The 72,089-nt window shown below is 41.2% G+C and overlaps 2 long non-coding RNA genes across 2 annotated transcripts; one reads left to right on the forward strand and one right to left on the reverse strand.

Moving 5' to 3' along the window:
- Positions 1–5,770: 5,770 nt before the first annotated feature.
- On the reverse strand, positions 5,771–25,700 carry LOC122459126. Its single transcript, XR_006279593.1, has 3 exons — positions 25,566–25,700; positions 6,153–6,154; positions 5,771–5,783 (listed from the first exon to the last, which is right to left on the reverse strand). It is a non-coding gene; the product is annotated as an uncharacterized LOC122459126 (long non-coding RNA).
- Positions 25,594–44,056, forward strand: LOC122459125. Its single transcript, XR_006279592.1, has 3 exons — positions 25,594–25,737; positions 32,438–32,440; positions 44,047–44,056. It is a non-coding gene; the product is annotated as an uncharacterized LOC122459125 (long non-coding RNA).
- The last annotated feature ends 28,033 nt before the right edge of the window (positions 44,057–72,089 follow it).

Below are 72,089 nucleotides of genomic sequence, written 5' to 3' on the forward strand. Positions count from 1 at the left end.
ACCACGTAAGTGAGACAAAAATGCATTGTCTCACCCTCCACCCCCTGCTCCCCATCATAGTTCTTGGTGATTCTATAGGATTCCAACAACTGACTGACAAAAAACAATGAAGATAGATTTTTTTAATTTTAAGTTGGACTTTGCCAAATCTGTTTATGAAAAAAATAGAAGTCTCCCACTTTGCTTTGCTTTACTTAAAGAAAGCAGGGGATAGGTATTTTTTTCCTCACTGATTTTTTTTAACAAATAAATATCATTCCTATGTGCTATTCATCTGCTGACTAATTTCAACTACATTCTAATGACAATTGCCAGTTCTCGATATTTAAAGGAACCTACTACACATGTAGATAATAGCACAAATTGGTATTTATGAAATACAGATTTTCTGTAAATATACCAAATGGAATGTGTGCCAGCTAATCAGACTGTTGAGTGGTCAGTGCCAATTTTAGAAGTGTGTGTACATTACATTTTGTACAAGACTTTGGCTTTGAGGGGTTATAACCTGTTAGAAGCCTCCGTCTCTGCCACAACAACTGATGATCTCATCTCACTTTTGGGAACAAACTATTGGTCATGTGAACATGAGTGTTACTATTAGTATTAATAACATGCTGACACTGTGTCCAAAACGTGAATAATATCTAACCCAAAGCTTGTTTGAGACTCGAACAGATTTCAGTTAACTTTTAGCAATTTTGTTTGGGTGTTTCTGATTTCTATTTCCAGATGGGATTGGGAGTGAAAGTTCTGAAATAGAGGCAACATGTATTGACAATTGCTGCGCTGTGGTATCCAAGATTCAAGTAAGGGGGCGGGGTATGCGTGCGGCCAGATTCTGCCCACCTTACTCAGACTGAGTAAGTGCTCTGTGTGTCACTGATTTGGCCTTAGCTGGAGGACTGTGTCAAGTTCTGGGCGCTGCACTTCAGGAAGGATGCGGACAAACCTGGAAAGAATCCAGAGGAGAGCAACAAAAATGGTAAAAGGTTTAGATAACCTGACCCGTGAGGAAAGGTTAAAAAAACTGGGCATGTTTAGTCCTGAGACAAGACGACTGAGAGGCTCTCTGATAACAGTCATGGGCTTAAATTGCAGCAAAGGAAATTTAGGTTAAATATTAGGAAAAACTCTCTAACCATTAGGGTGGTTAAGCTCTGGAACAGGCTTCCAAGGGAGGTTATTTTAAGTTTTTAAAAGCAGGATAGACAGACACTTGTCATGCAGGGTCTAGGTTTACTTAGTCCTGCCTCCGGGGGCTGGATCTGATGATTTCAGGTCTTTTCCAACCCTATATTTCAAGAGTTATACTTACTCTGAGTGTAATCTCATTGCTTTCATGGTGGCTACTTGTGGAGTACAGTACTACCAGTGTGTCAGCTGTGGAAAGAAATTATACTTAATGTTGCCAACTCTCATGAGTTTGATATTCTGATATTGGGTTTTTCTTAAAGTCCCAATTCCTCTAGTCATGTGTGAACAAAAAGCTGCTACGTGTTCGTAACTACTAACCAGTGTGGATAAAAGAGAGCCATAAGTGATGCAATTCAACAGCAGCTCCAATTGTGAGGCATTGTGTACTGATACTATGAAACAGGGATCAGCAAGTGGCCCGGCATTTGGCATGTGGCCCGGCAGGGTAAGCCCCTTGACGGGCTGGGCCAGTTTGTTTACCTGCCGTGTCTGCAGGTTTGGTCGACGCAGCTCCCACTGGCCACGGTTTGCTGCTCCAGGCTAATGGGGCCTGTGTGAAGTGGCGCGGGCCGAGGGGTGTGCTGGCCACCGCTTCCCGCAGCCCCCATTGGCCTGGAGCGGCGAACTGTGGCCAGTAGGATCTGCAATTGTCCAAACTGGCGGAAACGGCAGGTAAACAAACCAGCCTGGGGCGCCAGGGGGCTTATCCTGGCATGCCGCGTGCCAAAGGTTGCCGATCCCGGCTATAAAACACTTGTAATCAATGTAGAAACACTGTCTTATTAGAATTAACTTTAGCCACATGAAACTCACTCACAAGGTGGTCGTGGGTGCTGAAATCCCAATTGCTACAAGATCACAAAGCTCCAAAAAGGAGATATAGAAAGAACAGGGTCATAGAAAAGGAGAGCATAAGAAGAAATACATGGGTCAGCCTCAGACCTGAACAGAGAGAGCACTGACATAGCAAATGCTTGTACCATGTGCCAAACTGCATGTGGCTGCACAGTGACAATACTCAATCCACTCTCAGTTTCAGGAAATAATTAACTCTTAATGCCCTGAAGCCAAATCAGAACACAACACTGCCCACAGTCTTCCCTCCCAGCTGTCAACTTCTCAAGAATTTCCTTGGTTCCCTTTACAGTCTAGATCTAGAGTCTTCCAATTCCTGATTACCAGTGAACCGCAAACTCTAGGTGTTTGTATACAAATAGCACAATGCTCAGCTAGTGATTCCGACCGACTGCTCAGTCATCTTTCCAGTCCTCTTTCTCAGGTCAGATTGTATTTCATCCCAAAATTGCAGAGAAAAATGCCCTCCAGTTGCCCACTTTATGCCTGAATTGTGCTGGAATAAACTTTAAACAGCTAGAGAGGTAAAGAACTCAATTCCAAATCATATACACCTAACAACCCAAATAAAATAGCCATAAACTATGGTAAAAATTACATATTCTTTAATACAAAGCAAGACTACCTGGTATCACCATCTAATGCCATTGGCAGATTCTTATTTAAACCTAGCTTCTGGAGTTTTGAAAGGAACTATTACAGTATGGGTCCACTGCCTTCTGAGCAAAGTGAATGAGCAAATTTCTTCTGAATAAATCACAGCCTATTAGAGCAATATAAGTCTTTGTCCCCCCTCTGGTGGCTGGTCAATATAAGAGGTCACTTAGTGTGCCACAGTAGCTAGCTAAAAAGCTTAGTGTTTAGCTCAGCAGGTAGAAACTCATGCTTTTTGCACTGTATGTTTCTGGTTCAAACTCCACTGATGGTCAAGACTGGTTACATTAGCATTTATGATCATCCTCCCAAAGCTTCAGAGACCATGCACTGGCCTAACTGGGTCCTTATTTTTTTTTTCTGCTTAATATTTAGTGAAATGGACAAAATATGAACACATTATAAAAAGTTCTGTTGCCATTACATCTCTGATCTATTTAGACTGATAAGATTTAATATCACTGTAGAGCAGAAAATTTGGGGGATGTAAGATGGGGGGAGGGATGAAGGAGGGAATGCAAATTTGCTATTTTTTACATATTGTACACCATCTGTATTTTATTCAAATAGGGTTATATATTTTGTGAAAATAAAAAACAGCCTCATGACTCAGTATGTGCACGGCAGTCCCTTGACTATCTATAATGGGAAACATGTTTTAGGTTGGAAGTTGCAAAGGGAAATCAAATGTTTGAAGTGTCAGAGTTGGAGAAATATAAAATATGCCTGACACCAGAGTGATTGAAGCCAAAAGGAATAAATCATCATTTCAGGAAAGAAAAACCCCACCAAGCTCCTGGCTGTAACATGCATTTTCCTACACTCAAATAAAATTACCTACAACCTGATAATTTAACCAGACTTGTCAGTAAGAACTGATGGAGTCAGCAGACACTATCACTTCATGCTCCAGAGTAGACTTCAAAAGCATCTAGTATGTTAGCCAAAAATATTAAATGAAACCTTAAATATTAGGGCTGAAGTAAAATATCTCATTTTGCAGAACATTTGAGTAAAGTAATTAATGCCAATTTAGTAGTTTAGTCCCAATGTAATCTCTCCTAGGCTGTTATATAAGTGTCTGTTTAAGTAGGGCAACCAGAGCATCCAAAAAGGAACCTGAGAAGAACTCTGAGGTTGTACTAATAAGAGTTTGAATGCACGCTCATTTTTGTTATGCCCTTTGTCATGATTCTGGTTGAGTTTTAACCCATTTTCTGTTCACATTATACTCATTGTCAGAAAGATGATTTACTGTAAGTTTTACACCTAATGTTGCATGTTTTGTGAATGGTACTGCTACAGAATGTGTTCTGGTTTGTGCAATATCTAGCTCTACTTGAAATAATTAGAGTAGTTCAGTGAGGAAATGAAAATACTCCCTTTAAACTGTAAATTCACATGCTATAATTTGGCCAGGCCAGCGATTTCCTTTTGGTGTTTAATAAACATTTTGATATTACTTTTTTTTTCAAAAGGAAACAGCTCCTTGCATATCAAGCCAAGGTCTAATCTTTATTTGTTTTAAAAAATAAACGTATGCAGTTGTATCCTCCACAGTGTCCAGCGTAGGCTGAGTGCAGCAGCAGAGCTGGAAAGGGAGCCCATGATTCTCTCCTTGACCTTGGCCGATGGTATGGGATATAGCAGCCTGGGGGAATTCTCTGAAGTGCGTTGGCTTTCTGTGATTCCCTACGTACCATATGCCAGAATGCATCAGGCTCCAGCCACCTCTCCTCACCTTGGACTCCCAACCCCTATCCCACCATGACACAGAGCCTGGCAGGCAGCTCTGCCATTGCTGGGCTTCCAGGGCACTTCCTCATGCTGACAGCATCCACAGCAAGGCAGTTGAGGGAGCTTCAGGTCCTTTGGTGCCACTCAGGGACCCAAAAAGAAGTGGAGAGAGGTTGAGATCTGGCCTCATGTATGTTTTATTTTGTCCAATCAAAAATGCATCAACCAGTCAGAAAGCTGAATCACTGTTATGCTCTGATGAGATCTGAAAGAATATATTTTAGCCAGACACTAGCTTAATTGTTCATTTCACTTTCAAACCCCACACCCCCAGATGTTTATAGATAAGCTGTTCTCTGATTGGCTACAATAAGTCTCTTTTACTAATCAGTGAGAATGAAACTGTTCAATAGTGATACAGGGCCAGAGTCTGGTTCCTCTTCTCCCACTGAGTAGCACCTGGCTTTAGAAGGGCCACTTGTGGAGTAACACGAGGAAGGGAATCAGAATCATGCCCACAGCGAGAACCCTGTCACTCTACTGCACCAGGGAAATTATTAAATCAACATCAGTCACTAGGTATAAGAGAATCAAAGTCACTTCACTCGAAAGGGGTCACAGGATCAGTGTCTCCTGCTTTGAAAATAAACGCCTTAGCTTTACCTCACTATTTATATAGCAGCAGGAGACCATTATCCAGTGACAGTGCAATGCTCTATTGACATGATCTCCTAATTAAATCTACAAATGGAACTCATCTTTTTGTGTTTCCAGTATTTTTTTTCCCCTGCAAAGTACTTTCAATATTTGTTTGTTCGCTGGCCAGAAATCTATTCCAAGGGAAGTTAGAAATACTGTTCAGTTTAGTTCTTGCATATTAGCACACAGAGCCAATACAAGATGGTAAAAAACATGCATTTAATAAAGCGGCATCTCCAAGACAGATGGGCTTTTTCATTGGAGAATAAGTCAAACCTCTTTCAGTGGTTTGCACTGATAGATGCAGGCTGGCATTGTCTGTCACCCTTCCTTTGAAAATCTGTATTTGGACAAGTTTCTTGAAGTAAATAGTTAAATCAATTCTCACCAATTGAAAAAAAAAGTCAATAGTAGTACATTCATTTCCATAAATTTCATAAATTTTTATTATGTAGATATGGAATCAAGCATTTGTACTCGGGTTTGTGAATAACCTCCAAGTTCCACGGGGCTCACTCCATCTCTATCATGTAAACACCGCCCCCACAATTCAGTTTGGCCCATACTTCAGCCCCTTGCCCTAAATCTGAGGAACTTGTATGCCCCCCCACCACTACTGTAGTATCTAGGCACCTCATAATCTTTAATATATTTATCCTCACAACAGCTGTGTGAGGTAGGGCAGTACTATTATCCCTGCTTTACAGATAAGGAACTGAGATTCAGAGATATTAAGGCACTTGCCCAAGGATACATAAGAAGTCAGGAACAGAGCAAGAAGTCCAAGGTTAAAGCCCTAACCACGGGATCAGCCTTCCTCTCATACTCCTAGATTCATGGATTTCAAGGCCAGAAGGACCATTGTGATCCTCTAGTCTGACTTGCTTTATAAAACACAGGAGTAAAATCTTTATTATGGATTAAATAACGAGACTACTCTTCTACTGCCTTCCCCATTCCCTGTGACCTCAAAAAGGTAACGTACTCATTCCCGACTATCCACCATAGACGCCTCTCTAGCACTGAGGACCCTCTAGAGGGGTGCAGCAGGTCTGGTGGTTTTGCTTCTGGGTTTTTCATGCACAATATGAATGGCTGCAGTTCCATTCAAATGTTGAGTGCTTTAGATGTTGGTGCATAACACATTTCCCTCTGAACTAGGAAACCCCAAAGTCAAGGGAGTTGAGATGGGAGAGGTTTTCAAAACAGGGGGTTAGTGTGGGTGTATAATCCCAATGGTAAAAGGGGCTTTGCTCCAAATCAAGTGGTTTCAAACTTTTTCAGAAAGTTTACCATACGTTAATATAAGGATCACCTTGAGAATCACCTCCCCTCTTATTCCTGACAGCCCAGGCCACCCTCCCCCTCTTATTCACAATTGCATTGTATTCCTATGGCAATGAGAGCAATTGCTTTAATGAAACATTTAAATTAGGACTGTATTTAATGTTTGTTTAGCTGCCTTTTGATGTGAACTAACTGATGTAAATAAGGAGGAGTTTTCCAGGAAAGTGCTTTTTGGATCACATTTGCCTTACACAATCAAACAGCTTGGAAAGGACCATACAGAGCACTGGCTACATTATCTAAGGTAGGCTACAAAGTGCAAGTAGAGAAGTAAAAGTTTCTCTTTCCTACTGGTCTTATGGCTCTTGGTCTGTAGGGTATAATGAAGCGTCAGTTGCTGACAATTGTTTATGTTGGCTGAACATGGTAAGGAACAATCAGTGATACAATGTTTAAATTCTAACCTGTACCATTTGCCAGTGGAAATATACATTGAAGGGAGCGAGAAAGATTAATCCCTGTTCATGTATTTTTCCAGCTCTGTAATAGAAGGTGTCATGTAAAGTTCGCATCGCTATGTGGAACAAGTATGTACCTTACGGTTATAAAAAGGTTATTCCTTTAAAAAAAATCTTTCAAAACTTCCTCTACTCCAAGAATGTAATTATGTAATTAAGTTAAGAATGTAATTTTTCAGTATAGATACATAATTCCTTAAATATTATCCATACATACATTGTTGAAGTGATTATGATGATCATTGGGCTACTGGCTCTTGGTAAAGCTATTGGGTGTACATCCAACCCAGGGGATGCCTGTAAAACCCTATCCGCACCTTTTGGCCTCTGCCAGTTGGCAGCCCTATGCCACAGCTACACATACAAATAGCTTACATGTACACAGCATTTTTCATCTACAAGGATTCCCAAAGCCCTTTAAAGTTTGTACAAAGCATACAAGGATCATTTGTCCACCACAGAAATTCAGCTATTCTTTGGTGGGGCTAAGCAGTCCTTCTGTACCAGCAACACTACACAATAGGTTAATTTTCAATTGCTATAAACTTTCTAAACCGAGACTGCGAGGGAAATTTTATATAGGAAAGAATGTACTTAAAGTTAACCAAGCTGGAATTTGCCAGGATACTGGCAAACACCCTTGCTGTTCCCAGCATTTTAAAGCACTTACTGATCCTCAGAGGAAAGGCGCTACATGAGTGTAAAGTGTTATCGCTTTTCTCATTCTGACATATGCCAGGGAATCATTTGATCACCAGGAATGTGAGTGGCCAGGACCTCAGATCTCTTTCGAAATGTGGCACCCACAGCAGTGCAGTTCCCTTTTCCATATTATGCTGGGGGCATTGGTTCAAAACAGGATCACTCATCAACACCGCTTAATTTTCACCTAGCAATTAGAATTCCTTTGGAGGTCTCCCATCCAAGTACAGACCAGGTCCAATCCTGCTTAGGCCAAATTGGGCCATTTAGCCACTGGCTGAGATACGGGACTGGTGCTGAGCTGTGCTGCTCAGTTAGGAATTCATGGAGGAATAGTGCCTCAAAGAGGCATAACCTCCCCGTGAGCAACCAGGTGTGCCAGGCAACTTCATAGACTGCATTGTCCTTTGGAGTCATGCAGCCCACTTCCGCTGGTGCAGCTGGCCTGAGCTACGGGCCAGGGGAAAGGGGAGGGACAGGACAGGGTCATAGCCTCATCTCCTCCATGCTTATCTCTGCCTCCTTTGAGGCACCATTCTGCCCTCAGTGCAGGAAGTACAATTGTGATGGCTCCTTCTGCAGGCCACACAAGATACTGCAGGTCTGCACAATTGTTTTAGTGCCCGTCATAATCTGACTCCTAAATTTGCAGGATGTGATGAGATCCCAGTCCATGGTGGGACATCACCCATCATATATCTTACTTATGACTGACCAGAACTGGAGTCTTCAGAGTGCATACCCAGCTGTCCCTTTGAAGGGACAGATGAGATACAAATTTCCAAGTGTGACCAGCACACCATCCCCTAGGTCATAAATTAAATCAAAGTTACTTACCAGTAGAAATTTGCATGTATGAAGTTATTGATCCATAGTTTCAAGTGCATTTAATATGACAAAGTTACTTGAAAACCCCACAAAAGCATTATCGTGCTGTATATACTGAATGCCTCTGCACATCACAAAAAGAGATTTGATCCTCTTTTCAAACTACATGAAGATTTAGCCACAATCCTTTAGTTTTCCAAACGTCAAAGGTACTGTTAGCCAGTTTCCCAGCACAGTGTAGATTAGCCAATTTACAGAATCCAAAGACTAAGACTAACATTCCCCTTACCATTGAGAGCTACTCATGTGTATTCCCAAAGAAAAACATTTGGGAAACCTCCAAAAATGCAGGTGTGCAGAATATTTCCTGCTAGAGAAAGAGAGTGCTTGCAATATCCATGAACCGTTACATCTGCTCATTGGACTCAGCACATAATTCTTATTGCTATCAGTACTCAGTACATGACAGACAAAAAAGTGACTTTGAAAGCCCTAAAGGCTACTTCAACTTACCCTTCTTACTCCTTCTTTCTATTCCTTGCTGTGTAAGTTACACTCAGATTCTCCTACACATCAGTAGAGCAAGTTTCAGTAGATTGAGAGGAGCCTGGGTGAATGTAAAGGCACTGAAGTTAACTGAAAGGGGTCAAACTTACACCACTTTACCCATCGCTTTGAATTTGACCTTAAGATGAGAGCTCAATCCTGCATCTCTTACTCACCTTCTCTTACCCACAAAAGGAGTCCCATTCATTTCAGTGTGACTGCTGGTCTGAATGAAGCCTGCAGGATCAGGCCCGAAAACACCAAACTGCCCACCCTCTTCTCTGCATTATCACCACCTTGAATAAATGGAGGCTTTGTGAATGAAACCATTCAACCCCTTTCCCTTCTAACATCTAGCAATATAACTGACTTCAGAAGGTATTGCCACATTTTTTTCCTCTATACTGCCCCCCCTGTAAAACAGCCATTCAATCCGGCTCACGGAAACTGAAAATTTATGTCTTCAATTTCAAATCCCACATTCCACCCCAGGAGTTATGGCTGAAGAGCTGAAGGGCAATGGCATGCCTTTGCCATCCCCAGTTGTTCACTGACATTTCAAAAGTGGAAAATGACAATGGTAGAGGGCACATTTTGTCCATTAACTCACTTGCTGAGAGGACCAAAACATTGCACTAAATGTTCATTTTTCCCTGTTGTGAAATGCTATTTCACAGGTACGCTGCTGACGCAGGTCAGAGAATACATTTGCATAAACCATTTGTTAGAAACAGAAGGTTCTTTGTAAAGACTGTTAAGAAACCACATAATATACTTTTCTGTTCTTATGCGAGTCACAGTCCCTTCTAAACAGTGACTAGATTCACGTGCTGGGTATGTTTTGTCTGCAATCAAGATTCCACAAACAATACATTTGAGTTAAAAAATGAATGTACCTGGAATTGGTTATTGTAATGTTAATGATTTCCCATTATTATTTGAGAGCCTGGAAGTTTAGCTACTAATACCAAGCAGTTTTGAGTTCATTGAGAAAACACAATCTAAATTTGATTCTGAGATGGTCACCCCAATACAACTTTTTCCCCCTAATCAATCAGGATCACTTTTTGATCATTCAAGGTAGTGGGAAAATTCACCATCTTCCTTTTTTCTTTTTCAAATTAGCACTTATGCAGTACAGAAGATGAAAATCGTCCTCTACATTTAGTTGTGGATTTTAATAAATCATTTCAATTAATTTCTGTTTTTAATCGCTTGACTGTAGGGTGACCAGATGTCTTGATTTTATAGGTACAGTCCTGATATTTGAGTCTTGTGCTTTTATAGGCTCCTATTACCCCCCCACCCCCATCCTGATTTTTCACAGTTGCTGTCTGGTCCCCCTTCTTGACTGAACACTTCTGTCTAGAGAGATGGCCTCAGTGATTGCTTCTGTATGATTCCACATCTCCTTTTTCACGTTTCATTGCACTTTTCCAGTAGCTGAACTTGTGCACACTCAAAAAGGACTTTCTACCGCGTACATAATCACACAAACTGGGATAAGTAAGCCAGATAAGTCAAGGCAAACAAAGCCCAAGTGTGGCACACTGAACAGCCAAAGAGATTACTGCTCATGCGATTAACATCTTTTCATGCCCCTACTCCCACTGCAAAATGGTCTTGTTTCCTTTTAATTGGACAAAACATGCTCAAGTATTTCCACATTGTGTTTCACCGTGATGAATTTTTCAGGCAGTTCCTCCATTATTTGGCAGCATCTACTGCTATTTATCAGGGATAAACATTGGAGGAGTGCTCATAAGAAACACATAGGCATGCTCACTTTTGAACAAATTTCCCATTTCAATGGTTTGCAAATAATATGTTGCTGTAAATGTACTGATTGAGGTTTTTGTAAAAAATAATGGATAACTAAATATTTTAAATTAAAGCAGTTGCAGAAGTGACTTTATTTTGAATGAACTATGAAACTTTTGTGGATAACATATGCCTCCAGTGTTGACTATTAATTGCTTGGACTAATAGAATACAGCCAATTACCTGCAATCATTATCATCAAAAAAATAGTATGTTCTATTTATGTCACCTTTAATCCAGTGACTCTTTCCAGACCACTGTACCCCTTTCAGGAGTTGATATGTCTTGCATACCCCAAGTTTCACCTCACTTAAAAACTACTTGCTTACAAATCAGACATGAAAATACAAGTGTCACAGCCCACTATTACTGAAAAATTGCTGACTTTCTCATTTTAACATGTAATTATAAAATAAAGCAATTGGAATAGAAATATTGTACTTACATTTCAGTGTACAGTATATAGAGCACTATAAACAAATAATTGTCTGTATGAAATTTTATTTTGTATTGATATTGCTAGGTTTTTTTAATGTACCCTGTTGTAAAACTAGGCAAATATCTAGCTAAATTGATATACCCCCTGGAAGACCTCTGCAAACCCACAGGGATACACCTCTGTTTGAGAACCATTGCTTTTAAATCCAAGCATCTCAAGATGTTCTACCAACATTCATTTATTAGAGCCCAATCCTATAGGGCAGTGGTCTCCAAAGTGGGGTGCACACACCCCAGGGGGTGCACAAGACCACCCCTGGGGGTGCGCAGCAGAAGGAGCACTGCTGAAGAAGTGCCGCCGGCACGGTGGCAGCAGCACTCCTGGCCCTTTGATTCTTCAGCAGCATGCGGGAGGCAGCTCAGCTCTCCCCACTCCATCTTCGGCGGCACGCAGGCAGCAGCTCGGCTCTCCCCGCTCCATCTTCGGCGGCATGCGGGCGGCAGCTCAGCTCTCCCTGCTCCATCTTCGGTGGCACGCCGGTGGCAGCTCTTCTTCTTCTTCTTCTTCTTTTTTTTGCTTCCCTAGAGCTGGCCCTGGGGGTGTGCGATCCAAAAAGTTTGGAGACCACTGCTATAGGGTACAGAGTGCCTCTGTGGCGCAGGCCAAGGGATGTGCTGGTCGCCCTTCCCGCAGCCTCCATTGGCCTGGAGCGGCGAACCACGGCCAGTGGGATCTGCGATCGGCCGAACCTGCGGATGCGGCAGGTAAACAAACCGGCTCGGCCCGCCAGGGTTTTTCCCTGCGCAAGCGACAGACCGACTTTGAGAACCACTGTGATAGAGAACTTGTGTAACCCACACACTTTCTGTCCCATCTAGTGGCACTAAGACCACTTAGAGAATGAGTCTGCTCTACAGCCTTCGCTAACTTGGCTTTTAGCTCATGAGGTAGAAGCTCAAGCACTAAGCTCCAGAGGTCCCAGGTTTGATCCTGCCCGCCAATGACCGGGGTCTGTCGCCGTTACACTTGCAGATCAATGATCAGAAGAGAATGCTGATCTGACCTCAGCTACTGCCATTCGCCAAGGGGGCAGGGCAGCTTCTGTTTTCAATAGAGTGGATTACAGATTGTTGGGACAGAGAGGACTAAGGAAGTGGTCCCATGAAATCATAAGATACTTCTGAATGGCTCCTGGGACCAGAGTCAAGCGGGGCTTCATCTACACTGCAAAGCAATAGGGCTCGAACCCTGGGTTTGAGCCCTGGGTTACTGCAATTGCAGTATAGATGCAAGGGGGGTTAGGCTTAAGCCTGGGTTTACATTGAGCGTAGGCACACCTGAAATATGCTAGCTCAAGCCGAGCCAGTCCTGCCAGCTGCTGTATAAACATATCCTTAGTGACAGAATAGGGATAGAACCCTAGGTTCCTACTCCAGTTGTGAATCAGGATCTGCAGCTAGAGCTGGGTGAATAGTGCAGATATTCAGAGTTTTGCATGAATTTATTTTGGCTGAGCTCACAAAACTGTAGTGTTCACTTTCCATGACTGTTCATGTGATCTAGTTTTACTGGCACAAATGTTTGCAGGAAGTGAAGATCAAAGCTTGAGGAAATACATTTTAAAATTTAAACATTCATAACTCATCCAATGAGGACACAGAGTCAATATCATATAACTTTTCTGGCCAATTACTTCTAAACAGCACAGCTTGAACACAGAATACTGATACTGTTCATACATTAAAATAAAACAATCAAAAAGATAGTTCTGAAATCAATTTGAATAACAATAACTGGAGCAAATCAGGATCTACTCGCAGGATCTACTTCCACAAGGAGAAAAGAGGCTAAATTAATCAAATTGAAGCCAATACAAAGCCTGATCCAAACACTTTTGAAGTCAATGGGAATCTTTCCCACTGAGATTCCCAGATGGGAGTCATGTTATTTGCTAAACTCTAGTAAATAGTTTATCAATCATTTTTCTTATCAAAATATCCCTTTAGTCAATACTACAGTACATAAGAAATCATTCATTACTAGCCAATAATGTCTGAGTTGATAACCAATGGCATACGCAGAGAACTGAAATAACGATTGACTCCAGGCTTTTTATTAAAACTATTTCACATATAGATTTTGATCCAAGATCTTGAAAACAGCTGTGTGTTTTAGGCAGATCATTTACTTTTGGTTAAGAACAACATTTAGCCAACTGGGTCATTCTTAAGTGCAGACATGTGCCAGGTAGGCCTGTTTTGTTTAGACATATGCCAGGCCTTGGAAGTAATTTGGGTAGCTTCAAACATGGGGCTATCTGATGACTTTCTTGGAATGTAGATATTATAATATTACACTGCATGCCGTTCAAAGATTATGTTTGAGAATGGGCATTCAGTACACGTGTGTGTCAAGTTTTGTAATAAAAATCTCAGCAAAATAGTCACTTCTAAACAGTGTTCAGGTGAAAAGTTCCTAACTGTGATATTCAAATTGCCTCTGAAGAGTCCAAATCAGATGCATTTCTTTCTGCCATATGCCTTATACTTCTGACTAGCCCCTGGCCACTTAGACTGAAATTTTCAATTGGGTCTAATGCAGTTAGGCACCCCACTCCTACTGATATTTGGTGGGAGTCAGTCACCAAACTTCCCTAGGCCCCTTCAAAAAATCCCAGGCTTAAGCTATACAACTGAGACTGGCTCTAAACTGGCTAGCTACATTATACAAAGGACCCATGTCTGTGCATACTGAATGGGTAAATGCATCCCTAACTGCTTGTTTTGTGCACAGATGCAAGATTGGTGCAACGATTTAGGCAGCCAGTTTGCCCTGAACATTTAATTAGGAACAATTTTTCTTTTTCTTTCTTTCTTTCTTTCTTTCTTTCTTTCTTTCTTTCTTTCTTTCTTTCTTTCTTTCTTTCTTTCTTTCTTTCTTTCTTTCTCTTTCAAAACAACCTGACAACAGATCTTGCCTCTTCTATACTTTGAATGTATCTCATTCATGTGAATTTTCTTCTGATCTTCATATTTCATTTACCTACAGAATTACATCCATAGTATTCTTCAAACATATTCTTTCTCTCATAAACATGTTATTTATACATGCATAAAACAAGAAAATAAGGAACTAAAACACTCCCTCCACAAATATACTGTTCCTACTTCATACCAAAGGGATGGCATATTTTGTATCATACACAAGAAATGGGCCAAACCAGAAGCATTAGACAAGCCCCCAAACTTTGTGGGTTCAGATAAATGGAACCTGAAGCTGAGCTAACCCCTGGCTTTGCCTCTGCAAAACTAAAACCTGGCAGGGGAGATTTTGCAAAATTAAAACCTTCTCAAAGCCCTGGTTTTGCTCAACTCTCTCAAACACTTTCTGTTTCTACTTTAGCTTACATCCAAAATCAGGTGCTGGAACTATAGCAAGTGGCTATGTATCATGTGGAAGCACTACACTGTCAGCTGAGTGACGACTTCAGACTCAACATTCCATCAGTTCTCACTCATGCCAAAGATCCCCAAAGCCAGCGGTAAGTTAGATAACACTGGAAGGAAAAGGTATAAAGTAACCTCTTGGATTCCTTCTACATTTTTGAGTGGTGACACATCATACAGCATTATATTCTTTAGATTGCATTCTTCCCTAGTGGATGCAGGGTCCTAGGCTAAGTCATTATTTCTGGCTTTTTATATTCAGGGATGGAATGAAACTATTACATATCAGGCCAAAATTTAAGATGAGAGAGTTTTTCCCACCTGTCACTGGAAAATGTGGAAAGGGCTAAATTTTGTCAGTTTGGCTTTAGGTGTAAAATTCTCTTCAAATGTTTACCTGGAAGGAAAGTATACAAGTTTAGGCAGGACTTGCAAAGCTTAAGAAAATTCAGGCATATGTTTTATTTTTATTTTTCTTCAGTGGATTCTTTTCTCACCAAGAAGTGTTCTCATTGTGTCCCTTTGGAGATATTCAGCAATGCCTGAGGTGTGACAGAAAATAATTTTAAGGAAGTTGGAGCCAGTGAAGTAGAGTAGTAGGGCAAGTTAGAAGCAATTGGGAAACAACTGAGACTAATGGTAAAGGTGAACACTTCCTTATCTGAGACTGACTGGCAGAACTGCCAGTACCCCACGGCTCAAACTTTGGAAGACCCTCGTCATCTGTTTAGCCCAGTTTGGTCTCTGCAGTGAATTGGGTTTAACCAGAGAAAGATTGTGTCCAGAGTGAAAGGGTGCTTTTTTAAAAGTAGCACTCATAGTGTCCTTTAGTTCAACATAAAACAGGGCACTGGCTTTAGGGAACAGTACATTGTAAAGGGAGGCAGTGTTGCCTACTGGCTAGAGCTCTACCCCCTCCCTTTATATTTTTAAGGCTTTATTAAAAATCTAGACCTTTCAGAGCATTCCATGAATCTCAGTAATAAGCACTTGTATAGTGCTTTACATGATCACAGCCCTTTTCAAATACTAACTAACCCTCTGAACATCCTAGGCGAGGTAGAACAAAGAGCACTAAGACAGTAGAACCAGTAGCTCCCTGCACTTCCCTTGCCCTTGATAACCTTACCTTGTATTTAGTTCTTAACATAAGCTCAGATACCAGGCTGTACCTGAAGAGCTCTTGGCATAGCTCAGGAGGAGATGAAGCAAAAGTGGCTTTTGAGGCATCTTTGTACTCCCCAATCCTGAGTATGGTAAGCATTGGACCAATATCAAGGTATGACTTAGAGAAGCCATAGGATGCTCTAAGATGTATGGGCTGCCAATGGCAATCAAGGGTCATTCCACTTGTAGGATACTGCTGTGTTGTAAGAATGTCCTAGTCCCACCCACTTTCCCATGGGCATGCCCCCTATGCCAGCAGCTGGAGGGGGAGGGTGGTTGCTACTGCATCTCTATGCCCTCTGAGGATCTCCATTCTAAAGCGACTGGATCTGTTGGGTTTAAGATTGCTTTGTGCCAGAGAAGAGTGGGTAAAGCAGAACTAGCGCTGTGGAGAACTGAGCCATAATATAAATCTCAAAAAGGCTTTGTTAAAATCATTAATAGAAAAAATGCACCTAAGAGAATTCTACTACAAAGAATCTAAGATGGTGGGAATTTTTCATAAGGAAGTGTTAGATATTTTAATTTGAAAAAAATATCTAGCAATCCCAAAGGCCCCTGTGCTGTTTAATATCAACCAGAAGAGTAAGACAACTGCCACATATTAAAGAATTCCCTGACATTCTGATTTTACCCTTTCTGTGGTTAAATTTATTTCTTTTCCTGCCATTCATCTATCCAGGCATCTCATTAAAAATCAATGGGAATTTTATTTAAAAAAAAACAACAACTGATGATACAACATGGCCCTATTAAGCGAACAGGGTGTCTTCTTGGGAGACTTTTGTTCTATTTAGAAACTAAATCATTGTGGAGACTGTATGGGGAACTTCACTAATGGGTTGCAGAGGGGAAGGAAGGAGGACATGCTGAGTTTTACTTTGACAGATTTTCACAATAGAAATGAAAATATTCCTGACACTGAGATTGCAGAACTGCCCCACTCAGATGCAGCATGCTGCCAGACTTCCAAAAATGTAACATGCAATCAATTTAGCTTACAAATAAAGTCTCTCTCTTTCCACTCCCTCTTCCCTTTGTTGTGTCAGAGAAGATAAATGAAAAGAAGCAGTAAGAAGGGCAAACAACAGCACCTAAAGAAGAAACTGCTTGTGTGGGGTGAGTCATAATGCCAGCCAAGGGCAGAACCCATGGTTACAGGACAAAACACAGAAGTGAATGAAAGATCCTTTTGAAGGAGCAAATGAAAGACTCCAGTGACCTCTTGGTAGAAGGGAAAACTTCAAAGGGGATATAACAGTTAAAAGACACAGCCATCCTGCAGCAAGGGCTGCTGTTGTACTTGGTGCTAACACAATCAAACCAAGCAAGCTACACAGTGGTTGTGGATGGGAGAGTTTTTCCCACCAGTCACTGGAAAATGTGGAATAGGCTAATTTTGTCAGTTTGGCTTTAACTGTAGAATTTCTCTTAAAATCTCCATGTGAAGAAAGTATAGAAATTTAGGCAGGACTCATGCATGACAAGCTTAGAAAAATTCAGGCACGTTTTATTTTTGTGTTTTCTTCAGTGAATTGTTTTCAAGAACATTTCAAGAAAATTCAACAGTTCAAGAAATGTTCTCATCGTGCCCCTTTGGAAACATTAAGCATCACTGGAGGTATGACAGAAAATAAATGTAAGGAAGCTGGAGCCAGTGAAGCAGGGCATTTAAATACAACCTTGCTGAATGACATGAGTACTGGATGTTATATATGGAAAATACACTAGAAAGAAAAAACATGTGCTAATTGCCAGAGGATGATGCATTCTGATGTTTTTCCTCAGCTGGGGCTCAATTCTGCAATTTGCTGAACACTTGATCTAGCAAAAATATTTAAGCACATGCTTAATTTTAAGCGTAAGTAGTCCAATTGGCTTCAGTGAGACGATCCCTGTGCTTAAAGTTAGGCAAGTGGATAAATGCTTTGCTGGATTGGGGCCAGAATGCTCAGCACCTTGCCTGATTGAACTCCTGAATTCCAAGGATTTGAGAGCCTGTGAATCACAGCACTTCAATGAACAAAGGCTTTACTCTTTAATCTGTCTTTAGTTGGAAAAAGATAAGGCTCCAAATGGAATCTACTTCAAGATTAGATTACACATTAAGATAAGCATAACATGATAAAGACCAACCAAGACAGCTTCTGTAAGGGTAAATTGTGTCTCTGTAACCTGCAAGAATTCTTTGAAGGAGTGAATAAAGTAATGGATAGAGTGAACTTTGTGGACACAGTTTACTGGGATTTTCAAAAGGCTTTTGAAATGGCCCCTAATAAGAGATCTTGAAGGAAAATAAATAAGTTCTGTTATGAATCAAAAGCCATAGGAAACAAGTAGTCCATAATAAACAGTTGATTTTTAGTACAGAGAAGAACTGGTAATAGGGTTACCTATGGGAAGTAGTATGGATCCATACTTACTAATAATTGGAAACAAATATGGTAATGATGAAACTGGCCAAAGCTTAAATGTAGTAAAAGTTAAGGATGATTGCTACACATTCCAAAAAGATGAAGGTCCAGCTAAATCTATGTCCATCCATCTTAACAGCAAATCTTGTGCAAAATTGAACATTAGAAAATATAATAAACTTCTCAGTGTGCTAGTGGACTCTGATTTAGCATGGTTCCCTCAGGCATTAGATAAGGATCATTGTGGATACGATAGCGCAATGAAAATGCCTGCTCAAAACAAATAAGCAAAGATGACTTGAATGCATTCAATATTTTACATAATTAATTCTTCCCAAATATTAACTATTTCATAGAAAACTATGATACATCTTGACCAAAAGTACGTTGTTCAGAGCTGGTTGTCTCAACATAGGACTGACATGGGAGAAATTGAAAACAAAAATGGTTCAAGATGTATAGGGGATGGCTCAGCTAATGAGAAAAAATATGAACCTCCTCATTAAACATTGGATTTGACACAGAAATAAGATGCTAATGACTACTTGTCTGCCTTGTTGATTATGTATTTGTACTTGTAAATGGACAGGAATAAATGGTACATATTTCAGTCTATTCACTCACAGTCACTGATTATATGTTATGCAAATAGCTGTAGTAGCATGAAGATTGATTATACTTGTTAGTAGGCAGCAGATGTAATTTTACAAATGCCAACTAGTGATTCTCGTGAGGGTTGTGCTACAATACTAGAAATAGTGCTGGCTTATTTCAATTAGCTGCATATGTATATGTAATTTTTCTTTCTTACTTGCTTAAAATTTCTCTACTTACCTGGCTGTTCATCTGTTTTCCATTTTCAAAACACACACACACTCACGCACGCACACACACCCCTTGTAACATATACCCATGTTCTACTTAGATATGTTTTTCATTCATAGTCAGAGGTGAACGTAAGCCGGTACGGGCCGGTACAGTGTACCAGCAAGAGCCAGTACACCATACTGTACCGGCTTCCCCAGACTGACGACTTAAAGGGTCCGGGACTCTGCTGCGGTAGCGGCTGCCAGAGCCCTGGACCCTTTAAATCGCCCAGAGCCCTGGGACTCCCAGCTGCCTCTGCAACTGATAGCTCTGGCGGTGACTTAAAGGGCCCGGGGCTCCCAGCTGCCGCTACCGTAGTTGGAGCCCCAGGCCCTTTAAATTTCGATTTAAAGAGCCTGGAGATTTAAAGGCCCGCCCCCCTGCTCAGGACTCCCACGTAACCGGTAAGTCCTTTAAGTTACTTTCACCCCTGCTCAAAGTACAGGACTGATAAATGCAAAAAAGTCATTAACTCCAGCTAAAGTGTTACTCGTATGTTGATTTGTCTGTGTTGTAAACAAACAACTCTGTACTTTTGGTGTGCATCATGCTCTCAAGAGGCAATCTTAGGTCAGTTTCCTTTCTTTTTGCACAGATGCAGTTTGCCTGGTTCAAGATTAACCATAGCAATCACTTGATATTTTACAAGATGTAGACATACTGGGCTGAATCCTGCTTGCCTTACACATGCAAGTAGTTGCCTTGACTTCCGAATTTAGCCCATTATTTCTTTACTGTATACTTAGCTGTATCAAGCTAATGTGGTAACAACACGAGAGTTGAGAGAGTGGGACTGAGACAAGCCAGTGTGCCGAGTCCACTTCTTTTCAGCCTAGTTATGGGGTTACTTAATAGGGGAACCAAGCCTTTTGGGAGATGGAGGAAATGAATGTATGCTGGTGATCTAGTCCCTTAGGGTGACAGAAAAGAGAAACTGGTAACTATGGTGTGTGTGTGTCGGGGGGGAATCTGTGTTTAAAGACCGTGGTTGAAGGTAAACAAAGAAAACAGAAGTTATGCAAGTAGGAAGAGTGGCAGAAGAGATGCTGATTGAAGTTTCAGGAGAGAAGCTGAATCAATCTGCGTGCTTTGGAATGGCACTTAGTACCATCAGCAAGCGTTCTGGAGAGTTGAAAAGAAGAACACAGTGTACACGGGCAGCAGTGAAAAAGGTTGCAGGCAGAGAGTGGGACCAACAATTAAGTAACCAACTGAAAGGAAAAGCGTATGCTGCATGTGTCTGTCCCTGCCTGCCCTATGGTTTGGAAATGGAGGGTCTTACAGAGATGGAAGGAAAGAAGATACAGGTAGTAGAAAATACTATACTGAGGAGAATGGCAGGTAAGCAGAGTGTGCATGAAAGAAATCAGCGGTTAGATGAACTTTGGGCTCTCAGAGATAGATATGCTGGAGAGCTCACTTTTGAAGTGGGCTGGTTATGTGAAAAGAATGGGAGAAGAACCACCGGCAAAGTAAGCATGGGAGGAAGAGGACAGCAAGAAAGGACACGGAAGACCAAGGATACAATGAAAAGACTTTGTCAAGAGAAGTTTGACAAGAAAAGGACTGGAATTCCAAGACCTACACACCTGTGCAATAGACCCAAAAAAGTTGCAAAGAATTGTGGGCACCTCTGACCCTATGTAAAGAGGAAAAAGAGTTGAAGTTGTAAAAGATATCACATGGGGCCAGATTCTGCCACCCAACCAAGTAGTATTTAGCGGGGCAAGTAATTCCCTTGATTTCACTTGGACTGCTTGTGGAGTAAGGAGATAACTCAGCATGATAAACAGTGTTGCCAACTCTTGTGATTTTATCACAAATCTCATGATATTTGTTTTCTTTCTTAGAGCCCCAGCTGCTGGAATAAGGGGATTTAATGAGAATCACAGCTTTCATTTAAAAAGAAGTAGAAGTAGGTTTCTAGCTCTAATGGTTGTTGGAAATGTGAAGCAAGTCAACCCCAAAGTTTCCCCAAATTTATTATTTTTTAAAATTAATAATTTAAGACAGTCTTATGATTTTGGCCCACCTCATGATTTTTGAATGTTTGGAATAGGCTATACTGAATCACAGTGGGAGAATCTAGTATTGTACGACCATGAAGCAGCTGATTATAGAATTCTGACTCCCTGAAAAGAATTGAAGGAGGAAAACCTGGGGGGGGGGTGCTAAAACAACAACAGTAATACTATACAGGGCCAAATCTGGCTCCCCTTACAGAAGTAGACAGTCTGCTCACTACGCTAGCTGGCAATTCCCCAGTTGCCTGCTTAGGTCAGCTTTGTAACCCCTCTGTGCTACTAGAGCAGTCCAAAGGGGACTTACTAATACCACACATCTGGCCCTATATGTACTAATAAATTAGATTACATATTTCAAACTTTATCTATCTTTGTAAGTTCTGCTTGGTTCCTCTGAAATGCAGAAGCTAGAACCCAATTCCCTATTACCCTTTGTGAACTAAATAAGCTCATTAAAGATTCAACTTGTTTTGGTGCCCAGGCATACCTTTCTTGCAGACCTCAAACTCCCAGTGAAATCAATAGGAGTTTTAGGTGCACAAAAGTGAAGGATCAAGCCTACCTCTGCAAAGGACACACTGAAAGTGTAGCTATTTTGTAATGATCTAAGAAATCTAGCAGCTGGACTACCAGGAATAATGGCTCAACAGAAGCAATATAGCTTTCTCAAATGCTCTTAACCAAAATATCAATAAGCAAACAAATTTATTATGATCAGCTTTAACTATGGAACTGCTACTGGTGCCTCAATGCTAAAAGGTGTTTTGGGTTGGGGCAATCTAAAGGGCAGTTGGAGGCAAGCCACATTATCTCTAAGTCAGTGCACAATGCAGCAGTCATTCCATAGAATCTCTCCATCATTTCCCTCTGATCTGTTGTTTTGCCATTGGCTCTGCACCAAAATGAGACAGATGGCTTGACACATGGTTGTCAGTGGCACCAGAAGCCTTTATCTCCCAACATCCTCTCCCTCCCACATGTGAACCAGGTATATTATTGAATCTTTTAATTTTTTTAAAGCAATCTTGTCCATGGCTGTAAGAGACTAAATTAAAACTCTCTTTGACCTGCTTTTCCTGTCCGGTGCCATGCTAGCAAGTAATCCATCACCAGAGGAATGTCAGCCTTATGATCCATTGCTCAAAAGGGGCGCCAACCAAGAAGCAGGAGTATGGGAGATCCAGCCATTTAAAAATTTATTATTGTAAAACTTCTAAAAATAAAAAATAACCTTATGGTTTATGGAGTGGGAAGAAGAGGATTAGAAAGTTTATGAAGTCTCAAAGGTCAACCAAAGGCTTTAAATAATTGGATTCTGGCAAGTCCAGCTTTATTTCACATGGGAGTTATCTAGTTCTTGAATCAGGATAAGAACAGAACCTTTTTTCCTCCACTCCTGGAGAAGCAAAGCAAAGAATCCACTCAAGCCCTGGATTCTTAGCCAGCTAACTGTGGACATTTTCCCCTCTTTGCTGACTCACCCTTCACTCCAACCCTCTACCTCCCAATCCTCATCCCTCTGCTGGCACCTCACTCTCCTTGTTCCCCATTCTTTCTTCTCCTCTTTCCTCCCACAACCTTCCAAATTTCCCTTCCTTCACCTATTTCCATGCTCCTAATAACTTATCTCCTTTGTTTTTCCATTTCTCTCACACACACAAAACCAAAACTACCCCGAAAACAAATGCCCAAACAACTTGACATTTGCCATCCCTCATGCTGAAGATTTTGCTAACACATTGAGACCTTTTTCTCACATCCTTAATCTGTTTTTGTCCATTTAGATTCTAAGCTCTTTCAGGACAGGGGCTGTCATATTTATTTGTATGGACAATAGTGGGTTACACCAGCACAACAGAGCCCCAATCTTGGCTGAGGCTTCTGAGTGCTACTAAAATGCAAATGATAAGTATTGATTATAATAATAACCCCGCTAAGGGCAATAGAAGTCACAAGATTGCAGCCTCCTATGGCAAGCTAGAGACTGCCTATATTTGTGCCTTGCACTCTTGTAAAATACTTAAATTTTGCCATGACAGGTTTCAGAGTGGTAGCCATGTTAGTCTGTAGCAGCAAAAACAATAAAGAGTCCTTATGGCACCTTAGAGTGCCATAAAATTTATTTGGGCATAAGCTTTCATGGTCTATAACCCACTTTATCAGATGCATGGAATGACAAATACAGTAGGCAGGTATAAATACACAGCACATGGAAAGATGGGAGTTGCCTTACCAAGTGGGGGGGTCAATGCTAACGAGGCCAATTCAATCAGGGTGGGTGTGGCCCATTCCCAACAGTTGACAAGATAGTGTGAGTATCAACAGAGGGAAAATTACCTTTTGTAGTGACCCAGAATAAATAAAGACTCCCAGTCTTTATTCAGGCCTAATTTGATGTTGTCAGGTTTGCAAATTCATTCCAGTTCTGCATTTTCTAGCTGAAGTCTGTTTTTGAAGGTTTTTTTGCTGAAGAATAGCCACTTTTAAGTCTGTTATTGAGTGTTCAGGGAGATTGAAGTACTCTCCTACTGGTTTTTCAATGTTACAATTCTTGATGTCAGATTTGTGTCCATTTATTCTATTGGGTAGAGACTGTCTGGTTTGGCCAATGTACATGGTGGAGGGGCATTGCTGACACATGATGGCATATATCACATTGGTAGATGTGCAGGTAAACAAGCCCCTGATGGTGTGGCTGATGTGGTTAGGTCCCATTTGTTAGTCTCTAAGGTGCCACAAGGACTTGTTTTTAATTTTGTCTGTTTGCCACATGCCGTACCAGTATCTTCGTCTCTCCAAATGGGATTATGGCAAGTTTTTATATCCTGTAGGCCAGGGTGCAACAATTTTGGCCACGGGCCCTGAGGGCCTCGGTTTGACCAACCAAAGCCAAAAAGTTCAGAGTCAGAGAAAAACAGCATCTTTCATCCTTTGCACCTAGATTTTGCTGCTGATAGAGGACTCTATCAGGGAGGCCTGAGTACAAAGAGTGAGCTAATGTGAGATGGGAGACACAAAACCTAGGCATAACAGGATAAGCAAAGGGCAAAATTTCAGCCTCAGTTCTTCTTGGCTTATGTTGTTTTAACCTAGTTTTGTGATATATAATGTTTTGGAGTGTTTCAGTAGACAGGAAAACATCAGAGGCCTTACATGGCTGGGGGATTTTTAAAAAATGTTAAACAGCTCAGAGCTGCTCTATATTACCGTATTTTCTTTTAAATATATAAAGTTTCACAGCTCCTGCAGTGCCGAGGATGTTTTTTTTCATTAACTTTGTATTAGGTTTTGTGAAGTAACAACAATACATTATCTCACTTATATTAATATAACACACCGTGGCTATGCAAGACATTTGTGAATTAATGCAACTTATTCTAAGAGCTGAGGGACTACAGCATGGGCTGAGGGACTGCAGGGATGGAGAAAAAGGGACAGAGATTTAGGGCCAAATTGGGCTATCCATTTGCACCCAAGCGAGCCCCTTATTGCTCACTATAGGGTATAGCCTGAGTGTGAGAGAAAACTGAATTCACAGTATTGTTATAAAGAGTCTCACTTGTACCCAGTATTAATAACCACCATCCATCCTCTCTTTGGTGTGCTGCTTTCCCATCACATCTGGTCTTTGTTAGGCACTGATCCTGCTATTAGCTCTGCAAGGGCAGATCTCTGCACTTATGTGGCTCCCCACTGAATTAATTCGGTGTCTACCCATACGAAGCTCCTTGCAGGAGCCTTAGACTATAAACCGTTTGGGTAAAGATTGTCTTGTAAAATATGTTTTGTGGGACCTAGAACAAGGAGGTCCTGTTTCTGAACGGGGTCCTTGGGTTCCACTGTAATAATAATAAATAATGAACATCTCATCTGTTTCCAACAACCTCTTCCGGCCTAGGTCTCAGGACCTCTACTCCACCCTTATATCCTCTCACCTTTTGGAGCCTTTGGTATAATTGACTATCCCCTGCTCCTTGACACAATGTTCTGACTTGACTTTTGTGTCCCTACACTTTCTTGGTTCTCCTCCTCCTAACTCTTCAATTGCCCATTCAGCATTTCCAATAACCTGGTTCATAATCCATCTAATACTCTTGTATTTAGGCATCTGGATACTGGCAGTAATTGTCACTTTCCCAGCATCTCCCTCCTCCTCACCACTCCCTGTTGGTGGGAGTCCTATAGGGGTCTTTCCTTTATTCACTCTTCTTCTACACCTTACCCCTCAGTAATCTCAGCTGTTCCCAAAGATTCAACTGCCATTTCTATGATGGTGGTCACCAGCCATTTGGGCAAGATGTTGGGCTCTGGATTTGAGCCTAAAAGCCAAAAGTCCAAATGGGAGTATTCAATGTACAATGTACTTTATGGAAATATACTTATGAATATATCTATGAAATAATTGGAATATGTTTTATGCTACATATGCCATGTAACATATCTCTGTAACTGTTATGATCTACTGAACATATTCACTCTATTTGTATGCATGCATCATTTTTGTACTCGAAGTTATGAATATTATCTGTGTACTTGGTTCTTAAGGGACCATTTCCAAATTCTATTTGCCCCTCCAAATTTATTTTTTAGAACTCTCTGGTGAACAACTTGGTCTAAACTCTGAACTGAAGTTTGTTTGATAAACGACCCCAGAATAAGAAAAATGGATATCTGGGTATAGACTGTCAAATTCATCTGAACTGCAAAATCAAAACAGCCACTACTTTGGCAGCTTATATAATAAAGGCAACAATCTATTTTTAGTGTTCATATAATAGAAAGGAAGCATGTCCAAATGTTAGTGTAATGTCACAACAGAAAAGTGATCGTAGAAGTGTCAGTAACACTAACGAAACAACATTAACCTTAGCAAAACAATTATTCTGTGTACGCTACATACTTGTAATTTATATTACAGTTTCAGAATGGAATAAGTGCAACTCTGGATTGCATTTGGCTAGAAATCCAACCTATTTCAAAATATTTTAACCCACTGATTTTACTTCTAAATTTTTGTATAAATATATTTATATTTATTTATAGTTCCCCAAACTGGGCCACATGCCTTAAACACATACATTAACATAAGTCCCTATTCTGAAGAGCTTATGGTCTAAGGACTTGAGCGTACAAACATATACAAGGTCAGTAATCTTGCTCAAGTGAGCACAGTTACGCACATGCGTAAGTTTTGCAAGACTGCATCCAGTATAAAGAGCAGGGGGAATGCATGCGAGAGGCCTGAAAATCATGAGATCCAAAATATGACTATTTTTAAGGCTGATTTTTAACTTCTTGGATTCAGAAGTTAATAGATTTATTTGAAAATCCTTAAATCCAAGCTTTAATCAGGACCATGTGCTCAAAATTTGGGGCTGATACACGGGTAAGATCCTCACCAGCTCAGATACATCATGTGAAAGGGCCAAAGTGGTGTAAAGGGGTGGTAAATGCCATGTATCAGTGTAGGGCAGGATTCCCCTGGCACAAGCACTGTGGAAGATAAATGGGAGGCTGCCTCCCAAGGATCACATTGCAAACCCTGTCAGAGGATGTGCCCAGTCTTTGGGATCAGCACATCATCTGCTGCAGAGATTCCAAGCAATGCTGTGACCCATCGGGCAGCCTGGGGAGGCTCCCTGAACTCTGGACAGGCTCCCAGGGATGTCAAAGTACTGCCCCGAGAAACAGCCCAGGATTGGGAGGGTACAAAAGGTAATTTAAAGCCACCGCTAACTCCTTCACCCCCTGGACTGCAAGTTCTGAGCTGTGCCTCAGAGGCAGAGCACAGAATCTCCCCTGCCACTATTTTTCATACCAAAATTAAGCTTTAAGGTCCCCACCCTGTGACTTTACCCTATACAACTCAGTGAGAGTTTGGACACTGATGTCAGTGGCAGGTGTCCAAGACCCTATGTGCACAATAGAATCACCCTTTAACTACGAGTCATTACCGCACTTCCATAATTCCATACAAACATCCCAACAAGAAGACATGTCTGTAATTATATTCACTCACCACAGAAAATATATTTGATTCTTTCAAGGGAAGTATAGTGGGTTTTAAAATCTGCTTGGTAGGAGCCACTCAGCACTAAGCGCTGGATTCTGCATCTGCTTCTTGCATAACACTGATGAACTCGATGTGAGTTTTCTGTGCAAAGTGGCTCCACAGCATCAGGCCTTCATCCCAAGGCCAGCAAATGGCTATAATATACCCTATCTGCTGGAGCTCTTCCAATGTTTGTTTTAGGGCTGTCAAGCGATTAAAAAAATTTATTGCGATTAATCGCGCTGTTAAACAATAATAGAATACCGTTTATTTAAATATTTTTGGATGTTGTCTACATTTTCAAATATATTTATTTCAATTATGGCACAGAATACAAAGTTTACAGTGCTCATTATATTTTTTATTACAAATATTTTTATTTTTCAATGCACCTAATACAAGTATTGTAGTGTAATCTCTTTACCATGAAAGTTGAACTTCAAATGTAGAATTATGTACAAAAAACCCCCTGCATTCAAAAACAAAACAATGTAAAACTTTAGAGCCTACAAGTCCAATCAGTCCTAGTTCTTGTTCAGCCAATCACTCAGACAAACAAATTTGTTTACATCTGCAGAAGATAATGCTGTCTGCTTCTTGTTTACAATGTCACCTGAAAGCGAGACCAGGTGTTTGCATGGCATTGTTGTAGCTGGCGTCGCAAGATACTTGCATGCCAGATGTGCTAAAGATTCGTATGCCCCTTCATGCTTCAACAACCATTCCAGAGCAGTGTGGACTGATGCATGTTCGTTTTCATCATCTGAGTCAGATACCACCAGCAGAAGGTTGATTTCTTTTTTGGTAGTTTGCGTGCTGTAGTTTCTGCATCAGAGTCTTGTTCTTTTAAGACTTCTGAAAGCATGTTCTACACCTCATTCCTCAGATTTTGGAAGGCACTTCAGATTCTTAAATCTTGGGTCAAGTGCGGTAACTATCTTTAGAAATTTCACATTGGTATTGTGACGTTGCATCCCATAATACTTTATGGAAATATACTTATGAATGTATCTATGAAATAATTGGAATATGGTTTATGCTACATATGCCATGAAACATATCTCTGTAAAGGTTATGATCTACTGAACTTATTCACCCAATTTGTATGTATGCGTCATTTTTGTACTCGAAGTTATGAATATTGTCTATGTACTTGCTTGATTTTAAGTAGCCTTAGTAAAGGATTTAGTCAGCTTCTTGAGAAAGGAATGTGCAAATTAAGTGCCCAATCAAGAAACACTTAATGAACAATGGATCTTGGAAGACTCCAATCCACATAAGAAGTCTTCCTGGAGACATTCAAGATGGCATGTGGCAATGGCTGCTGCCTGCAAAAACTGAGTCATGCATGGACATATGATTTATCCATGTGACTCCAAAACTCCATCTTGGAGCTGGACTTTGCATAGGAGAGAGGAGAGGGTCTCCACCCACAAGAGAAAGTCTATTTAAGTCCCTGAGAGACGCGTCCATTTTGTCTTCAGTTTGCTCAAGAGATAGCCTCTTCACCCCCAAAGGTTACCTGAAAGAGACTGGAACAAAGGACAGTAGCCACAGGGGTGTGTGTGATTACTGGATCCAGACTAGAATGAGGCTAGTCTGTAAAAGCAGCTTACTGGAACATCTCTGAGGGTGAGATTTCATCTGTAATCACTTTCTTACTGTATTAGGCATAGACTTGTGTGTTTTATTTTATTTTGTTTGGTAATTTATTTTGTTCTGTCTGTTACTACTTGGAACCACTTAAATCCTACTTTTTGTATTTAATACAATGTGCATCATCAGCATGGAAGTATGTCCTCTGGAATGATGGCCGAAGCATGAAGAGGCATAAGAATCTTTAGCGCATCTGGCACGTAAATATCTTTTGACACCAGCTACAACAATGCCATGCTAACACCTGTTCTCACTTTCAGGTGATATTGTAATTAAGAAGTGGGCAGCATTATCTCCCATAAATGTAAACAAACTGTTTCTCTTTGCGATTGGCTGAATGAGAAGTAGGACTGAGTGGACTTATAGGCTCTAAAGTTTTACATTGCTTTGTTTTTAAGTACAGTTATGTAACAAAAAAACCCCTACATTTGAAGTTGCACTTTCATGATAAAGAGATTGAACTACAGTACTTGTATGAGGTGAATTGAAAAATACTATTTTTGTTTATCATTTTTAAGTGCAAATGTTTGTAAGCAAAATAATATAAAGTGAGCACTGTACATTTTGTATTCTGTTGTAATTGAAATCAATATATTTAAAAATGTAGATAAACATCAAAAATATTTAATAAATTTCAGTTGGTATTCTATTGTTTAACAGTGTGATTAATTGCTTTAATTTTTCTAATACCAATTAATTTTTTTGAGTTAATCACGTGCATTAACTGTGGTTAATCAGCAGCCCTAGTTCATTTTTCTTAACGCAATATCAAAACAAACAAATATTCCTAATTATGATGAATATCCACCAAAGTCTCAAATCATGTATAAGCTTCTAATTTCTTTGAACATATAGCAATTTTATTTGTGTGGTTTTGTGTGTGGCTCACAAATGCCATAAAACTCATCCCCAAATATTTACAGTGTGTTTATACTTGTATTCATCTCTGAACAAATTGTTTGACCTTATTTGCAAATGTGTTACAAGAGCTCACAATGACAGATGATCTTTCACGCGCAATCACAACATAGAAGTGAAATTGAAGCAAGGCTGCTGCACTTCTTTGTATATCAAAGTGCACTGATCCACTTGAGACACGAGTCTGAACTGTAGCCACCATGGAAGGGCTAGGGTGGAGATGGAGGACAGTCTTCTTTTAACCTTTAATGTATGAACATGCACTTCTTGAGTCAGTTTGCACAGTACATGATGACATTCTGACACACAAAGCCTGAGGGGTTGATGTTACCCAGTCATTCAAATCACATAATTAATGTGCATCTGGGTTGCAATAATAAACAATTCTGATGTATATGTACTACAGGCAAATTTCCCTGGTTAAGTAAACCATCCTTTTCCTAAAAATGGCTCCTATCCAAAACGAAGTTTTCAACTATCGACCAATCTGACTCTAAGTTTATAAATTCATGTTCAGGGGTATCAACTATTTCAGCATCCTAAAGCTGACAACAAGGTTGAAATCATTAAAGAATTATTTGATTCTGTATCTATAAATTTTATGTATGGGTGCGTACAGTATCTGTAGGTATAATAGCCACGTTTAAAATCAGAACAGCAATCAGGGATATAGAGCTTTGTACTTTTACCACACATCTGTTTTACTTTGATGTAAACAGTGTATCAAAAACAGGAAAAAATCCTACTTTTTCATGTTATTCATGGATTATTCCATAAACATATGCCTCATGTCAACCACAATCATGATTAGAAATAGCTGCAATTTCACTGCTGACTACATATTGCTTTATACTGGATAGACTTAAAAAATTAAACGTGAACATCTTCTTTTGTAAGGATGTTTTTGCTTCTAAGTAGAAAAACAATTTCCCTCCAATTCATTTCCCCTTGAAAATCACTAGAACTGGTTCAAAATTAAAAAGTGAGAAAATATTTTGATATTTCCACAACTTTCCCCCTCCATTTTCCAACCATCCCTAAGCTAGTCAAGACATGTTAAATTTCAAATGTTCACATTTCAAAATACTTGTTAATTCCTCCCCCTTTTCCAACTAGCCCTGAAAAGAATCACAAACCACTTCTATCACTTCTGTCCAGTAAGATAAGTTATTGGTGAAGACACAGCATGAGCAAAGTTACAGTATGTAACATCAAGTATAGTCAATGGGCATGTTTTATATCAGAGAAAATATTAAATACCTTTCAGAGGCAGAACATCCTTGTAAATGATGTACCTGCAGTGATGATGCACCTCGATGGGTACACTCAGTGGGAGTAAAATAGATAAAAGACATGGCTGAAGATCATACTCATCACCCAAAAAATATATTTAAAGAGTATAAGTCAGTCCAGGCTAGTGAATCTACTCACTCATCCTGTACCATGAAGATTAATTCATGTTTTCATTATAATCAATGTTATTTTGCTTACACAAAATGACTACTTATTCTGGGCCAGTGGGAAGGTAGATTTTTGCAAGGCTAGCATAAGGGCAAGTCCCAGCCCCCTGAAACGATAAACATCACTGGGACTAGGTTTTTGTCTATAATCTCCTCTCAGTCCATGGGGCAGGCATACAGGAATGTAGAGTTGTTTCTAAGAAGCATGGAATTGCTGGTGGGTGTCCTGCCCTCTGAACACTTTGGCAGAGATGAATTTTAGGGGGGAGATCTTCATCTGGCCTAAATTGTCATAGCTCCACGGACACTGACAGGATGCTATGATAATTTACAGTAGCTGAGAATCTGCCCTAGAAGTTTTGTTCAGTTTTTAAATCCATGTTGCTTATATAATATCATTGAAATACTTAAGTTAGAAAGCTTTGCAAGATCTCATTTGTTAACCATTATTATGCTCAGTATGACCTTAATGCAGCAGAACCATTCTACAATCAGAGTTTCCCATATTATTTCTGCAAACACCTGGAGCTGTAGTCTCTGGAAATTTTCCCCCTGACATGCATATTCATAAAAGCTGTCAAACAAGTATTCTATATTATTTTTTCACATATATTTTTCTGTCTAGCCAGATAGAGGGTCACTCTTTAGAATTAGCCATGACAAGTGAAATGACTCTTTTGTCCTTCACAGTTATGATGAGAATGAAATCAGAGGGCTCAGTTACACATTAACAGTTGTACTTTCAATTAAACTTCTCTGAATGCAGGTGCCACTAAATGAGCGACTGATAACCAAGGCAAAGTTTAAAGGTTTTATTTGATCTCCCGCTGTTTGAGCCAGGAGCCATTAAACATAGGTCAGCAAAATATATAGAGAGAGGGCAAGGAGATTTTTAAAACTGGTTATAACAGTATTAGCAATTACCGAGTACATTTGATTAAAAGCCTGTTATAAGATTTAGGTATTATTATTCTACATTATGGGTCTGATTCAAAATCCACTAAAGTCAATGGAGACATTCGCAGTCAGATCAGTGGGTTTGGATTGGGCCCTACATCTGCATTTTTATAGTCTTTGGAGTTTAAATCCTGCCCGTACCTAGGGAGAGCCCATTTTTGGGCACCCTCAGGCATGATCTAGATTGCACTAGCTTGTAATAGCCCCAAAGGGTCTGTCTACACTGCAGTTGGGAGTGAGCCTCCCAGCTCAGGTAGAGTTGTGCTAGCAGGGCTCCAGCCAGCACATTAAAATAGCAGCGTGGTGTTCCAGTTCAGGCTTTTGAGCCTAGGGGGTTGGCGGGTGGGTGACGGATCCTGAACAGCCTAAGCTGTAATGTTCACATTGCTCTTTTTAGCACGCTGGTGCAAACCCTGCTAGTGTGAGTCTGTCTACCCAGGCTGGGAAACTCGCTCCAGCTGCAGTGTGGACATAGCTTAGAAGCTGTTGTGCCAGGAGTTCACATAACTTTAAAACTCCTCTTCTAGTTTTTTTTAAACAAGCTTCCCAGGAAAATTCTGCCTTGTAAAGAGAGGTGCAGTGTGACATTAATTTGCTTCTTTTTGAGGAAGGTAAGGAGAGTTGAAAACCAGATTTATAATGGCATCTTTAATTATAGACCTATTACCACCACTACATAATTATCACCAGCATCGCCTCCCACACACCATTCATCAATTTTTAGTCTCTAAGTGCATTAAATGAGCTATTGCTAATGGATGAGTTGTCTCTGGAGTCACAGAGATTAATGAAACAAATTTGAGAGGCAGACTGGATTTTTTATAAAAAATAATGATCAAAAAGTGAACCTTTCCCCACAGGTGTTTCTAATGCAACTCAGGCCAGGTGGAAAACACTAACTAGAATTAAATTTGCCTCATTGGGAATCTCCACTCCAATTTTATTTCGATCAAAATTATGCTTAAATTAAGAACAAAGTTATATTTTTTCTTTGATGATGAAGCTAAAGTCTTTTAAAACAGTTCACGTGTACACCAAGAATCCCATTTGGATAATGTTGATAATGGGCCAGACTAATTCTGCATCTCCTAAATAATACTTATTTCCACATAGGAGAGAACAGCATCCTTAAAAACATGCTAGAGAAGATCAGTATGCAGAGCAATTTGTTCCCATCTGTGAATGACAACCATAGAACACCAGATTTACCAAAGAAAATTGACTTCAAGTAGTTCATTAAAGGCCTGATCCAACACACTTTGAAGTCAATGGAAAGACTCTTATTGAAATTAGTGGGTTTTGGAATGGGCTTGAAACAATCATCAATTCACTGCTGGGTGGTACTGAATGATACTTGCTACCATCTGTTCAGTGGTGGTTAGGTGGCTTGGTAAAACCAAAATTAAATCCAAAACTAAAGTGGATTGAGTGGCTCCATGTCCCATTTCTTACTCCTACAGTTTGGGAGAAACCTGGTTCTGATATTGACCCATCTCTAATTTTTCATAACCCTGAAATTGAAGGTTTTTTTATTGTGAAAGGTAAGCAAGTAGGCACTACTACAAGCCATATGTTAGTCACACTAGCTCTGTTATAATATGTAGGCAAACCACAGACTATTGCAGACTCACAGCAGAAACTAGGCCAGTTCCCTATTGCCTTGCACCTTATCTAGTCGTTTATTATAGCAGTGCAGAGTGAGTGTGAAATGCTGCCATTTTGCTCTCGTGGTGTGGAGTACCCACAGTGAATCACGTGCACGGTTTGGTGAAATATCTACTCTTTCAAATCATCACATTGGGTAAAAGCTAAGTTTGTTTTAATGCAGCATTTGGCTTTATTTAACTGTACCATACAGAATAGAAGAAAAGACAATGATTACATTTAGATTAAAACCCATTTTCTCTGTCTGAAAAGACAAGTTCTTCTTTTGTCCTTGATACAGACAACACCCAGGGGTCTCTGGGCAAAGCTATGGTTCCTGGGCTAAGCCGAACTGTCTGAGCGTAGGCATCGGGGGTTCCCCCCAAAGAATCTTCCTTCTCACAGGATGCAGAGCAGTAGCAGGACTGAACTGATGCCCTGCAGCCTCAGGGATGCAATATATTAACAGGTTTTAATGCCAGAAGGGACACTCATGATCTTCCAGTCTGACCCATTGCATCACACAGTACTTCCTACATTAACCCTCTATCTTCTGGTTGAACTAGAGCATATATTGTAGAAAGTTGTCCGGAGTGAATTAGACTTCAGAGGATGGAGTTTCAACCACATAGCTCCTGCTGCTACAGTACCCCCCACTTCTGCATGACGAACAGCTGGGTGGAGCCATGCAGTTGTGCATCCACCCTTCCCCCAAATGCCCATCCGCCGTGGGGCTTAGGAAACTCCCATGGGGCTATGATCTAGTCACTTCTTGTGTGTGCTCCCTCACATGCTGATGCCTTCTGTCCCACATGGCAGATCCCCATTAGTTCCCTGGTGTTCAGGGCCTTCCACAGCTGTAGGAAAGAATTACTCCTGAGGAATATATATTCTGAGTGAGAGATTGCCATTTACAATCCACTGTGGTTCATGTTATTTTCTAAGTGCCATAGGCACTAGGAGGTTAAGCTATATATATAGCCACCTTGCTTTATAACTACCAGAGTTCCCTAGGATCATTTGGTAAGTGTAACCCCCTGACCTTCTCCTGGACACACCGTTGTGGCCTTAGGGGAGCCCTGCAAGTGGCCCCTTGCCTCAGTTTCTCTCTTGATTCCTCAAACTCAGTACAGCCTTTGGAGTACACAAATAGCCCTTCTAGTGGGGTTAATTAAATACTGTAAACCAGAGTTCCCCAGCACAGTCCAGACAGTATGTTCAGCCCAACACCAGGTACGGTTCTAAGCGGAGGTTCTCACCACATCTGTTCCCAGCATCCTGTTACAGTTCCAGCTCTTGCCTGAAGACATCAACAGGCTCACTCTTTCATCATTCCCCAGCCTTCAGCCCTCTCTGGCCTTCCGGCTTCAGCTCTGCAGTTCAGCCAGCAGACATCTCCTTCCACAGCTGCTCTCTGCTCTCTCTGGCCATGGTTCTCTTGCCTGGGGAAGTTTGTAGGTGGACACCTGCCTGCCTTTCATCCTTCTGCTTTTATGAGTGTAATCTGGCTCAACTGCTCAACTAGAGAATTGTCACCACTCCCTCCTTCAGGGGCATCCCCTCCCTGAAGCGCTCAGCCCAGCTCTCCTCTTCCTCCAAGCTCTCTTTACCCTCAGGAATTTTTTTTCCTTTTCTAAACTCTGGGTTCTAAAATGCTGCCTCTAAACTCACTGTCTCTCTCAGGATTCTAGGCTCTCTTCTGAACTCTTATTTATAACTCCCAGGGCAGCCCCACTCTCCTCATTACACCACACTAGGAGGCACCTGGGCTGTAACAGGACAGCCAAGCCCCATTTAATTTAAAGGGCCAGCTACCCTGCTGCAGTAAGTTAGGAACACAGAAACTGCCATACTGTACCAGATCAGTTGTCCAACCTGTCCAGTATCCTGTATCTGACACTGATCAATACAAGCTGCTTCAGAGACAGGTGTAAGAATCCCACAGTTGGTAGCTAGGGGACAACCTGCCCCCATGGAAAGTTTCTTCCTAATCCTTGCTAGTTTAAGGTTGGCTCATGTCTTAAAACATGTTAATGTCACTAGTGATCCTGGCACTAGCACTGCATGACTTGGTCGCAAAAGTTGCAGGACTGTCAAGCTGTGATTATATGTATGTATGGAAGAATTATCACTGTCAGCAGGGCTCCCCTACCAATAATATTAAAATGTATGTTCTTGAGCTCTTATGCAGCCGCATATCACCAGTGTCATCCTGAAATTCACGGTCAGTCCCTGAGAGATTGGCAAATGGAGCAGTCAGAATGGCAGATCAGATAGTCCCCTTGACTGCTCAAAACTTTGGACAAAAAAGGACCTGATAGAATTGCAGTGATGCCAGTGGGAGTCTTTCCATTGGTATTAATGGAATTTGGATTGGACCCCTGGATGTGGAATGAAAGTATTTCCTATAAGGGATTACAGTGAAACGTTGTCCGGATTTGGCATTTTCAGGTACTGGTTAAAATTCATAACAAGCAGGGGAAAAACAATTTAGAGGGATTTTCTCTGCCTTTTGCTGCCCAGCCTCCAATATCTGTCAATGCTCAGTACAACAAAAGAAAAAGCACAATCTTCCTAAGATGTTAAACTATTTTAAGGCCTGATCCTGCACAGTCTATTCAAGTCAGTGGGGATTTGCGGTACTAAAGGAAAGCAGAACCAGACCCTTAGTGCCTTTCATGACTTGATGTAATTGTTGTAATTCTAATAATGTATTTCATAGCCAGGCCCAAGCAACAGGGCACCCCACATTCAAGATAAGTGAACAAACCACTGATTACATGTCTTTGGTTGCCTATTGTGCATTGTTAGGAAATAAAAATGACTCTAGCAAGCCTCTAAAAGTAATGGCACCAGCAATACTTATCAGAAGCAGACTGCTTTTTGTACAAATGGGTCTGATAAAGACCATGCAGCAGAGCAGACAACAATTTAAACTTGTAGAATGAACAAAGATGTATAGCTTATCTCTTGGGGGCATTTTCCATGCCTTCCGAGTATCTGACAGTGGAGCCAGTGTGAATATGTACTTTGCATGATAACGACTACATATGTAGCCTGTACTTTGCACATTGTCCGAGTCTGAGCATGCATAGCTTCCTGTCTAATGTTGCAAGGCGGGTTAACTCTGGCACATGGGACCTGCCACCACTTCAGCTATCCTGCCTTCAGCATTGAAGGTGATTAAAGTCTTTATCTTAGGATGAGAATGGGCTACGTTGATCATTTCCCATTGCTGCTGCTAGAACTGTTCTTGGAACAAATGCAAGTAGTATTTTCAATCAGCTCTTAATACAATTTTTGGTCACAAAATGAAATTTCAGGGAGTGTCTCTCAATTTCTACTAATCTGAGTACAGCGGATTTGCTGTTAGTTTATTCTTACTCAGTTGTCTCTCTCCCTCCAGGAAATACATGAGCCTCACTTTTATGACAGGTTTCAGAGTAGCAGCCGTGTTAGTCTGTATTCGCAAAAAGAAAAGGAGGACTTGTGGCACTTCAGAGACTAAATTTATTTGAGCATAAGCATTCATGAGCTACAGCTCACTTCATCGGATGCATTCACGAAAGCTTATGCTCAAATAAATTTGTTAGTCTCTAAGGCGCCACAAGTACTCCTTTTCTTTTCACTTTTATGAGTAGCCCTAAATCCTGTCACTCCAGTATTCTTCCCATCAGAAACATACAAACCTATTTCGGGCTCTGCATGTTTGGTAGATCAAGAGCCAGCTATAACTGTACCCAGAATCTGTACACTTGGGAACAGATCATTGAGGCAAATGCTGATCTCATTTACACTGGCAGGAGACAATGGAATTACTCTGTATTTACACTGATGTAATTCATCACAGTCTCTCTCTCTCTCTCTCTGGGTCTACATTTCTTACTTATTTAGGTTTTTGTGCTGCACTTATCCCCAAGGTATCTGGTCCATTGAGGGCTTCCTCTGGCTCCTACTGAAGTCATTGAAAAAAAAAACTTCCATTGATTCTAGTTGGTACAAGACTGGGGCCTGAGTTTACAGCAATTGCAGGATTGGGCTCTTTGAGTGTTACATGAACTGCAAATTGCTTCCATCTGTAGCAGTTTCATGAAAGGAAAAGCAAGGATATTTTGCCAGAAGAGGAGACAACATCAGGAGAAAGTCCAGAAAGTGGTTTATACAACAAGTCTGAGTTGACATTAAAATAATGGGATTCTCGCCTGTACGAATAAAATTTCACAACAAAATACTGGAGGAAATGCCATGACATTAAGAACCTTCATTTTGTTTGGGAATGTCCCAAAGTGAAAGACTCCATATTTCAGAAAACTGATGCACGATTTTATGGAACACATATAATACCCAAATTCCCATTACTATGGAATTAAGGAAGTCTCCTTACTTACTGAAATATAAGCATTGTATCTGTGTGTTATTCTCATTGAAGACTAACGACTTGTTTTTATGATAAAAAACAAATATTCACTATGGAAATAAAGCTCAGAGAAATAAAAGAATTAAGAGAAACAGGAAGATTTGCTGTTTAACAACCAAATGGTTTGAGGAAAGCTGGACTGGGTGGTGACACAAATCATTCACATCTGAATGATAAAACATATCTAATAGTAACAGTGGACCTGATCCTGGATTTCCTTGAGCATGTAAACCTACCATTTATTATGATAGGAATTCTGGATCTTCAAAGAATTACCTCAGTTATATCCGTGCCACGTTACTGTTTTCAATTATAGCCTCAGTCACACGTGTATGATTCCATTGTCTGTGGGGACAATCTGGCCCTGCAATTGGAAATGTAGTGCCGTCAACAATCTGCTGATACAGAAGCCAAGAGACACTTCAGCTTCCCCTCCTATACTTGTATTCACCCTGCTGGTCTGATGAGGGTAAGGAAGGGAATAAACTAATATTTGTCACTAATGCTAGTATTATTTTGATGTATCCAGAGCCCTGTGGGTGTGCATGGTGCTCCACAGACAAGTGTCGGAGGAGTTGATGACCTGACCCTGCAAAGTGATAAGCACTTCATGTGAGCAGTTTAGCGCCCTCAATTTTCATTGACTCCAGTGTGAGCTGACAGCACCCAGAACTTCTCAGAAGAACTCATCTGTAGTCTCAAAGAAAAGGAGTACTTGTGGCACCTTAGAGACTAACAAATTTATTAGAGCATAAGCTTTCATGAGCTACAGCTCACTTCATCGGATGCATTTGGTGGAAAAAACAGAGGAGAGATTTATATACACACACACAGAGAACATGAAACAATGGGTTTATCATACACACTGTAAGGAGAGTGATCACTTAAGATAAGCCATCACCAGCAGCAGGGGGGGGAAAGGAGGAAAACCTTTCATGGTGACAAGCAAGGTAGGCTAATTCCAGCAGTTAACAAGAATATCAGAGGAACAGTGGGGGGTGGGGTGGGAGGGAGAAATACCATGGGGAAATAGTTTTACTTTGTGTAATGACTCATCCATTCCCAGTCTCTATTCAAGCCTAAGTTAATTGTATCCAGTTTGCAAATTAATTCCAATTCAGCAGTCTCTCGTTGGAGTCTGTTTTTGAAGCTTTTTTGTTGAAGTATAGCCACTCTTAGGTCTGTGATCGAGTGACCAGAGAGATTGAAGTGTTCTCCAACTGGTTTTTGAATGTTATAATTCTTGACGTCTGATTTGTGTCCATTCATTCTTTTACGTAGAGACTGTCCAGTTTGGCCAATGTACATGGCAGAGGGGCATTGCTGGCACATGATGGCATATATCACATTGGTAGATGCGCAGGTGAACGAGCCTCTGATAGTGTGGCTGATGTGATTAGGCCCTATGATGGTATCCCCTGAATAGATATGTGGACAGAGTTGGCAACGGGCTTTGTTGCAAGGATAGGTTCCTGGGTTAATGGTTCTGTTGTGTGGTGTGTGGTTGCTGGTGAGTATTTGCTTCAGATTGGGGGGCTGTCTGTAAGCAAGGACTGGTCTGTCTCCCAAGATCTGTGAGAGTGATGGGTCGTCCTTCAGGATAGGTTGTAGATCCTTGATGATGCGTTGGAGAGGTTTTAGTTGGGGACTGAAGGTGATAGCTAGTGGCGTTCTGTTGTTTTCTTTGTTGGGCCTGTCCTGTAGTAGGTGACTTCTGGGTACTCTTCTGGCTCTGTCAATCTGTTTCTTCACTTCAGCAGGTGGGTATTGTAGTTGTAGGAATGCATGATAGAGATCTTGTAGGTGTTTGTCTCTGTCTGAGGGGTTGGAGCAAATGCGGTTATATCGTAGCGCTTGGCTGTAGACAATGCATCGAGTGGTATGATCTGGATGAAAGCTAGAGGCATGTAGGTAGGAATAGCGGTCAGTAGGTTTCCGATATAGGGTGGTGTTTATGTGACCATCGCGTATTAGCACCGTAGTGTCCAGGAAGTGGATCTCTTGTGTGGACTGGTCCAGGCTGAAGTTGATGGTGGGATGGAAATTGTTGAAATCATGGTGGAATTCCTCAAGAGCTTCTTTTCCATGGGTCCAGATGATGAAGATGTCATATATGTAGCGCAAGTAGAGTAGGGGCATTAGGGGATGAGAGCTGAGGAAGCGTTGTTCTAAGTCAGCCATAAAAATGTTGGCATACTGTGGGGCCATGCGGGTACCCATCGCAGTGCCGCTGATTTGAAGGTATACATTGTCACCAAATGTGAAATAGTTATGGGTCAGGACAAAGTCACAAAGTTCAGCCACCAGGTTAGCCGTGACAGTATCGGGGATACTGTTCCTGACTACTTGTAGTCCATCTTTGTGTGGAATGTTGGTGTAGAGGGCTTCTACATCCATAGTGGCTAGGATGGTGTTTTTAGGAAGATCACCAATGGACTGTAGTTTCCTCAGGAAGTCAGTGGTGTCTCGAAGATAGCTGGGAGTGCTGGTAACGAAGGGCCTGAGGAAGGAGTCTACATAGCCAGACAATCCTGCTGTCAGGGTGCCAATGCCTGAGATGATGGGGCGTCCAGGATTTCCAGGTTTATGGATCTTGGGTAGCAGATAGAATACCCCAGGTCGGGGCTCCAGGGGTGTGTCTGTGTGGATTTGTTCTTGTGCTTTTTCAGGGAGTTTCTTGAGCAAATGCTGTAGTTTCTTTTGGTAACTCTCAGTGGGATCAGAGGGTAATGGCTTGTAGAAAGTGGTGTTGGAGAGCTGCCTAGTAGCCTCTTGTTCATACTCCGACCTATTCATGATGACGACAGTACCAGGACTATAGAAATCCAGGCTGCTGTTTCGACCTTCAGGAGGAGTCCACCCAGAATCCTTCTTTTTGTAGTGTTGGCAGGAAGGTCTCTGTGGGTTAATATGTTGGTCAGAGGTGTGTTGGAAATATTCCTTGAGTCTGAGACGTCGAAAATAGGATTCTAGGTCACCACAGAACTGTATCATGTTCGTGGGGGTGGAGGGGCAAAAGGAGAGGCCCCGAGATAGGACAGATTCTTCTGCTGGGCTAAGAGTATAGTTGGATAGATTAACAATATTGCTGGGTGGGTTACGGGAACCATTGTTGTGGCCCCTTGTGGCATATAGTAGTTTAGATAGCTTAGTGTCCTTTTTCTTTTGTAGAGAAGCAAAGTGTGTTTTGTAAATGGCTTGTCTAGTTTTTGTAAAGTCCAGCCACGAGGAAGTTTGTGTGGAAGATTTCTATATAGACTGCTTCCGCCGACGTGAACGAGCTGAAATTGTGGAAAAGCAGCATCGCTTACCCCATAACCTCAGCCATGCAGAACACAGTGCCATCCACAGCCTCAGAAACAACTCTGACATCATAATCAAAAAAGCTGACAAAGGAGGTGCTGTCGTCATCATGAATAGGTCGGAGTATGAACAAGAGGCTACTAGGCAGCTCTCCAACACCACTTTCTACAAGCCATTACCCTCTGATCCCACTGAGAGTTACCAAAAGAAACTACAGCATTTGCTCAAGAAACTCCCTGAAAAAGCACAAGAACAAATCCACACAGACACACCCCTGGAGCCCCGACCTGGGGTATTCTATCTGCTACCCAAGATCCATAAACCTGGAAATCCTGGACGCCCCATCATCTCAGGCATTGGCACCCTGACAGCAGGATTGTCTGGCTATGTAGACTCCTTCCTCAGGCCCTTCGTTACCAGCACTCCCAGCTATCTTCGAGACACCACTGACTTCCTGAGGAAACTACAGTCCATTGGTGATCTTCCTAAAAACACCATCCTAGCCACTATGGATGTAGAAGCCCTCTACACCAACATTCCACACAAAGATGGACTACAAGCTGTCAGGAACAGTATCCCCGATACTGTCACGGCTAACCTGGTGGCTGAACTTTGTGACTTTGTGATGACCCATAACTATTTCATATTTGGTGACAATGTATACCTTCAAATCAGCGGCACTGCGATGGGTACCCGCATGGCCCCACAGTATGCCAACATTTTTATGGCTGACTTAGAACAACGCTTCCTCAGCTCTCGTCCCCTAATGCCCCTACTCTACTTGCGCTACATTGATGACATCTTCATCATCTGGACCCATGGAAAAGAAGCTCTTGAGGAATTCCACCATGATTTCAACAATTTCCATCCCACCATCAACCTCAGCCTGGAGCAGTCCACACAAGAGATCCACTTCCTGGACACTACGGTGCTAATAAGCGATGGTCACATAAACACCACCCTATATCGGAAACCTACTGACCGCTATTCCTACCTACATGCCTCTAGCTTTCATCCAGATCATACCACTCGATGCATTGTCTACAGCCAAGCTCTACGATATAACCGCATTTGCTCCAACCCCTCAGACAGAGACAAACACCTACAAGATCTCTATCATGCATTCCTACAACTACAGTACCCACCTGCTGAAGTGAAGAAACAGATTGACAGAGCCAGAAGAGTACCCAGAAGTTACCTACTACAGGACAGGCCCAACAAAGAAAATAACAGAACGCCACTAGCCATCACCTTCAGTCTCCAACTAAAGCCTCTCCAACGCATCATCAAGGATCTACAACCTATCCTGAAGGACAATCCATCACTCACACAGATCTTGGGAGACAGGCCAGTCCTTGCTTACAGACAGCCCCCCCAATCTGAAGCAAATACTCACCAGCAACCACACACCACACAACAGAACCACTAACCCAGGAATCTATCCTTGCAACAAAGCCCGTTGCCAACTCTGTCCACATATCTATTCAGGGGACACCATCATAGGGCCTAATCACATCAGCCACACTATCAGAGGCTCGTTCACCTGCGCATCTACCAATGTGATATATGCCATCATGTGCCAGCAATGCCCCTCTGCCATGTACACTGGTCAAACTGGACAGTCTCTACATAAAAAATAAAAGGACACAAATCAGACGTCAAGAATTATAACATTCAAAAACCAGTTGGAGAACACTTCAATCTCTGTGGTCACTCGATTAGAGACCTGAGGGTGGCTATCCTTCAAGAAAAAAACTTCAAAAACGGACTCCAATGAGAGACTGCTGAATTGGAATTAATTTGTAAACTGGATACAATTAACTTAGGCTTGAATAGAGACTGGGAATGGATGAGTCATTACACAAAGTAAAACTATTTCCCCATGTTATTTCTCCCCCCCACCCCACCCCACCCCCCACTGTTCCTCAGATATTCTTGTTAACTGCTGGAAATAGCCTACCTTGCTTGTCACCATGAAAGGTTTTCCTCCTTTCTCCCCCCTGCTGCTGGTGATGGCTTATCTTAAGTGATCACTCTCCTTACAGTGTGTATGATAAAACGCATTGTTTCATGTTCTCTGTGTGTGTATATAAATCTCCCCTCTGTACTTTCCATCAAATGCATCCGATGAAGTGAGCTGTAGCTCACGAAAGCTTATGCTCAAATAAATTTGTTAGTCTCTAAGGTGCCACAAGTACTCCTTTTCTTCATGTTTACAAAGATACTTAAGAGACAGGGCTGGCTCCAGGCACAAGCTTTGCAAGCAGGTGCTTGGGGTGGCATTCAGAATGGGGCGGCAGTCCGTGTCCCGTGGCGGCAATTCGGTGGCAGCTCCGCCGCTCTTCCGGGTGCGGCAGCAATTTGGCGGCGACTGCTTAGGGTGGCAAAATTGGTAGAGCCGGCCCTGTTAAGAGCACTTTAAGGGAAGGAAGAAGTAGGATTTCTAAGCATGGACATTACTAGGTTCGATAATGGGCTTGGTTCTGACCCCTTCGAGCTGTTGTGGCAGAGCAAAGGGGCCAGAAGCTGCCATGACCACATTCCCCTAGGATTGGTGGCACGGATTTGATGTAGGGACCATGTTATGGGTGTGGTTGGAGTGTCACTGGACTAAGGCTACCCCAGGGCTGACGGAACAGGAATGTGGCTGTTACCATGCCAGCCAGGGCAAATTAGGCTCCTCTAATCGATATCAGGGGCCAGACCAGCCTTGGGCTAGTCCCAGTATGGCTGGTGTGCGTGTAAGATAGCATAAAGTCACTTTTGGCCTCCATTCAAGCCCTACACTGAACATAGCTCAACTAGATCTAAGGTCCTCCCATAGCTAGGCTTTCATCACTAGCAGGAAAAAAAAATCACAGGTTTGTAGTAGCTGCTTGCACAATTGCTACAGCAGCACAAAACTGAATATCCCTGAATTTTTGGATATTGTGAGAAAATTGTTAGCTGGCAACACTGCACTACCCTTCCAGGTATGAATGAGCCCCCTTCTGAATACATGTAATCACTCCTAGTACAGCAGGGCCTATTTTCAAACCTGGCACTCAGTTCAAGCACCCTATCAGAGAGCTGGATCCAAAGCTTTCTGAAGTCAAAATGAAAGATTTGAATTGGTTCCAGTAGGATTTGGATTGGGATTTACAGTCCTCATATTTTAAAATGAGGGCCCCATCATTCCAAATGATCATAAGCATTACCTGTCAATTTTCTGATGGTTTATTCCAGCAAACGCTGGAATAGTCTAACAATGAGCATTGCAATCATATACTGAAGCTGCAGTTAATAAACATGGAGACGAAGGAAAAGTATCACTGCTCTGCCTCTCAAGCATGCCCACTCCTAATCAAGAGAAACGGGAGAGGTTTGGTGTATGGAGAATGGATACTGTTTATCCCATCCTCTTTTTCAGATGGACATCTATCATTCCAAACAGCTGCCTGCAATATGTATGGTCATGTATCTTCGGAGAGGCATTTTGATACTCTTGGAGGTTAACATTTAAAAAAATATGTTATTGAAAAAAAGTCCATACTTTGAAAATTATACTCATACTGCAGATAGTTATAAAAAGGGATGTGTATGACCAGTTTGAAATCCACACTTAACTTCCCATGTGGTTCACATATGTGTAAAATGGGCATGTTTTTATGAATCATTTGTATACTCCCTGGCCAGGATCCTGTGTTTAAACAATTGAGGAAACAACACAATGCAGCTGTATAAGGAATTTTTTTTGTTCATAAATAGGATCTATAGATTTTAAAAGCTGCATTTCAAGAAATAAAGAAATTGTCCATATTGCTGGAATGTATTTCAGGCTTTGTAAAATTGTTCGTTCTTTTGGTCTGGAAATAAGGACCTAAGCACATGAGATTGATGCCAACTGAACATTGTTATAGTTATTAATAGTCAAGGCTGAAGGTGCTATTCATTACGAAGATATCAAAACAGGCCTATCTTTTTGGCAAGAAAGTGTAGATCTGGTGTTTCTAAAAATTAATAACATATTATTAAATGAAATAGTTCAGACTTGGATAGTTGAACATTAAAACACTGAACAAATTAAATGTAAAAGGTATTGCATTTACTGGCAGTTCCCTCAACATATTTCTAAAACTTTTTCCCCCTAAAGACCCTGCAATGAGTAGAAGATTAGAAGAAAGTGGCCCCATTTGTTGTACTGAGTGACTTAAAATATCTCCTTTTGGAACTGATGCAATATCAACAAAAACTAAAGACCTGAAAAGAAAATACTTGCCAAAATATAATGTTGAATTTGGACAGTTCGAATACTTGGGGTCTAATGCTCTGATTCAGTGATAGGATGGTGCACACAGATAAATTGTGTAGTCTTCCCCTTGTCTGAGATGAGAAGATGAAATGTGTCCAAAGTCTATCTTGTTATATAAAGAGAACAGTCCTTATTCTGATCTCATTTCACAACAGTAAGTTAGGAATAACTCCACTGAAGTCAGTGATATTACACTGGAGTGAAACTAGTGTGAGATCAGAATCAGGTCCAAAATGTTTATGGATGGGATTTTCAAATGAGCCTAAAGAATAGAGAAACGCAATGGGATTTGAGTGACTATGGGAGTTGGGTGTCTAATTCCCTTAGGTTCCTTTGAAATCCCAACCTATATTTTGAAAAGGACATATTTATGTTTGTTTGTGTACAGTACTAACCCCGGGCTAAACTGTGGCATTTAGCTGTACCTCTGTGTTGGTGGCAAAGTAAAATCGTATCACCTCAGAGGTAGCACAAGACAGCATTCTGCTTCTGACAGGCATAGTGCTTCCCAGAACTCTCCAGTAAGGAAGAAGGAGCAAAATCCAATACTCATTTAAGGGTTAGAGCATATCGCCTCCCCCATAGCTGGCCTACTTTGTTGGCTGGTGCATAGGTTTTTTGATGAAATGGTTCCCAAAGGGTGCAACTCAATAGCAACTTACTGGCCTTACCCTCTTGTAGTATTTTAAAATGCCTTTCCAGGAAAGCTCACTCACATACTAGTGTACTTTTGTTCAGAATAGTTTTTGAAAAACTAGATCTCTACAGGTATCTAATAAATTTAAAAAAGCAAATAATTTCCCTACCCAGAATGCAATCAAATAAAAGTCAGTGTGTTCATGTTGACCCCAGATACTAAGAAGGGGGTGTATGGAATTGATGTGAAATATGAGGTGCATTTCTGGAAGTTTTATAAAGTCTTTAGAAGAAAGCGAGGAAAAAAATATTAAGTTTTAACAAATAAATAAAATGTAACGGACTCAAGGGTTCATTTTAACTTTACACAAGAGCTTTTAACTAAAGTTAAGAATCTACCTATACCCTGAGTCCTCTATTCAACATGCCATTACGCAGTTCACTTCAGAAGTCACTGACATTGCTATCTCAGCTCAAGAGGTTAATGCATTAAAACATAACGACACTTTTGTGGTTTCAGTAGGTAACATACCGGTAATACCAGTAGCAACCACAAAATACAAAACTTCACACACAAAACTAGAGTGACTTTCTTGAAGATCATGGGTTAATTTTAAATCCCCTATAGACACTGTACTTAAAGCACACTGGGCCAGATCCCAATTTACACCAGCTGAGAATTTGTCTTATTGAAGTCAATTTATAAAATCTCTTATGCTCAGCTTTACTTTCTACATATCCAAAAACTTCTTTAATTTCCATTTAAGGTTGCAAAATAGAATTTAAGGAAGACGTATCATTAAACATACATACTAAAACTGAATACTGACTACTCCTGAGAATATGGGGGCCAAAACATTATGAAACACTAGGAAAAACACAATTTTTCATTAATTAGTTTATAAACATCTGTCTTCTTTCACATTAAAAAAAAAATCTGGAAAAAAAAATCAGTCAGTCATTCTCCTTCCCAAATTGAAGTATCCCAATTTGTAAACAAATAAGTTAATCCAGACTCCAGTCAAAAGTTAGAGTGGAAGCATTGGGCTTAGAATGGAAAAAACAGCCTTAATTATGCAACTGATGCCTCCTTGATATTGCACATTGGGGTGTATTCCACACCCTGCAGTGTACCATAAGTTTTATCCACTGTCAGAGCAATTGAGACTTAATTTAGGTAACAAGTCTTCCCCCAAAGTCACTGGAGAAGAAGTTTACTTTTAAATTACGCTGGTACAAATCCAAAGTAATTCCACTGGCTTCACATTGCTGTGAAATAGGGCCTGGGAGTTTTGCAACTAATTTCTGAGGGAGTTTGATTGGGCCTTGAATTCTTTCATGTATGTTGCTTGTCAGAACAGTTTTAGTTACTTACAGCATGCCATTTTCATGAGAACTCATATATTTGGAGGGCAAGACAGGGAAAGATGCTAATGGAGATCAGAGATGTTTAGACACTATAATACCAGCATGTACTGGTAATTGAGAGAATTCTTCATTTTTTTGTCCAGAAGAGAGAGAGTGAATGTGTCATTACACAAAGTAAAACTATTTCCCCATGTTTATTCCCCTGCCCCCCCAATGTTCCTCACACATTCTTGTCAACTGCTGGAAATGGCCCACCTTGATTATCACTACAAAAGGTTTTTTCTCTCTCCTGCTGGTCTGATGAAGTGAGCTGTAGCTCACAAAAGCTTATGATCAAATAAAAGTATTCCTTTTCTTTTTACGGATACAGACTAACACGGCTGCTACTCTGAAACCTAAGAAAAGACTGGAGATGGACCCTAGTAACAAAGGTTGGAGAAGAAGTTCAGATTCAGGTGGAGGTGGGGGAAGGTGAAGAGAGAAGGGGTGAGGGGGCAGGAAGGCAGGACTGGCCTATTGTGGAGATTGAATCCAGAGCCACACTTGTAGCAAATGTGGCAATGTGTCTAAATTGAGATCTTCACAAATCCAAAAAAGACATATGGAAAAATATGAATATCAGGAGACGCTGTTTGTGACCTTTAAGATTTCTTATGCCCTGGACTATGAGAAATATTTAACAAAGCTATCAATATCCTAACATCAGACAGCTGCAGCGGCACAGGAGCTAGCAAACAGAGCTCTAAACAGGGGAGTTTGAGTGGGAGTTTGTATTGTGGTGCTTGTTTGGGGTTTGCTTTTGCTGGGGTGGGGTGGTCTTTTTGGTGTGGCTTGTGTTTCCCAGATTAACAGGATTTAGGTGGGAAGGAGATGACAGATACAGAGGCAGCTGTGGGAGTGACTCCTGTAGTGAAAGACACATTGAGGATGACTGGATGTGGAAGCTGTGGTATGTACATGATCCTGGAGGGGGGAACCAGTAAGAGTTTTTTCTGCATGAAATGCCGTCTGATAGAGCTGATGGAGGAAAAGATCCGAGGTTTGGAGATGCAGGTGGAAAGTCTGGTTGAGTTTAGGAAGGGGTTTGAGCAGATGATGGAGCAAAGACATGAGGTATCTGAAGGGAAAAGCTCAGACTCACAGATGGAAGCAGGGCTGGGGAATTTTGAGGAGAGACTGGGTGAGGAAAGTGGTCAGTGGAAACATGTGACTCAAAGAACCAGGCAGAGAAAAAGACGGGCTAGTGAAGGAGAAATAGAGCTTAGGAACAGATTTGCAGAGTTGGAAAATGAAGAAGGGGCTCAGCAGGAACTTGTTGAAGGTGGAACGGTAAGGAAGAAGAGAAAAGAGGCTAGTCCTATAGGAAAAGGGAAAGAGTCAAGGGAGACTACACCAAATATGAGCCCCAGGAGGATACAGGATGGGTTGAAGAGGATTGTAAGGGAAAATAGGAATGGAAAGAACTTGCAGCCAGAGGGAACAGGGGAGAGACTGGAGAATAGCACTGTCACCAGGAAAAGGCAGGTCTATGTGATCGGGGACTCTTTATTGAGAAGAATAGACAGGCCTGTAACTAGAGCTGATCCTGAGAATAGAAGGGTGTGTTGTCTTCCGGGTGCTAAGATACGGGATGTAGACCTGAGGTTGAAAAGGATCCTCAAGGGAGCGGGAAAGAATCCCCTAATTATCCTTCATGTGGGAACAAATGATACAGCCAGATTCTCGCTGGAAAGTATCAAGGGAGACTATGCTAGGCTGGGGAAGACGCTTAAGGAAATTGAGGCTCAGGTGATCTTTAGCGGGATCCTTCCTGTTCCTAGAGAAGGGCAACAAAGGTCTGACAAGATTATGACTGTCAACAGATGGCTTAGGCAGTGGTGCTATAAGGAGGGCTTTGGGATGTATGGCCACTGGGAGGCATTCACGGACAGAGGTCAGTTCTCTCGGGATGGACTTCATCTGAGTAGGGAAGGAAATAGATTTCTAGGATCGAGGCTGGCACAACTGATAAAGAGAGCTTTAAACTAGGAATTGGCGGGAGATGGATGGGAGATGTCCAGAAAATCTCCACGCCAGATTTTAGCATTGAGAGGGAAGAAGATGAAGTAAGAAAGGATACAGCCGTGGGTAGGAGAATGTATATAAGGAGCGAGGGCGGTGTGGATACTAGTCTAATAGGTTATACTGGCTGTAGAATGACTGTGCCTAATAGGGTACAAAATGTGAGCGAGGCCAAACAGCAAAAATTAAAATGTTTGTACACCAATGCGAGGAGTCTAGGTAACAAAATGGAGGAACTAGAGCTACTGGTGCAGGAAGTGAAACCAGATATTATAGGGATAACAGAAACATGGTGGAATAGTAGTCATGACTGGACTACAGGTATTGAAGGGTATGTGCTGTTTAGGAAAGACAGAAACAAAGGTAAAGGTGGTGGAGTAGCATTGTATATCAATGATGAGGTAGAATGTAAAGAAATAAGAAGCGATGCAATGGATAAGACAGAGTCCGTCTGGGCAAAAATTACATTGGGGAAGAAAACTAGTAAAGCCTCTCCTACGATAGTGCTTGGGGTGTGCTATAGACCTCCGGGATCTAATTTGGATATGGATAGAGCCCTTTTTAATGTCTTTAATCAAGTAAATACTAATGGAAACTGCGTGATCATGGGAGACTTTAACTTCCCAGATATAGACTGGAGGACCAGTGCTAGTAATAATAATAGGGCTCAGATTTTCCTAGATGCGATAGCTGATAGATTCCTTCATCAAGTAGTTGCTGAACCGACTAGAGGGGATGCCATTTTAGATTTAATTTTGGTGAGTAGCGAGGACCTCATAGAAGAAATGGTTGTAGGGGACAATCTTGGCTCAAGTGATCATGAGCTAATTCAGTTCAAACTAAATGGAAGGATTAACAAAAATAAATCTGCAACTAGGGATTTTGATTTCAAAAGGGCTGACTTTCAAAAATTAAGGAAATTAGTTAGGGAAGTGGATTGGACTGAAGAACTTATGGATCTAAAGGTAGAGGAGGCCTGGGATTACTTTAAATCAAAACTGCAGAAGCTATCGGAAGCCTGTATCCCAAGAAAGGGGAAAAAATTCATAGGAAGGAGTTGTAGACCAAGCTGGATGAGCAAGCATCTTAGAGAGGTGATTATGAAGAAGCAAAAAGCATACAGGGAGTGGAAGATGGGAGGGATCAGCACGGAAAGCTACCTAATTGAGGTCAGAACGTTAGGGATCAAGTGAGACAGGCTAAAAGTCAAGTAGAGTTGGACCTTGCAAAGGGAATTAAAACCAATAGTAAAAGGTTCTATAGCCATATAAATAAGAAGAAAACTAAGAAGGAAGAAGTGGGGCCGCTTAACACTGAGGATGGAGCGGAGGTTAAAGATAATCTAGGCATGGCCCAATATCTAAACAAATACTTTGCCTCAGTCTTTAATAAGGCTAAAGAGGATCTTGGGGATAATGGTAGCATGACAAATGGGAAGGAGGATATAGAGGTAGATATTACCATATCAGAGGTAGAAGCGAAACTGAAACAGCTTAATGGGACTAAATCGGGGGGCCCAGATAATCTTCATCCAAGAATATTAAAGGAATTGGCACCTGAAATTGCAAGCCCATTAGCAAAAATTTTTAATGAATCTGTAAACTCAGGAATAGTACCGAATGATTGGAGAATTGCTAATATAGTTCCTATTTTTAAGAAAGGAAAAAAAAGTGATCCGGGTAACTACAGGCCAGTTAGTTTGACATCTGTAGTATGCAAGGTCCTGGAAAAAATTTTGAAGGAGAAATTAGTTAAGGACATTGAAGTCAATGGTAAATGGGACAAAATACAACATGGTTTTACAAAAGGTAGATCGTGCCAAACCAATCTAATCTCCTTTTTTGAAAAAGTAACAGATTTTTTAGATAAAGGAAATGTAGTGGATCTAATTTACCTAGATTTCAGTAAGGCATTTGATACCGTGCCACATGGGGAATTATTAGTTAAATTGGAGAAGATGGGGATCAATATGAACATCAGAAGGTGGATAAGGAATTGGTTAAAGGGGAGACTGCAACAGGTCCTACTGAAAGGCGAACTGTCAGGTTGGAGGGAGGTTACCAGTGGAGTTCCTCAGGGATCGGTTTTGGGACCAATCTTATTTAATCTTTTTGTTACTGACCTTGGCACAAAAAGTGGGAGTGTGCTAATAAAGTTTGCAGATGATACAAAGCTGGGAGGTATTGCCAATTTGGAGAAGGATCGGGATATTATACAGGAGGATCTGGATGACTTTGTAAACTGGAGTAATAGTAATAGGATGAAATTTAATAGTGAGAAGTGTAAGGTTATGCATTTAGGGATTAATAACAAGAATTTTAGCTATAAGTTGGGGACGCATCAATTAGAAGTAACGGAAGAGGAGAAGGACCTTGGAGTATTGGTTGATCATAGGATGACTATGAGCTGCCAATGTGATATGGCTGTGAAAAAAGCTAATGCGGTTTTGGGATGCATCAGGAGAGGCATTTCCAGTAGGGATAAGGAGGTTTTAGTACCGTTATACAAGGCACTGGTGAGACCTCACCTAGAATACTGTGTGCAGTTCTGGTCTCCCATGTTTAAAAAGGATGAATTCAAACTGGAGCAGGTACAGAGAAGGGCTACTAGGATGATCCGAGGAATGGAAAACTTGTCTTATGAAAGGAGACTTAAGGAGCTGGGCTTGTTTAGCCTAACTAAAAGAAGGTTGAGGGGAGATATGATTGCTCTCTATAAATATATCAGAGGGATAAATATAGGAGAGGGAGAGGAATTATTTAAGCTCAGCACCAATGTGGACACAAGAACAAATGGGTATAAACTGGCCACCAGGAAGTTTAGACTTGAAATCAGACGAAGGTTTTTAACCATCAGAGGAGTGAAGTTTTGGAATAACCTTCCAAGGGAAGCAGTGGGGGCAAAAGATCTATCTGGTTTTAAGATTCTACTCGATAAGTTTATGGAGGAGATGGTATGATGGGATAATGGGATTTTGGTAAGTAATTGATCTTTAAATATTCAGGGTAAATAGGCCAAATCCCCTGAGATGGGATATTAGATGGATGGGATCTGATTTACTATAGAAAACTCTTTCCTGGGTATCTGGCTGGTGAATCTTGCCCATGTGCTCAGGGTTTGGCTGATTGCCATGTTTGGGGTCGGGAGGGAGTTTTCCTCCAGGGCAGATTGGAAAGGCCCTGGAGGTTTTTTTGCCTTCCTTTCTAGCATGGGGCATGGTTGACTGGAGGGAGGCTTCTCTGCTCCCTCGAAGTTTTGAACCATGATTTGAGGACTTAAATAGCTCAGACATGGGTGAGGTTTTTCATAGGAGTGGGTGGGTGAGATTCTGTGGCCTGCGCTGTGCAGGAGGTCGGACTAGATGATCAGAGTCGTCCCTTCTGACCTTAGTATCTATGAATCTATGAATCTATTTAAACAGATCACCAAAGCATCTGTGATCCCACTAGAATGAATTTTTACCAAAACTGATCCTGTGACATTGAAAAATGCTTTATGTCCCTGTGTGATTGTATACATGGTATTAGAACATATGCAAATAAGAACCTAATTAAGAGGTTCATAACAAAGCATGAAAATTTATCTGAGCAATCACCTGTTGCTTTGCAACATCCCATTCCAGAACCTCTTCTTTAATTATTTTTTTTTTTAATTATCAGTGTGGAAACAAAAATATACCTCCACTAGCTGCAAGTAGTTTATTCAGCTCTAAAAATTGCTGCAGTTTTGGTTCGGGCCTCTCTCTAATAAAGACTAACTCTTAGAAAACCCTTGCTAAAAGGAGCAGCATCATGCCCATAATTCACAAATTTACACTTTTCCCCTAAAACAAGAAGGGATAAATATGGGAAACTTTTGGGGTAGAATGTCGTATGAGAAACAGGGGGGGCAGACTCCCCAGGACATGCGGGCTGTCATGCATTGCTCCAATGACACAAACCAGCCATAAACCTAGTGTAACTGGCCAGCTAAATTGGGTTTATGGCTACTTTGCGTCACCAGAGCAGCCCAAGGCAGCCAGAGCAAATCACTGACTCTGGCCCTAGGTCGGCATAAACATCAGTAGAACAATTATATATAGATCTGAGGCTAAGATTGATTCTGTAGAAAATGTAGTAGGAGACATCTTGTTGGATTCCTGGCAGGATGCACAGAGTCAGTATCTGTATTAGTAATAGGTGCTGAGATTCAGAAGAATGACGTACTCAAGTTATGCTACTTGTTCTTTAGTTCTTTCCTTTTGGAAGTAAATAGTTATGTTAATCTAACTTTGCATAAAGGCCCTCTTCCTAATCCTTGACTTTCTATTAGGGGATTTTAATAATTTATCAGCTATTAATAGGGTACATGAAGTATTCCTGCTAAAGGCTAACATAATAGCTAAAAGACTTAAAATTTAGGAGTCAGCATAAAAAATATATACTACAGTCCGGTATTTAGTACTGAGTTATGGCAAACTCAGAAAAGAGTACTTAAATAAATGCTGGATTTGAGAAATTTCAGAACATTTGCTCATTCCATTTGGCAGCATATTCATAGATTATAGGGTCAGAAGGGACCATCATGATCATCTAGTCTGACCCACTGGACTTGCCTGAATTAATTCCTGTTTGAAGTAGAGAATAGCTTCTAGATAAAATATCCAGTATTGATTATTTGATTGATTAAAATGTCCAGTCATGGAAAATCTACCACAACCCTAAGTATGTTGTTCTGATGGTTAATTACCTCCACTTCTAAACATTTGCACCTTATTTCTACTCTGAATTTATCTAGCTTCAACTTCCAGCCATTTGACCTTGTTATACCCGGGTCAGTTAGAAGAGCCTTGTATTATCAAAATTTCTGTTCCCGTGTGGATATTTATAGACTAAGATCAAGTCACCCCTTAACTTTCTCTTGGATAAGCTAAATAGATTGAACTCCTTGAGTCTTTCACTATAAGGCATGTTTTCCAATCCTTTATTATTTTCATGACTGCGTTCTTTCCAATTTATCGACATCTTTCTTGAATTGTAGAAACCAGAACTAGAAATAGTATTCCAGTATAGGTCACATCAATGCTAAATACAGAAGTAATATAACTCTCTACTTCTATGAGAGATTCTCCTGTTTATACATCTGATAGTTGCACTCTCTCTGAAAGCCCATGTTCAGATGATTATCCACTATGACTCTTAAGTCTTTTTGCAGAATCACTGCTTCCCAGGATAGAGTCCCCCATCTAGCAAATATGGCCAGCATTCTTTGTTCCTAGATGTAGGACATTCCATTTGGCTGTACTGAAATGCATAGTTTGCTTATGCTCAGTTTACCAGGCAATCGAGAACTCTTAATTAGTTACACTTCCCCATTTTTGTGTCATCTGCAAAATTTATCAATGATGATTTTATGTTTTCTTTCAGGTCAGTGATAAAAATGTTAAATAGTGCAAGACCAAGAACCAATCCCTGCAGGGCCACACTAGAAATAGTCCTGCTTGATGAGAATTCCCCATTTACAGTTGCAATTTGAGATCTATCAGTCAGCTAATTTTTAATTTACTTAAAGTGTGCCATGCCAATTGTGTATCATTCTAGTCTAAATCAAAGTGTAGTGCGATAACAAGTCAAATGCCTTACAAAAGACTATCACATCAGCACTATTGCCTTTATAATCTAAATACATAATCTCCTCAAAAAGATACAAGTTAGTTTGACAACATCCATGTTCCATAAACCCATGCTGATTGGCACTTATTCTCCTACAATTCTTTATTAATTAAATCCCATATCAGTCATTCCATCGTTCTGCCTGGGATTGATGGCAGGCTCACAGGCTATTACCTGTGTCATCCCATTTACCCTTTTAAAATATTGTCACATTAGTTTTCTTCTAGTTCTCTTGAAGTTCCTCAGTGTTTCAAGACTTATTGAAAATCAACATTAAGAGTCCAGAGAGCTCCCTGGCTCCTTCTGAAATGCAAATTATTCAGACCTGTTGATTTAAGTGTCTAACTTTAGTAGCTGGTGTTTAACCTGAGTTACTGTTGCAATGGAAAATATTTTATCAGATACAAATACATCATCCTGTTTTTTCCCCAGATACAGGACACAAATATTTATTGTAAACTTCTGCCTCTTTTGCCTTATTCTACCATTTCCATCTAATAATGGACCAATACCATTATTAGGATTCCTCTTGTTCCCAATATACTCCTTATTGTCATCAACTCTTCCACTATTGATTTCTCCTTGTGTCCCTTTGGTTCTGTTATCAATTTTTTACAATTCCTAGCTCTAACTTATGTTATCAATTTCCCCTTTCTCTCAATTGATCTATATTATTTCTATTGCTGTTTTCACTTCTCCTCTAAGCCAGGCTATTTTTTCTCTCTCTCTTTTCCCTCAATTGTGGATTTTTGAGCATATAGTAAAAAAACAAAAACAAAAAAACAGTTCCCAAATGTATTTGCTTTTTAGTTTTAAATTCTTTCTTCCAGCTGATTTGGCTCTTAATTATTTTTAGCTTTTGAAACTGGCCTTTTAAAGAACCAAGTATACATGTTACTGGTTTGGAATCTATTCTGTTTGTACATAACAAATGTGATCAAGTCATAATCACTTGTACCCAATAACCACTAGTTTTCAGTTGTGTGATCAATTCCTCTTTATTTTTCAAGATGAGATCTAATACAGAATTCCTCTATGTTGGATGAAGCATCTTTTGAGTTAGGTAATTGTGATCTATAATTTTTAGGAGCCTGGGGAATAAATAGCAGGAATTGGAATTGTATGACTGAATAACATGGCTGATAGGGCTAGTTATCTCCTTAATTATATCTTGCTTGTTTGTGTTTGTGATGAATTACTACATATGCACATGAACTATATTTTTATAGAATGTATAGTTATAGGGACAAATTCTGCTTGCAATGCCACTGAAATGGCCCGCATAGATTTTTGTCCTCATATGTCCGGCTGTATGGTTCCTGATGTGGAACTCCAGCTGGCCACCATAGCAGTCCTGTACCATGAGAAGCCTTCTGTCATGGGTGCTCAGGGTCTCGCCAGTACAGGAGGATCTCTGAGGTTCTACTTCCTAGGGGACAGGCTGGAGCTTGTGTAATGGGTATAGAAGTGACTCCCTGTGTGCTCTGAAACATAGCTCTGCAGAACTTTTGAACAGCAGCAGCTCTTTGGTGGAAGGGCTATGGTGGCCAGAAGATAGGACTACAGTCCCTATGCCAGTCCTTTGGCAAGATTAATGGCTGTGGAGTAGCCTGGGGAGTGGGGATTCCTCCCACTATGCTACAGCTGAAGTCTCTGGCACCCAGACAAGTTATCCATGTGAGTATACTGTCCAAACCAACTGCTGCAACACACGCTCAGTATGGAAAGGAAACCAAAAGTCACCAACACAAATCACTCCAAGATGCTATATTATTACTTCCTCTTTCAGTTCAACCTGAAAGAATTTCTCTCTTTTTTTTTTTTTTTTTTTTTTTTAAATTTCAAGCAAACCAAAAAATTCTTTATTTTCCCAGCTCTACTTGCAAGGCAATGTTCCATGGAGGCTGTAAACTGGTGGAACAGCTTGACAGATACACAACACAGAAGCCTCTGGCTACGCTTTTCCTCAAGGGAAAAGGTTTATAACCAGAAATCAAAACAAGTTAACATAAGCAAAGAAGAGTGGTAGCAGAAAACTTCCCCTTGTGGGCTCAACCAAATCCTCTGACCTATTTCCACATACATCTTCCCTTTGCGGTCTTTCACAGGTTCACCTGTGCTGAGCTGAGATTAACCCCTTGCCCTCCAAAGATAATGTTGTGTACTCTGCATCAGGTCAGATAGGCAAGAGAGGGCATGGATGTTTGACTAAAGGAACCTGTCACAGGGCACTCCACTCACTGCTGGGTTGATGCCTCTTCCTGATCACTCTGGGGATTAGCTCTTGAGGTCAACACCCTCATCTGTGGTTTGCGTACCATCGCTTTCTCCCCTCCTGTGGTCTGGAGCCCCTCTCTTGCTCCAGGAACTGCAGTGTGCACCTGGGTCACTCACTGTCCCCCCTTCCAGGATTCAGTCCATCAACAGCACTAGTCTGTTTTTTCCACCAAATGCATCCGATGAAGTGAGCTGTAGCTCACGAAAGCTTATGCTCTAATAAATTTGTTAGTCTCTAAGGTGCCACAAGTACTCCTTTTCTTTTTGCGAATACAGACTAACACGGCTGCTACTCTGAAACCAACAGTACTAGGCAGTCTTCCCATTCACTTTCCTGGTACCACTCCCTCAGTGGCTGGTAGGGGAACCTGGGCCTGCCCTCTACTTCAGGTTCCAGTCCAAGGACCCCCCGCTCAGCAGTTCTGGGCCTTCCTCTCTTTCCCATCAATGCTTCTTCCCTGGACTGCTTCCTACTCTTTAGTTCCCCTTTTCTCTCTGAGTGTACCAGCTCCAAGAACCCTCTTCCCAGTGTGTGTGTGTGTGTGTGTGTGTGTGTGTGCTTTCCCAGCAGCCCCTAAGCACTTCTCCCTCTTCCCAAAGGGTGACTGCCCTTTCTCAGCAGCCATTCAGTATGTAGCTGGCTACCTGGCACAGGTGAGCCTGTTCTCTAATTAGCTGCCTCCAGCCAAAAGCTCCCCTGTTTGCAGCCTAATTAGCTGATTGGGCCCACCTGACCCAATTCCACTCTTGAAAGACTAGTGTGGGGATCTTTTCTCACCCCATCACAGAACCCTGGAAAGTATCTACCTTGCTGCTCTTGAGCTCAGCCAGTTCTCAAATTAGGAGATCATGCCTTTGCTGAACTAGCTAGTAATGAAATTCTGAATACAATTAAAACCCCCAACATTTTCAGTGTCTGTCTAGACACAATACCAGATGCCATTTAAAAGAGACCAGATGTCAAGTATTTTCTGTTATGTCCTAAAACAAGTGGCAATAAAAGTTTCTACTTTACTTTATTCAGATCAGCCCCACATGGTGAATCATTGTGCAATTATGCCCAGATATTTCAGTGACATAAGAATTACATTGGGGACACGGATGGTCTGCAATGTCATGATAATATCAGCACCTCCAGGATAATGTTTGGGGGAAATGATCTGCAGGATTTACAGCTTCAGTGCTTTAGTCACAGATGAAAACTTGGCCTGACACATACATTGGGCCAAATTCTCCCTCAAATGTTCATGCACAATTCCTATCAAAGCCAATGGGAGTTGTGCACATGTCTATGAGGGCAGAATTTGTCCCACTGTCTATTCGGTATCCCTTTTGCCACAAACCTTATTTTTAATAAAGCTAAGGGGTTTTATCATTCATTTTATCAGTGAAAGAGATACAAAGGGCAGCTAGAGTTATGTTCAGCTACAGGTATCATAGAACATGGCTTTGACCCCAGCAAAATACTTAAGCAAGTTTTTAACTTAAAGCATATGAGTAGTTCCATTGACTTCTACAGGATTATTTATATACCCGAAGTTAAATACGTGCGTAAATGCTTTGTTGGATCAGGTCCTAAACAAACTGACAGCAAGTGGTGGCAAATCCGATGTATTTGAATGAATCTGGGATACATTTCTTATTTTGTAGATTTTCTAAAATTTCCCAAGAATGTTAAATTTCCATTTAAAATATTTATAATCTGAAGTCTTGCTGCTCCCCATTTGATAACATCTCACTAAAGGGATGGAAAAATGAATATGACCCAGAAGCTAATGATAGAAGAAGGAAGCATGTTCACCAGTTTTCAGTGGGCTAGTTGTTGTAAGCCATAGTTTGCAGTTGGGACCATTTGTGTATCAGATAAACTTTAGGGGAAACTTTACTAATACTCTATATTTCTAAAGAAGATCAAACAGAAATCAGAAAACCTGTTACATTTTGTAGTCAGGAATATGCATTTCCAGAAAACTACATTTTCCATCTGTTTATTTTTATTTAGTTAGTTCGTGCTTTTGGCCTTTCTGAGGCAGTCTGGAGTTTTCTTTGTAGAATTTAACGAAAGTTGGTGTTGCTGGCTTTCCAGGTTTCATGCACATCTTTTTGTTTGTTTGATTGGTTGGTTTTTCGTTTGAGTGATTCTAGGATATTTAGCCCTGAGGCTTGGGGTTCAAAACCCAAATCTCAAAGCAAATCTCAGCTAAACGTCTCAAATTTTGATTTGCTTTGTGTTGATATCAGGCAACACTCACTTAAGGCTCACTTGGAACCTGACCCTAGATTTTCTATAAAGCATTTCAGTCTTCTGTGTATGTATCGATGTGGCCCATCCAAACACCTCTTCCTCATTAATTATTTTACAAAACACCTCTGTAAGACAGGAAAATATTACTCCCCACTTTACGGATGGGGGTCAGGTAGATTAAGTCTCTTGGGGTATGTCTTCACGGCAGCTGGGAGTGTGCCTCCCAGCCTGGGTAGACAGACATGCTAACTTGGCTCGAGCTATTGCACTAAAAATAGCAGCGTGGACACTGCGGCAATGGCAAGCCACCTGAGCTCAGACAGCTAGCTTGATTCTCTGCTGGCGCCACAATACCCACATTTTGTTAGTATTGTTAGCTTGAGCCAAGCTAGCACATGTCTATCTATCTGACCTGGGAAGCATGCTCCCAGCTGCAGTATAGACATACCCTTACCCAAAGTCACACAAGATGTCTGTAGTCAAGCCATCAATCAAACCCACATCTCTTCAGGCCCAGTCCAGTTCTCCCTCCACCAGAGCATCCTTTCTACTTTTGCTCCTCATTGAAATAGTATGAGTTTTAGGCTTCCAAAGGAACCTGAAATCAGGCAAGCTATTTTTGTGCCACTCTATAATTTGCAAAGCAGTTGCTTCGAGAGGGGATGAAAGTCCGCCTTCCCCTCCAAACATTTCCAACTTTTGCTTATCTTCATTTTTGATACCTTGCATGAGCTGAGCTGGAGTCTGGGCAGCCCTAATTTGTCTCTATGCCAGAGCACTTTGTAAGCAGTCAGTTCCTTAGCCTCTTATCTTTTGTAAGAGAAGAAAAAAATGACTTATGTGAGCTAGTCGGTCATGTCATAGGTCATTTCTTTTCATTCTTGTCAAAGCCAGATACATTTACAAAGTGATAGAACATTTTCCTCTAGAAAAAAAAAGTCCTTTTGAAAAGCCATTGGAATTCTCATGCAATGCATCATCTGAATCCATATACTTTTTAAGAGAAGACATTGAAATAGTAAATGTGAAAGGTTCACTGGAAACCTTGCTTAACCTTTCAGTTTTTACAAAGCTTATATAGTCCAGGGTTGCACAGCAAGATGCCCTTTTCAGTAATTTTAGGTTGTTTTTTTTTCATTGCACTACTGTCAGACCCACTATGAGGAGAAGAGGTCAAGTTTGTTTGCTTTTTTCCTTGCAATTTAAGCATTCCGTCCTGTTAGGGTTCACTGTTCGGTGACCTCTGAATTCATCTAAAATTGCCCCAAAGAACCCAAGTGAATACAAGTGTGGGAACCCGCCTGTTTGTCATCTTCACAATCAGCAGACCTGCTGCAGGCAGCTTGCCATTGTTTCTAAGTGGAGACAGCAAACATGTCTAGGCTGTCTTGATAAAGCTCACAGATTCTCCACTCTTTATAACACTTGCCTGCTAGGCTCAGTATTAAAAATGAATATGAATTGAAAGCTGCTGCTATTTATGTCCCAGATTTTTAAAGTGACTAGTGATTTTGGATGCCTTGATTTTCAGGAGCCCAACCTGAGACACCTTACAGATCTTTCATTCTCAAAACAGGGAGTGCCCACTACTTTGAAAAATCATAGGGCACGCATCTGGGTTTAGGCAATGCACTTATTTTGCATGAGAGTGCGAATAGTTGGTGAGAGGAAAAACTGCTGAAGATCAGAACTAGAAAAAGATGCATCTTAATTATTTCCTTCTTGGAATTTTGTTGAAACTCTCCTTAGAGTCAAGAATTTTCAGAGAGTACTTACCAGGCAGAGGTCTGCAACTTTTCACTACTGTAATCTTGAATTCTAGTCTGTGAGACAGCCTGACTTCAGCCCCTTTCCCCATCTTTTACTTAGAGTAAATAACATGCAAAGGCAAAATATTTCTCTCTCCTTCATTATCAAGACATATTATTTATTAATGAACTGAGCATTCATTTAGAACATTTGGATTTGTTTAAATGTAATCTTCAACCTGTATATTCAGTACATTTATGAATGGGAAAATGGCAGAAATAAACTAAAGAGTCAAATCCTCGTATGTTAAACAGCTGTTTTATGTGTGCATGTGCTGTACATAGCATATAAATGCTTCAGAAATGCTCCCTGGAATGTTGGGATTCAGGTTTATTCCACTAAATTTACGGTTTACATTTGCAGATATACAAAAGTTCTGCCTAAAATTAGTTAAGCACTAGATTTAGGCAAATTATTTGCAACAAACCATTTATTTGGTGAATCTAGCCTTTTTTTCAATCCGTGAATTATTCACAAACAGACTTCAATTTTTACAAAATGTTTTTGTTATTCAAATAGAGCCTGGTCCGATGCCCAGTGAATAGAGCCTGGTCCGATGCCCATTGATTTCAAAGGGCTTTGGATCAGGGCCTTGATCCAATTCTCACTGAAGCCAGTAAGAATTGGATCAGACACATGCAAACGTATCTCAGCCAGTGAATTGCTTACAAAACATTTACTCTGACTATTGCATAGACTATTCATAATTCACTATTTATGTTGGATGATTGGTCACCTAAGTCACAGAATATTGTTTCTGCTCCCTGATTGGATTCCCACCCCCAGAAAGAGTTTGCAAGATGGCTGTGCGAATCCCTCCGGCCTGAAAAATCATTGAAGCTTTTGCTTTCTGTGAACATTTTAGAAAATTTGTGAATTTTATTCAAATGAATATTCATGAATAATTCTTTGCTGTGTCCAAACAATTCTGTTAAGCTCTGTCATGCTCCTGGCATGTATTTACTCATTACCTTTCAGATGTTAATTTCTATTTGTGAGAAACAAGCTGTTGGTGAAAAAATAAACATTGAGCCTATTTTCAGTCTGCAAAAGCTAGTGGTTTTGTATATATTTAGGCAGGTCCTATAGGGAACAAAACTCTTTGGTATTCATTACTTAATAGGTTGACATGTGCACCCACTTTGGAAAGTTTTAAGATCAGTGACCCATGGTAAAACAATACATTCCAATATACCCTGATGCCAGGGGGCATTAGTTCTAACACTTATCACCTTTCAGGACAGGAAAGAAATAAAACATTATCATCTTATATCAATATATCTTTCTAGCCTTAAGGATTTTGCAGTGTGGTTGTAGCCATGTTTGTACCAGGATGAGAAAGAGACAGTAGGTTAGGTAATATCTTTTATTGGACCAACTTCCATTGGTGGAAGGCAGGGCTAGCTCCAGCTTTTTTGCCACCCTAAGCAGCGAAGAAAAAAAAAACTGATTGAGCTGCCGCCGAAGTGCTGCCGAAGAGGAAGAGAGGGAATGAAGAACCGCTGGTGAATTGCTGCCGAAGACCTGGATGTGTCACCCCAATAATGCATGGAGTGCCGCCCCTTTCTATTGGCTGCCCCAGACACATGCTTCCTTCGCTGGTGCTTGGAGTTGGCCCTGGTGGAAGGTACAAGCTTGCTAGTTTCACAGAGCTCTTCTTCAGATCTGGGGAAGGAAACCAGAGTGTCTGAGCTAGAGACAAGTTAGGATAGATTGTTAAGCGTATCTGAGTGCCTAGCTATATAATAACAGATTTTTTGGTGTGTCTGGGGTGATTGTTGGATCAATGGAGATAATTGTTGTGATCTGGGTTTCTTGTATATAGTCATTTGCAGGGTTCCATTTCTGAAGGTAATTGTGGTATTCAGGACATTGATGCTGGTTTGGAAGTGTTCTAGAAAGAGTTTGATCGATGGGTGGCGGTTGTGAAAATTGTAGTGGAAATCTATGATGCAGTTTAGGTCTTCTGTGTGGTGGATGAAGCTATCATTGATCTATCATGGGTGTATCATTGGTTTCAAGGTGCATTTCCCCAGAAATTCTTCCTTGAGGCAGCTCATGAAGAGGTTGGTATACTGGGGAACCATCCTAGTACCCAGGGTTTAGCGAAGTATTTGCTGCTAAATGTGGATTAGTAGTCAGTGAAATGAAAAGGATGAGTTTGATGATGTATTTAGGGTGGATTTCTAAGCATTGTACATTATTGTGTAGATATTTGAGGCAGGCAGTGATACTGGTGTATAGGGAGGGGTCATGCAATGTGACAAGAAAAGTGTTCTAGGGGAGGTTGTTAACTGCAGAATTTCTGGAGGAAGTTGGTAGTGTTCTGCAGTAAGCTGGCCCTTTGTGTGGTGAGAGGTTTGAGGATGGTTTCTATGAGTCCCACTGTTCCTTCAGTGGCCAGATATGATGGGTCTGCATGGGTTCCCTTGTTTGTGCATCTTGGGAAGCATGTAGAAGGACCATGGGGTAGGTTTGTGGGAAGGATGAGGTGGTTCCATTTTTCTTGGAATTATTTGGGAAATGATTTGATGGTATCTTTAAATTCCTGTGTGAACTGTAGTGTTGGGATCTTCTTTGAGTTTTTTATAGTAGGTGGTGTCAGAGAGTTGTCTGTTGGCCTTGGTGATGTAGCCATCATGATTAAGGACTATACAGCACCCCCTCTGTTGGCTAGTGTGATGGGCTCCCCCCCCCCAGGGTTCCACCTGGAAGTGGGGTACCTCTGAGCCCCCCTGACCCACCAGCCTGGGCTCCTTTTTACATTGTACAAGCTGCAAAGCCCTCTCTAGCCTGCACTGTCACAGCATCCGTACAGATAGGGACCCACTCAGCTGCAGTTACATGCAGGCAGGCTCCCTGACCATCCCCTGCATAGCAAGGCTCCAGCTAAGGCACCTTCCAGCTCCTCAGGCACTCACCCCCCTTGGAATGTAAACCCAAAATTATACAATCTTGTCCTGCACAGGGAACTGTACAGTGCAAGCTCACAAAATTCACCCCCTCCCTCAATGTGGAGAGGAATATGAAACAGCCTTTTGCCCCAAGTGATGATTCCCATCCACTGATTTAGATAGAGCAAAAATAAATTTATTAACTAGAAAAGACAGATTTTTAAGTGATTATAAGGGATAACAAACATATCAAAGCAGATTACCTAGCAAATAAACAAAAAAATGCAAACTAAGCTTAATATACTAAATAGATTGGATATGAATAGCAGATTCTCACCCTAAGTGATGATACAAGCAGGCTATGGATTCTTAAGGGGCTAGCTGCACTTGCTTACAGCTTGGAAATCCCAGGTGTTCCATTTGCAGGCTAAAAATCCCTTTAGCCTGGGTCCAGCACTTCCCACAATACAGGCTAGGTTTGTCAGATGTTTCCAGGAGTCTTCTTGTGTGGGGAGTGAAGAACCAAGATGATGTCACTCCCCTGCCTTATATAGCTTTTGCATATGGCGGGCACCCTTCGTTTCAAAGCTTGGTTCCTACACCAGTCAGTGGAAAAATACTGACATCCCAAGATGGAGTCCAGCACCAGGTGACCTGGTCACATGTCCCTGTAGAACAGCGGTCAGCAACCTTCGGCATGCAGCCCATCAGGGTAATCCGTTGGCGGGCTGCGAGACATTTTGTTTACATTGACTGTTCTCAGGCATGGCCTCCTGCAGCTCCCAGTGGCCGCCGTTTGCCATTCCCAGCCAATGGGAGCTGCGGGAAGTGGTGTGGGCCGCAGGGACGTGCTGGCTGCCACTTCCCACAGCTCCCCATTGGCCAGGAACGGCAAACCACAGCCACTGGGAGCTGCGGGGGACCATGCCTGCAGACTGAGAACGTAAACCAAATGTCTCGCGGCCCGGCAGTGGATTACCCCAATGGGCTGCGTGCTGAAGGTTGCCAACCCCTGCTGTAGAGTCACAGCAGCCATCCCCTATGAATTGTTTGGAGCGTTCACAGGAAGGCTCACTAGGTGGGAGATAAGCTTCTCCTAAGGTCTATGGTTTCTTCCTAATGGCTCATTAACCTAAATAGTCCCTTCCCAACCAGCCATCTAGACTGAGAACATTTTGCATAGTGGGCATTGCCCAGGAATAGATACATATGGAATAGATACATAGTCAATATTCATAACTTCTGACACACAAATGATACTTGCATACACATAGGATAATCATATTCAGCAAACCATAACCTTTCCAATGACACCTCACATGCCTTATCTTGCACAAAATAAATCATAATTATGATATAATCATATCATAATAATATAATCATGAATAATATGGGGTGCACTGTCACAGCTAGTTTGATCATTATCTGGTGGTTTGTACAACTATTCTCTTGGTGGTAGAGAGATTGTGATGGATGTAATGTCTGAGGATTTTACAGTTGATTTTTTTCTAAAGCAATTGATATAATGATCCAGCATGTGGTTTTGTCTGTTGCGGGGTATCCAGTCAGATTATTCTTTTTTCTTATGACTGTCATGGGGATGTGGTAGGTCTGTGTGATGTCATTTTTGTTGTGGAAGAATTCCTTGAGGCAGAGACGGCAGAAGAATTCTTCTAGTTCTCCTCATGCTAGTAAGTTCAGTCCCCTGGATAGTTCGTATACTCCAGTTCTGGTTAGGGGTAGTCTTGATAGGTTGATGAAGTTGTGGTGTCATGTGGTGGGTCATGGTGTCTTGAGTTTCCCAAACGTGGTGTTCTGTTGGTTGTGGAGTTGCTGTAGTTGGTTTGTCCACTTTTTGGTTTTGTCCCTGTTAAACCTTAATTGCCCAAATCATTTTCAGAGGTATCCCACAATATAACCCCACATGCTTAATCTGTTCCAACTTGTATTTTGCTCAGACACTCTGGTTTCCTTCCCCCGACCTGAAGAAAAACTCTGGGAAGCTCGCAAGCTTGTACTTTCCACCAACAGAAGTTGGTCCACTAAAAGATATTACCTCACCTGCCTTGTCTCTTTCATAGCCTTAAGGCTAAAGTTAGAATGAGCAGATTCTATTAACCTTTTTTCTGTTTATTATTTCATGGCAAAATTTTAGGCTCTCAAGAACAAGAAGTAACAATTACAAATTCAAATCAAAATGAGATTACTGTCCCTAGAAATTGTTCCAACTCCAATGGGCTAAATGGAAATTGCAGCATCCATACATTTAAAGGTTATCAGCAAAGTAGAAAAATGGGTTAATGTGCTTTTTCGCTTCTTTATAATATATAAATTTTGAAAGTCTGAATTTTTTTTTGTTTGTTTTTTATAGTGTTTCTTTTTTTACTTAAGAAATATCAGGAACATTAAGTTTTGTCTTCAGTGTTGGACTCCTCATTACAGCTGATTGGAGAATCTTTGATCTAACCACATTCTGTTGGAATATGCCATTTGTCAAAAACACAACTTTTCAAAATTGAGTTGAGTTTGCCAGAATTTTGTTCCCAAAGAAAACTGGGAAAACCCCCAACATCCTATTTTGATGTTTTTAGAATTAAACATTTTGGTTTTTCATTTTGAAATGACTCTTCATTTCAAATACTTTATTGGCTATTATTATATTTTCTAATATAACACAAAATAAAAAAGTCAAAATGAAAAAGAAATTTTTCGGCTGACCTGAAAGAAACTTTTTTTAAAAATTTCATCTGCAGAGAATTTCAAAAAGTTTGAATTTCATTCAGCAAGAAGCCAAATTTCAAAATCTCAAAATCTTTCAGGAAATGCAATTTCCATCCTCCATGCCACTCTGCTCTTTAGGTCTCAAATTTGGATCTTGTATTTTCCCAACGCTTAACTGAAAAGCAAAAGTTTAACATACATATCTTTTCTTCCAAATGTTTCTCATTTAGGTTAAATAGGTATTTTTTTAAAAAAAGGAAGGTGTAAATCAGTACGACTAAAAATCTCTTTCCCTACCAAGTGAACTAGTTTCACTTATTTCAGAGTAGCAGCCGTGTTAGTCTGTATTCGCAAAAAGAAAAGGAGTACTTGTGGCACCTTAGAGACTAACAAATTTATTAGAGCATAAGCTTTCGTGAGCTACAGCTCACTTCATCGGATGCATTTGGTGGAAAAAACAGAGGAGAGATTTATATACACACACACAGAGAACATGAAACAATGGGTTTATCATACACACTGTAAGGAGAGTGATCACTTAAGATAAGCCATCACCAACAGCAGGGGGGGAAGGAGGAAAACCTTTCATGGTGACAAGCAGGTAGGCTAATTTAGTGTCACAGATGTAATAACCCCACTAGTTCTACAATCATCACAGAGTCTTTCAGAAAAAGCAGGGTAGAAAAGACCTGAATTTATAATGTAAAATAAAACAAAACAACCCCTCTCTTTTCTTTTGTAACAAATCCAAACTCAAGTCTTATTTATATATCATAAGAAGCAGGTCACCTTCAATAACAAAAGGTTAGACTTTGACTAGTCCTAATATAAGTAGCCCTGCACAGCTGCTGTGCTCAGCTGTTCACCCTCAAGCAGATTGGTAGGGAAGGTTGTGGACAGTAGCTGAGGGTCACGCTCTTCTCCATGCATGAGCCAGAGGAGCTGAGCCAGCACAAGGGGAAAGGTAAATTGTTTGATAAATGCCTCCTGAGCCCACCAGTAACTTCTCTTCAGTACTGAAAGATAAAACAGTGGACTCCATCTAGTAGTTTAGTGAGAAACACATCCATGACAAGGAGTTAATAAACAACTTTCAGGCAAGTTCTAGTTAACCTAGTGCTTATGTATACAGACTTAGCTGCCCCTGAAAACAAAATGGAAGCACCCATGAGCACATCAATTCAAATCTAATGTTAAAACATAAAGCATGTAGTACTATAGAGAATAATAAGACAATTGCTCTAATACAACCAATGCATATCAAACCTTCTCAGGATGGGTAAAATTCCATCCATGCCACCCCCATTCCATCTGCATAAGGAATTTCTAAACCTCCTGCTTCCAGTCTGTTAATTGCTAATACTGTACAAACATGGATCTCTGAGGCAAAGAAACTTACATTTGTCACATGCCATTTTAATGGTCTAGGCCCTGATTCTGCAGCTCAGAAGTGTTCAGTTTCTATTTTGACTTCTACGTAAGGGTCAGATTTTCAAGAGAGTGTTCAGTGCCCAACATGCCCTGCTCTTTTAAAAACCTGGCCATAAAATAGTTTATCATACTGGTTTGTGAGGGTCATTCGCTCCACAGCAGAGGAGAGAAAAACATGTTCATAACTAGAAAAATTGGATTGTAAAACCACAGAAATTGACTGGGTGGGATCTAGGATAGGTGTTTTTTTGAAATTGTCTAGATTTCAAACCTCTGCTATCTCTCTAACCACCTGTTAAGTCACAAACTTTGATATTAGCTTCAGAAATGTGTTTCTGTAAGATATGCTGCAGACCAGATCCAAGTTTAGTACATCTTCTGCTAACTCATTCTCTTTTGACTCACCTGGAAGAGCTATTTCCCTATTGACCTCACGGGTGACGTGGTTGAAGATTCAGCTGCAGTGCACAATTTAGGTCCCAGTTTTGAGATTCAACAGTTCAAACGCAGCCAAGATGATATTTAAGCGCTTCTTTTAAAAACACGTTAGATCAAATGCTGCCCATAAACAATACCATTGAACTCAATAGGATGGCATGTATACAAATGAGAAGAAAACTTGGTGTGATGTGTATTTTACCAACCCATGGAAATAAACCTATTTTCCATGGTATTTCTTTTCTGGTTGTACTCTGGATATCAGTTATAGCTATTGAGGACTGTTTTAATCAATGCTGTGGCCAATCCTCACCTAGCAAGCAGAACACCTTACTTACCTGTTCTCTTTAAGTACAGAAGTGCCTTTGACCTAGAGCTATTTTATATTCCTATAGGCAGAATGATATGATGATGCACCGAATCAGACTAAAAAGAAATTATCTACCGTATGTGGCACTGGAGCGACCACTGCTGGAATACTGTGTCCAGTTCTGATGCCCACAATTCAAAATGGATGTTGAAAACTGGAGAGGGCTCAGAGTAGAGCCAGGAGAATGATTAAAGGATTAAAAACATGCCTTATAGTGCCAGACACAAGGAACTCAATCTATTTAGTTTAACAAAGAGAAGGTAAAGGTGTGACATGATTACAATCTATAAGTAAGTATTTAATAATGGACTCTTCACTTTAGCAGAGAAAGGTATGACATGATCCAGTGGCTTGAAGTTGAAGCTAGACAAAGTCAGACTACAAATAAGGCATACATTTTTAAGGGTGAAAGTAATTTACCATTGGAACAATTTACCAAGAGTCAAGAGGGATTTTCCATCACTGACAATTTTTAAATCAAGACTAGATGTTTTTCTAAAAGATCTGCTCTAAGAATTATTTTGGGGAAGTTCTATGGCCTGTGTTATATAGGAGGTCAGACTAGACGATCACTTCTTGCCTTAGAATTTATGAATCTATGAATATGGCTAAAACAAAACATGCTTGGTTTTGGGTCCAATCCTTCATTCCTTTGCACACTCAAAACTGCAACTGAAATCAATAGCAATTTTTCATGTGCAAGGAATGCAGGGTTGAGTTCCTCTGGTGTGTCTATACAGGATCCATATAAAAAAGAAAAGATAATCCATTTAATATATTTTAGCAACAACCAGTGTTGCGTCTAAGTACTGCACAGATATTTTACATCTGCATAGGGAGGCCCACAGTCAGAGGTGGATTAAGGTTTCCTGGGGCCCTGGGCCAGAACAAGTGGGGATCCCCTCCCCACCCCTTCTAACTGTGGCCCTACCCCCATTCTGCCCCTTCTGCCTGCGGCACCATCCATAGCCCCACCCCTTTCTGCCCCTTCCCAGGGGCCTGACCCTGTTCCACGCAGGATTTCCCCCCGTTCTGTCCCCCTCCAACTGCAGCCCCGTAACCCCTTTTGCTCCTTTCTGCCTCTGCCTCCGAACTGCAGCCCCAAGACCGGAGAAGCTCTGTCCCTGTGCCATAGGCCCGAGCTGCAGCAGGGAGTGAAAGCTTCTCCAGTCCCAGGGCTGCAACAGGGATCTGACTGCTGGGGCTTCCCCTGTGAAGTGGGGGACCAGGGTCAGAGTGCTGGGCCTTCTCCTGTCCTGCCCTCCCCATGCTTCTGCCGGAGAGAGGGTCAGGAATGGGGACTTGCCCTGCTGCCCCACAGCTTCTGCTGAGAATGGGTGGGGGGCACTGGGGATTCCCCTGCCTGGGGGCTTCTGTTGGGTATGGGTGGGTGGTGCTGGGGGGGAGGGGAGGAGTTTGCCCTGCCACCCTGCAACTTCTGCTGGGGACGGGGTCAGTCGCCACTCCGGGCAGCTTGGCCTGCTGCCCCACGGCTTCTGCTGGGGATGGGATCGGGGCCTTCTGGGGAGAAGGGGAGACTTCCCCGTCCCAGGGCTGCTGCCAGGGTTGGGGGCCACTAGGAGGTGGCTTCCCACACCCAGCGCTACTGCTGTGGAGCAGGGTCATGGCACAGTGGCTTCCCCTGCCCTGTCCACTCAGTGGCTGGGGCTTCGGGCTTTTGCCAGTGGCAGCAGTTGGCTGGAGACTGTGAGTATGGGACCAGTAGCTAATCCGCCACAGCCGACAGTGGACTTAATGAAGTGTGCCGCTCTTCTCTTCCCCATCCCCTGTCATAGGAAGGTATTTTATGTGTGTGTGTGTGTGTTTTATTCTGGCTATGGTGGGAAAAATTAATCAAAGATGAGTCTTCCAGAATGCTCTAAAGACAGTTAGAGAATATATTTGTTTGCTCTCTGGAAGCTCCACATTCCACAGCCAAACACCTTTGATTGAGAACATTTTACCTCTGGTTGTCATTCACTTCACTCTGAGCTTTGTAAGCGGCATTGTCCAGAGGGGCACAGCTGTCTTGTAAGTGGATGAAGATACAATTTCTGATGTAGCTGGGTTCTCACCTGTAGATGGCTGTGATGTCCAGGACCAAAGCACTCAAAGTGGACCAGGAGCCCATTAAGGGACTGTAACACAGAGGTGACTACTGGCCATCAGTAGTACATTAATATTGGACTACAATTAACTAGTGTATCACCAGGCTATCATTCCACTGAAATATTTTGGGGGGGATCATAAGCCATGAAAATAGATCTTTGCAAAGTTTATCCTTTGCAT

The sequence above is a fragment of the Dermochelys coriacea genome, chromosome 3 (genome assembly GCF_009764565.3).
Source record: "Dermochelys coriacea isolate rDerCor1 chromosome 3, rDerCor1.pri.v4, whole genome shotgun sequence".
Taxonomy (NCBI): Eukaryota; Metazoa; Chordata; order Testudines; family Dermochelyidae; genus Dermochelys; species Dermochelys coriacea.